At 36.6% G+C, this 72,089-nt stretch overlaps 1 protein-coding gene and 1 pseudogene across 1 annotated transcript; both read right to left on the bottom strand.

Moving 5' to 3' along the window:
- Positions 1-10,881: 10,881 nt before the first annotated feature.
- On the bottom strand, positions 10,882-12,294 carry LOC612669 (annotated as a pseudogene).
- A 17,310-nt stretch (positions 12,295-29,604) lies between these two features.
- Positions 29,605-46,652, bottom strand: FOXR2 (forkhead box R2). The gene is made up of 4 exons (XM_038586512.1): positions 46,519-46,652; positions 40,149-40,207; positions 36,658-36,717; positions 29,605-32,638 (listed from the first exon to the last, which is right to left on the bottom strand). The coding sequence occupies exon 4, from the start codon at positions 32,098-32,100 to the stop codon at positions 31,153-31,155; it is 948 nt and encodes a 315-aa protein (XP_038442440.1). The 5' UTR covers positions 32,101-32,638; positions 36,658-36,717; positions 40,149-40,207; positions 46,519-46,652; the 3' UTR covers positions 29,605-31,152.
- Positions 46,653-72,089: the final 25,437 nt, after the last annotated feature.

The following is a 72,089-nucleotide window of genomic DNA, read 5'->3' as shown; positions in this document are numbered from 1 at the left end:
AAATGTCCTTTTACTGATGAATGCATAAAGAATACATGAGATATATTCCAACCATCAAAAAGAATGATGTCAGTCAGAGAAATAAAATAGTATATGGTTTCATTCACATATGAAATTTAAAAACAAAACAGATCAACATAGGGGTAGGGAAAAAATAAAGTAAGATAAAAACAAAGAGGGAGACCATAAGAGAATCTTAACTATAAGGAACAAATTAAGGGTTGCTGGAGGGGAGGTGGATGGGAGAATGGGGTAATTGGGTGGTGGGCATTAAGGAGGGCACTTATAATGAGCACTGGATGTTGTACACAACTTATGAATCACAAAATTCAACACCTGGAAATAATACTACACCATATGTTAATTAACTTGAATTTAAAATAAATCTTGAAAAAAAACTTCTCTCTTCTTAAGAAACTTGAGACATAAAATCCTAAAAACATGGAAGGATTCATTAGTAGAAATTTACCATCCATAAGCACCAGGTGACTTCATCCCCATAAATGTGTTCTGAAGAAGGCAGAGGGTTAGCACAACTGGGAGTAAGCATTCCGAGGTAGATAATCATAAAGTTATTAAAGTGAAAAAAATCCTATATTCATACTTTTCATGTAAAGGTATCATGTCAAAAAGACTACTCAGTGACTTCTAAAGAAGTCTTATAACATTTCAAGAATATCTATATTGGGAATGCACTCAAGTGAAGAAGTGATATTTTAATGGGCTTGTTGCTGTTCAGATATCTTTACTGTGATGTTCAGATTAAATAATTTCTTAGTTTCTTCAACTGTTATTATTTTGTTTTTACACTTTTAAGTTCTAGTCAGTTAACTATTATTAATTTTAATTAATGTTAATTAAATTTTAATTTTAGTATTATTAGTAAATAAATTTAGTAATATTAGTTTAAGGTGTGAGATATAGTGATTCAACACTTCCAGACATCTGGTCAGTGCACATGACAAGCACATTCCTTAATCTTTATCATTCATTCATTCATTCATTCATTCATTCACTTATTTATAGTTTCTTCTTTTTTAATTTTTATCTAAATTGAAATTTGTTAATATCTACTTATATTAATCTCATGTCTACAATTTAGTGATTCAACACTTACATACAACACACGGTACTCATCACAAGTGTCTTCCTTAATATCCATCACATATTTAAAGCATCCCCCTAGCCCTCTCCCCTTTGGTAACCAAAAATTTGTGTGAAGTGATATCTTTTTTTTTTTTTATTGGTGTTCAATTTACTAACATACAGAATAACACCCAGTGCCCGTCACCCATTCACTCCCACCCCCCGCCCTCCTCCCCTTCTACCACCCCTAGTTCGTTTCCCAGAGTTAGCAGTCTTTACGTTCTGTCTCCCTTTCTGATATTTCCCACACATTTCTTCTCCCTTCCCTTATTTTCCCTTTCACTATTATTTATATTCCCCAAATGAATGAGAACATATAATGTTTGTCCTTCTCCGACTGACTTACTTCACTCAGCATAATACCCTCCAGTTCCATCCATGTTGAAGCAAATGGTGGGTATTTGTCATTTCTAATAGCTGAGTAATATTCCATTGTATACATAAACCACATCTTCTTTATCCATTCATCTTTCGTTGGACACCGAAGTGATATCTTATTATACTTTTGAATTTATTTCCTTTTTCATCATCTTTCTTACGATTTTTTGTATATTTTTATAGGAGTTCGATTTGCCAGCATATGGTATAACACCCAGTGCTCATCCCATCAAGTGCCCTCCTCAGTGCCTGTCACCCTGTCACCTCATCCCCCTGCCATCGCTCCTTCCACTACCCCCTGTTCTTTTCGTAGAGTTAGGAGATTCTCATGTTCTGTCACCCTCTCAATATTTCCCACTCATTTTCTCTCCTTTCCCCTATAATCCCTTTCACTATTTTTTATATTCCCTGTATGAGAGAAACCATATAATGTTTGTCTTTCTCCGATTGACATTTCACTCAACATAATACCATCCAGTTCCATCCACATTGAAGCAAATGGTGGGTATTCATTGTTTCTAATGGCTGAGTAATATTCCATTGTATATATAGACTACATCTTCTTTATCCATTCATCTTTTGAGGCACATCAAGGCTTACTCTGCAGTTTGGCTATTGTGGACATAGCTGCTATAAACATTGGGGTGCAGGTGTCTCGGTTTTTCACTGCATCTATATCTTTGGGGTAAATCCCAAGTAGTGAAATTTCTGGGTCATAGGGTAGCTCTATTTTTACTCTTTGAGGAACCTCCACAGTTTTCCAGAGTGGCTCCATCAGTTCACATTCCCACCAACAGTGCAAGAGGGTTCCCCCTTCTCCACATCCTCTCCAACATTTGTTGTTTCCTGTCTTGTTAATTTTCACCATTCTCACTGGTGTGAGGTAGTATTTTGATTTGTATTTCCCTCATGGCAAGTGATGTGGGCATTATCTCATGTGCTTGTGGGTCATGTCTTCTTTGGTGAAATTTATTTTCATGTCTTTTGCCCATTTCACGATTGGATTGTTTGTTTCTTTACTGTTGAGTTTAAAAACTTTATAGATCTTGGACACTAGCCCTTTATCTGGTACGTCATTTGCAAATATCTTCTCCCATTCTGTAGGTTGTCTTTTAGTTTTGACTGTTTCTTTGGCTGTGCAGAAGCTTGTTATCTTGAAGTCCCAATAGTTCATTTTTGCTTTTGTTTCCCTTGTCTTCATAGATGTATCTTGCAAGAAGTTGCTGTGGCCAAGTTCAAAAAGGGTGTTGCCTGTGTTCTCCTCTAGGATTTTGATGGAATCTTGTCTCACATTTAGATCTTTCATCCATTTTGAGTTTCTTTTTGTGTCTGGTGTAAGAGAGTGGTCTAGTTTCATTCTTCTGCACGTGGCTGTCCAATTTTCCCAGCATCATTTATCGAAGAGACTGTCCTTTTTCCAGTGGATAGTTTTTCCTGCTTTGTCGAATATTAGTTAACCATAGAGTTGAGGACCCATTTCTGGGTTCTCTATTCTGTTCCATTGATCGATGTGTCTGTTTTTGTGCCAGTACCATACTGTCTTGAGGATCACAGCTTTGTAGTATAAATTGGAATCCTGCATTGTGATGCTCCAGCTCTGGTTTTATTTTTCAATATTCCCCTGGCTATTCAGGATCTTTTCTGATTCCACACAAATATTAAGATGATTTGTTCCAACTCTCTGAAGAAAGTCCATGGTATTTTGATAGGAATTGCATTAAATGTGTAAATTGCCCTGGGTAACATTGACATTTTCACAATATTAATTCTTCCAATCCATGAGCATGGAATATTTTTTCCATCTCTTTGTGTCTTCCTCAATTTCTTTCAGAAGTGTTCTGTAGTTTTTAGGGTATAGATCCTTTACCTCTCTGGTTAGGTTTATTCCTAGGTATCTTATGCTTTTGGGTGCAATTGTCAATGGGATTGACTCCTTAAATTCTCTTTCTTCAGTCTCATTGTTAGTGTATAGAAATGCCACTGATTTCTGGGCATTGATTTTGTATCCTGCCACATTGCTGAATTGCTGTATGAGTTCTAGCAATCTTAGGGTGGAGTCTTTTGGGTTTTCTACATAGAGTATCATGTCATCTGCAAAGAGGGAGAGTTTGACTTCTTTTCCAATTTGAGTGCCTTTTATTTCTTTTTGTTGTTTGATTGCTGAGGCTAGGACTTCTAGTATTATGTTGAATAGCAGTGGTGAGAGTGGCCATCTCTGTCGTGTTCCTGATCTTAGGAGAAAGGCTCTCAGTTTTTCCCCATTGAGAATGATATTTGCTGTGGGATTTTCATAGATGGCTTTTAAGATGCTGAGGAATGTTTCCTCTATCCCTACACTCTGAAGACTTTTTATATGGAATGAATGCTGTATTTTGTCAAATGCTTTCTCTGCATCTATTGAGAGGATCATATGGTTCTTGTTTTTTCTCTTGTTGATGTGATCTATCACATTGATTGTTTTACAAATTTGAACCAACCTTGCATCTCAGGAATAAATCCCATGTGGTCATGGTGAATAATTTTCTTAATGTAATGTTGGATCCTAATGGCTAGTAACTTGTTGAGAATTTTTGCATCTCTGTTCATCAGGGGTATTGGTATATAATATTCCTTTTTGGTGGGTTATTTGTCTGGTTTTGCAATTGAGGTGATGCTGGCCTCATAGAGAGTTTGGAAGTATTCCATCCCTTTCTGTCCTTTGGAACAGCTTTAGTGGAATAGGTATTGTTTATTCTTTAAACGTTTGATAGAATTACCCTGGGAAGCCATCTGGCTCTGGACTTTGCCTCTTGGGAGGATTTGAATGACTGCTTCAATTTCCTCCCTGGTTATTGGCCTGTTGCAGTTTTGTGTTGATTCCTGTTCCAGTTTTGGTAATTTGTGGTTTTTCAGAAGTGCATCCACTTCTCGATTGCGTAATGTGTTGGCATATAACTGCTCATAATATGTTTTAAAAATTGTATTTCCTTGGTATTGGTTGTAACTTCTCTTCTTTCATTTGTGATTTTATTAATTTTAGTCTTTTTATTTTTAATAAGACTGGCTAACACTTTATGTGTGTTATTAATTCTTTCCAAGAACCTACTCCTGGTTTTGTTGATCTGTTCTACAGTTCTTCTTGTCTCTATTTCATTGAGTTCTGGTTGAATCTTTATTAACTCTCTTCTTCTGGTGTGTGTAGGTTTTATTTGCTGTTCTTTCTCCAATTCCTTTAGGTGCAAGGTTAGCTTTTATATTTGAATTTTTCCAATTTTTTGAGGGATGTTTGCATTGCAATATATTTCCCTCTTAGAACTGCTTCTGCTGTATCCTAAATATTTTTTAAGACTTTCTTTTTTTTAATTTTTATTTATTTATGATAGTCACACAGAGAGAGAGAGAGGCAGAGACACAGGCAGAGGGAGGAGCAGGCTCCATGCACCGGGAGCCCGATGTAGGACTCGATCCCTGGTCTCCAGGATCGCGCCCCGGGCCAAAGACAGGCGCTAAACTGCTGCGCCACCCAGGGATCCCCATCCTAAATATTTTGAATGGTTGTATCTTCATTCTCATTAGTTTCCATGAATCTTTCTATTTCTTCCCTAATTTCCTGGTTTACCCATTCATCTTTTAGCCAGATGCTCTTTAACCTCCACGTGTTTGAGTTTCTTCCAAATTTCTTCTGGTTATTGAATTCTAGTTTCAAAGCATTATGGTCTGAAAATATGCAGGGGAAAATCCCAATATTTTGGTATCGGTTGAGACCTGATTTTGACCCAGTATGTGGTCTATTCTGGAGAAAGTTCCATGTGCACTTGAGAATACTGTTTATTTAGTTGTGCTTGGTTGGAAAGTTCTGTATGTATCTGTGAAATCCACTCGTCCAGTGAATCATTTAAAGCTATTGTTTCTTTGGTGATGTGCTTAGAATGTCTGTCATTTCCAAACGTGCCGCGTTGAAGTTTTCTACTATTAGTGTATTATTATCTAAATATCTCTTTACTTTGCTTATTATTTGATTGATATACTTGGCAGCTCCCACATTAGGGGCATAAATATTCATGATTGTTAGGTCTTCTTTTGGGATAGACCCTTTAATTATGATATGGTGTCCCTCTTAATCTCTTACTACAGTCTTTGTGATAATCTTTAATTTATCTGGTATGAGGTTTGCTACCCCTGCTTTCTTTTGAGGACCATTTGAATGGTAAATGTTTCTCCAACCTTTCATTTTCAGGCTGGAGGTGTCCTTAGGTAAAATGAGTCTCTTGTAGACAGGAAATAGATGGGTATTGCTTTTTTATCCAGTCGAAACCCTGTGTCTTTTGATTCATCATTAAGCCCATTCATGTTCAGAGTAATACTGAAAGATTTAATTTTAGTGTCATAGTAATACCTATGACAGTCTATCCCTGTTTTTGTGGATTGTTTCTTTGGGCTTCCTCTTTCTTTTTCAGAGTCCCCCTTAATATTTCTGGCAGAGCCGGTTTGGTGGTCACATATTCTTTCAGTTTCTGCCTCTCTTGGAAGCTCTTTATCTCTCCTTATATTCTGAATGAGAGCCTTGCTGGATAGAGTATTCTTGGCTGCATGCTCTTCTCATTTAGGACCCTGAATATATCCTGCCAGCTCTTTCTGGCCTGCCAGGTCTCTGTGGAGAGGTCTGCTATTAATCAAATATTTCTCCCCATATAAGTTACGAATCTATTGTCTCTTGCTGCTTTAAGGATTTTCTCTTTATCCTTGGAATTTGTAAGTCATTATTAAATTTTGAGGTGTTGAATGGTTTTTATTCATTTGGGGGGAGAACCTCTCTATCTCCTGGGTCTGAGTGCCTATTTCCCTCCCCAAATTAGGGAAGTTCTCAACTATGATTTGTGCAAATATGCTTTCTGGCCCTCTGTGCCTCTTGGCATTCTCTGGAACCCCAATTATATGTAGATTTTTCCTTCTGAGGCTATCATTTATTTCCCTTAACCTTTCTTCATGATCTTTTAATTGTTTTTCTCTTTTTTTCCTCAGCTTCCTTCCTTGCCATCAACTCGTCTTCTATGTGACTCACTCTTTCTTCCACCTCATTAGCTCTCATTGTTAGGACCTCCAGTTTGGATGGCATTTGATTTAATTAATTTTTTATTTCAGCCTGATTAGATCTAAATTCTGCAGTTATGAAGTCTTTTGAAAACCTATGATCTTTTCTAGAGCCACCAGTAGCTTTATAATTGTACTTCTGAATTGGCTTTCTTACGTCAAATTGTAATCCAAATTATGTAACTCTGTGGCAAGGAGTGCTGTTTCAGATTCTTGTGTGGTGAGTTCTTCCTTCTAGTCATTTTGTCCCATGCAGAGTGGTTGTATGAGCAGACTGAGTCAAAAATATCAACCATGACCTAAGTAAATTTCACCCTTGATGATTCTGTCAAGGTCAGACACCAGGAAAAGAAAACAAAGATCAGAATGAAATAAAAGTAAGGACCCTAAGGTGAAAAACAAATTTTAAAACAAAGTAGTAAAAAATAGAAGGGCAAGAATCCCAAAGAAAAAGAAAAAAAAAGAGAACAAAGCAAAAGTAAAGAGAAAAAAAGAAAAAAAGAAAAAGAAGAAAAATTTGTAATGGGAGATGGTGGTGGTGATGTAGTTGTAGCGGAGGGAGACTGTAGTCTATCTGAGGTGTCCTTGAGGGTGATCCTCTTGAGTGTACTAACTTTTGTATGTTAGAAGATGCTCAGTCCCAAATTTATATAAACCATAAATATTTGTAGAGAGTCCCAACATTTATCACCAAAACATAAATGAGTTAAAAGAAGGGGGTAGAATGGAGATGAAGAGAGAATATAATCTCATAGAATGAACCAGCATGGTATACCACTTGTTTCTGAGTACATGCTGGTTATGTTTTAGAAGGTATTAACTTTTGCCATTGTAGAACAAAATGAGGCAGAGAAAACAAAAAACAGAAAACAAAACAAAACAAAAAAACCAGATCTCGTATGTCTCTCAAAATAGTTGAGTATGTTGAAGGGAATCTAGAAGTGAAAATATATCTAAGACATGTAATTGTAGAAATATGAAAATCAAAAAGGAAGAAACTTAAAAATAAATAGGTGGTAAAATATTGTAGTTAAGGTTGGAAAAGAGAAAAAATATTGGAGATTTTTACTCTGATATAAAAACTAGTTGTACTGGAAAAAGGGGAAGACAAAGGAGGGGTACCCTCTAGTTCTATATACTACAAATCCCTTGACTTCCCCTGGAGCTTTCCAGTGTTGGTTGGTCAAGAACTTGCTCTTCTCCTGTTCTTCCAGGTGGTCTTCTGGGGGGAGGGGCCTGCTGTGCTGATTCTCAGATGTCTTTGCCTGGAGGGAGATGCCCTGCCCGGCCCCCTGCCAGGTGCTGAGCTCAGTGGAAGCTGTTTCTCCTGTGAGGCCTTTGTTCCCTGGTGGCCCTGCCTCTCCCAGGCACAAGGTGAAACACAGGAAAAAAACTATGGCGGTGGCCAGATCTCCATGTCTGGAGTCAGCTCCCCAATAGTAACTAATGCAGTCTCCCAGTCCACACTGGCCTAGATGCTCCCAGGGCGGGTGCGGGTGCACTGATCTGCACAGCTTGGGGGTGCCTGGTGCCAGGAGATTCATCCCTGTCCTTTGCCCTCCCCGCTTCTGCCTGTCCTGGGGGTAGTGAAGGATCATGGATTTTGTCTGCTTGGGTGCCCTGGGATCCGGAGCCCTGTGCTGCTGGAATCATGCTCCTAGGGCGGTGGCTCCCAAAGGCAGCAAGGCACAGACACACCTCCGTGTGGGGCCGCCCACCTAACTGATTGGCTTCTCCCAGATGCCTTGCCAGGTGCGTGCTCCAGCTCTTTATGGAGATTCAGATTTTGGTGTGCTTTCCCCTGGTGCACTTCCTCTATTAGTGACTCCGGGAAACTGGAGGCTTCACTGCTCCTCTTGCAATTCTGCCCGATTTCCCTGCTAAGCACTTTTCTGTCTGGGAAGAATCCAGTGTGGATTTTTAAATTTCCCACTTCTCAGGGGCTGGGCTTTCCTGTCCTGGAGGCTTTTGCCTGACTGGCTTTAGCCTGGCTCCTGGCAGTGCCCCTCCCCTATTTGATTCTTTTTTTTTATTTTTTTCTGCCTTTCTACCTGGCTAGAAGTGAAAACCATTCTCTCTGTAGCATTCCGGCTGTTCTCTCTTTAAATCTCAGGTCGAATTCGTAGGTGTTCAGGATGATTTGAAAGTTATCTAGGTAAGTTGGTAGGACCAGGTAAGTTGAGGCCCCTACTCCTCTGACATCTTGCCCTGCCTCATTCTCCTTTTCTATTCTGAATGATAGCCTTGCTGGATACGATATTCTTGGCTGCAGATTTTTCCTATTCAGCACTTTGAGTATATCATAGCTCTCCTTTTGTTTTTCCAAATTTCTGTCAAAAAATTCTGTAGCTAGCCTCATGAGTGTTCCCTTGTAACTAGGGACCTCTTTTTTCTTTCTGCTTTTATGATTCTTTTTATTGGTATATTTTTCAAATTTAATTACATGTTTCAGTGTTAGCCTGCCCGTGTTGATTTTGATGTACCTCCTGGATCTGGATGTCTGTTTTCTTCCCCAGAGTAGAGAAGTTTCATCAAATATATTTTTGCCCCTGTTTCTCTCTTTTCTCCTTCCTGGATTCCTACAATATGAATATTCCTTTTGATAGAGTCACTCAGTTCCCTAAATCTATTCTCATGTTGCATTATTCTTTCTCTCTGTTTTCAGCTTGTTTCACATAATTTTGTCTTCTGTGTCAGTAACTAGTTACTCTTCTTCTTCCAGCCTGCAGTTCATTGCACGCAACATGTTTCCAATGTCATTTATTACACTCTTCTTCTGATGGATACTCTTTTAACTGTTTTATATCTGTTGCAATGGTCTCAGTGATGTCTTCTACTCTTTTCTAAAGCTCAGTGAGTATCCCTATGATTGTTGCTTTGAATTCTCCATCAAGCATGTTACTTATATCTTTTTTGGCTTTGCCCTTATCTTATTCTTCCTTTTGGTATAAATTTCTCCATCTTGGCATCTTGTCTAAGTTTCTTCCTTCTTCTCTGTATTAGAAAAAACAGCTATATCTCCTGCTCCTAAACATAATGGCCTTATGAAAAAAAAGTCATATAGTGCCCAGAGCCTGGTGCTTCAGGGAGTACCTCTGTTGTGTGCTGTGTGTGCTCCACTGCTGTGTTTTGACTCTCTATCTTTCAGGCCAGTCATCTGCAGAGGCTCCCCTCATCGGCTGTATGCAGTGTTTGGTTCCCAGCCTGAATGTGGAGTATTTTAACTAGATGTGGTTGGATTTCCTTGTGAAATTAGGCCTGACACTACTAACATCAGAACTGAGGTCCTGCTGAACTGTCTGGTCAGGAAATGTTGTGTGGGAAGGAGTTTGTTCTGGTCTTTTAGGGGAGATGACTGCCATGCTGGGACTGTGGGAGGCTTCCCTGAGAAGGGCAGTCCCACCAGGGTGCAGGTACGTGGGGCTTGGTGTATACAAGTTAGACTTTAAGTGTCATAGCTGTGCTGCTTCCTGCAAGTGGTTCTGTGTTTATGTTGAGGTGGGGGTGGGGAATGGCACCAGCCAACTCCTTTGTTTCTGGAGAGATGTCTCTGTGACTGTTGTCTTTCTGGAGTCATTCTGATAAGAGCCAATAATCTCCCCAGTGTATGCCCCAGGTGTTCTTCACATTACTGTTTCCAAGCTTTCTCCATGCTGTTTGTCTCTCTTCTATCCAGGAGCAGTGCAGTCGCCTTGAGGCCTTATTCTTGCCAAGGTCTGCTGACCTTTAAAACTCCAGTTTTTAAGCCTCACTGTTTGGAAAAACTCATGAAATTCAGCCCCTCTTGTTTTCTTTCTTTTTTTGTGTTTGTTTTTTTAATAATAAATTTATTTTTTATTGGTGTTCAATTTGCCAATATACAGAACAACACCCAGTGCTCATCCCGTCAACCCCTCTTGTTTTCCAAGACAATTGCTTGGGGAAACATTCTCCTTATACATTTCCCTGAAAGCTCCTCTCTCTCTTGCCCTTTATTACAACTCTGTTCCCTCCATAGTATCCATGATCTATTTCTCCCCTAAAGCATATCTCTGCACTTCCTACCTTCTTGAATGTGGCCTCTTTTCTCCCTTTATTTTTTTCCGCATATAATAAATACTTTATTAGCCAATTGCAAAGATGCAAGAAAAACATTTAAACAGAATGTTTTATTGACTTTAAGTCAGCTGGGAACAAAAACCTGTATTTATGTTCTAAGACATTTTATCTCATTGGGAAAAAAAAGATAAATGTTATATTAGAGATTTTTGACTTTCATGTGTTTGCTGCTCTGGGTTGAGAAAACGTTCAGCTCTTCCCTGAAAGATGTGTTTCAGTATTACAACTCATCAACAAAGGTGTATGTCCCAAATTTCCACTTGCTGCCATTGACTTCTGACCAGAAACAAACTTCTTTGCAGCATTCACGATATCAGTATCAGCTACGGAATCAATCTGCTGAAGGACTGTGGCTGGCGGCATGTACGACCCAGCAACCAGCACCTGGGACCCGACTTCATCTAGGAACCCCTCAGAAGACTCCACTGACATTAGGTAGGCAGCTTTCAGCTTGTTCTTGGCAACTTGGACATCTACACTGGAAAGGTTTCCTTGAGCAACTGTTTTTACTTGATTATAGGCAGCCTTGATAACATCTCCAGCTGCAGCAGCCTGTGAGATGGTGTAAATCCCAAAGAGTCCAGAATCAGAGTAACTGGCATTAAAAGCAGAAACATCAAATGGCTGGTGAACTCCCTTGGCAACAGCCTGGTATAGGGAACTGGTGGGATTGCTGCCCCTCTTGACATGTGGTCCAGCACCAAGGACATACTGGAGAACACTAAATGCATTTGCTTCTGTACTTCCTGTAGCAGCACCTTCTGCTACAAGAGCTGCATGAACAAGACTGTCTCCATTCTGCTCTCGGATTTCACCTCCACGGTATCTGGCCTTTGCACCAGGTAAACCAAGCCTGCCCCTCATGTTGAGAAACTGTTCCACAACTTGCTTTAGAACAGGGTGACTCACACCAAGTCCAATAAAAGCCATTCTTGCACTTGTGAAATGGTTCTGAACATAGTAATGCAACTCATCTGGTGTCACTTTTCCAATCCTGTAGTCAGGACATATAGGGAATTAGCCAAGGAATTTCGGTAAGCTGCAGCATGCAAATTTTCAAGGACATGAGCCTGTGGGTTCTAAAAAGCCACAGCTTTGTCAATCCCTGAAGGGCAGCCGTCCCAATGATGAAATTCTGGTGATGTGGTGACATTGAGCAGAACTCCATTAGAATATCAACATCATCCCACAGGCATTCCACAGTGTAGGCCGTATTTTCCCTGGTTGAAGTCACACTTAATTTACCACCAACTGCTTCAATTCCACGGGTTATCTTGAAAGATGAAGCTCCTTTTTTAGTCAAACTGGATGCAAGACGAAGCAAATGAGAGGTTCCTAAGTGGTTGGAGTCCTCATATCTACTGCCTGCTTTAATAAACCAATTCTTGATGCAGGAGCATAGTTTTCCAGAGAAGCAATGACTAAGCCATTTGGTAATTTGGTAAACTCAAGGTTCTGAGGATGTAAAGGCACTCCTGCAGGGGCAGCTGTGGCTTTCACTTTGGGAGCAACTTTCAGGGAATAAAATCTTGAGACGGACCCGGCTCTCCTTAGCAGCTTCATGGCTCAAGATTGCTCTGCTCCACAGGACCCGCCGGCTTGAAGGACTCTTTTCTCCCTTTAGTTGTAGGCTTTGTTTTGTCAGACTTCAGGTCATTTTCAGGGGTATTTAGGATGATTTGAGAGTTGTATAATTGTGGTGATGGGACAAGAGAGCATAGGATTCTCCTATTCTGCTGCCATCTTAGTCTCACCTATTCTATTGTAATTCTGCTAATTGTTTTGCTTTGTATTATACTATGGACTTGAGTGGTATTTCAGTAGTTATGAATAGACTAGAACAATATAAATAGGGAAATGGCAATAATTAGAAAACTGCGACATTAATTCCAAATAGAAAGTGAACAACTATGCAGGTGAATTGGCCAAGTTTTCCATTTGTAAGGGTAAAATGGTTTCATGTTCTTTGTTCAATAAAGAGGAAGGAGGTCATTTTATCTTCACCCTATCTTCTTTAGAGTATTGCCTTGAAACATAATAGGCTTACTAAGATGCCTGGCCTTTGAATTTTACAGTGCAAAGTCATGGGTCTTGTGACCTGTGGAACTATAAATATATACCTCTGAATGTTTTCACAAGGTATACAGAATACATTTATGAGGTGCAAGTATATGTCTCTCAAGATGGTAAGAAAAGTTTCAACTTTCTAAATCGTTCTTTTTTCTAAGTTCCTATATACAGTGTGTGAAATTCTATGCTGATGTTATTCAAGTTTTTGTGCTACTTCTACATGAATGCAAATCTGTAATGCTTACTAATAAATTGTGTTGAGGATCTTTTGTTGGCAAGATTATTTTATTTCTCCAACAAGCTCTGCTAATCTGCTACAAGAGGTTGGTGTGAGACAATTCAAAATTATCTACTTCCCAGGTTTCTTGGTGATACAGAAGTTAGTAACTGGTTAAATTTATAATTAATATGTATATTCGCTAATACTTAAGTGAAATATTTTTATAAAAATACAACTGCATGCAATATTTCCATTTTTCAGGAAAAAGAGTAGTTTTATCCCAAAGGAGTGATATTTTTTTCTTTTGGTCTCCAAACCTCTTTGTGCTTCTTAAGTAGATTTTCTGTGGGCTATAACTATTGATGTTTACTCTATTGGAAATTGAAACTGAGAAGTATTTTATTGTTTACTTTTTGGCTTATTTGAAGACAGTAATAGTAAATGATGTATACACTGAATGTTAATATCTTAGTGATATGAAATTAATTCTGATCTTCTTTATCTACTGACACTAATCCTAAAATAAAGTGTCAGCCTGTTTTAAAATATGAATGACTATAATGAAGGATAAAATTTGGGAGTGAATTTTATTTATCTTAGTTTACAATACTTGAGCTTGAAAAACTATGAAATATTTTAAAATCTTAACAAAATTTGCTCCAGTTTGATCGCCTTATTTTCTTGATTTACTGTTTACTGACTTCACCTACAATGTCAAAGGTTACTCTGGGGTGGTGTGTGTGTGTGTGTGTGTGTGTGTGTGTGTGTAATCTGACTAGATAGCAAAGATTTTGTGTCTTACCAGAAAAAACTTCTATGGTTTATGATGATATTCATTTTTTAAGATTTTATTTATTTATTCATGAGAGACACAGAGAGAGGAGAGACATAGGCAGAGGAGAAGCAGGCTTCCTGCGGGTAGCCTGATGTGGGACTTGATCCCAGGACCTCGGGATCACAACTTGAGCCAAAGGAAGATGCTCAACCACTGAGCCACCCAGGTTATCCTATGGTGATTTTCTTTTGTTTGTTTTTTTAAAAAGATTTTATTTATTTATTAATGAGAGACAGAAAGAGAGAGAGAGAGAGAAGCAGAGACATAGGCAGAGGGAGAAGCAGGCTCCATGCAGGCAGTCCGATGTGGGACTCGATCCCAGGACTCCAGGATCATGCACTGAACCAAAGGCAGATGTTCAACCAACCTATGGCGATTTTCTTATGTCTCTGTCTAAGAAAAGAGAAATTCTCTTTACAATCATCATATCTTCTATGTTTATTTTTAAATATTTTATTATCACTTTAAAATGACTAGCAAAGTACTGTTTCTCAGGCAATCATTATCCAATTCCTATCTTAAGCATTCAAATCTTCTGACATCTTTTGATTTTCTCCTGCCCAAAATTGACTCAATATTGAATAAAATAAAATAAAACTGTTGGGATATCTTTTGCAACTAAAACTGCTCCTTCATGTCATAAAAAGAGAAATGCTTAAAATAATTAGGTTTATTTAATATGTTACTATCAATGAGATGCATGGGATGTGATGTCAGATAAGAAGTGTTGCTTAGTCTTCCCTAGTATAAATGTATATGGGTCAACTATCAATAGAAATATTTCAGAAGTGTATGCTGCATGGGAAGTTTCTAGAAATTTATCAGTGTCTTCACTGTCCATGATATGTTTCTATTTATCAGAGTCCTGGTACTGTTTTGCCTGATATTAGGCAACAAAAATACAGATTTAATTTTAATCTGATTTACAGATCAGTTTTAATATATAGATCTATTCCAGACTATCTTAATCTGTTTACATGGTATTGTTGATAAATTCTTGGCATATTCTACAATATGCTTATTATATTCATGGTATAATTGTCTCAGAATTATTAATTAATTATTATTAATTTGGATCTCAAGATATTTTCCTGTGTAAATATTGCTCATCCATTAAAAAATTGTGGTAAAATATCCGTAACATAAAATTTACCATCTTAACCATTTTTAAGTGTAATTCAGTAGTATTATTTACATTCATGTGCTACCATCCTCACCATCCATCCAAAGAACACTTTTTAACCTGTGAAACTGAAATTCCATATATATTAAGCAGTTTATTCCCAGTCCTTGGCTACTACCATTCTACTTTCTGTCTCTATGAATTTGATTATTCTAGATACCTCATATAAGTGGAATCATATGATATCTATCTTTTACTGAATGGGTTACTTTACTCACCGTAATGTAAACAAGTTTCAACTATATTGTAGCATGTGTCACAATTTCCTTTCTAAGCCTGAATATTATTGCATTATATGTTTATACCACATTTTGTTTAATCATTCATCCATCAGTGGGCACTTGGTTTGCTTCCCCTTTTTGGCTATTGTGAATAATGATACTATGATCATGGGTATACAAAAATCTCTTAGAGTACCTGTTTTCAATTCTTCTGTGTATATACCCAAAAGTAGAATTGTGGAATTATATAGTAATTCCATTTAATTATTTATTTTTTAATTTAAATTCAATTAACCAACATATAGATGTACTATATGTATTACATGTAGTAATTAAGTAATTGTAAATGTAGAGTTTAGTAATTCATCAGTTGCATATAAGACCCAATGCTTGGGAATGAACAAGAGTAGAGTTTAGTAATTCATCAGTTGCATATAAGACCCAATGCTTGGGAATGAACAAGGGTTAGTGGAAAGGGAGGTGGGCGGGGGGATGGGGTGACTGGGTGACAGGCACTAAGGGGGGCACTTGACGGGATGAGCACTGGGTGTTATACTATATGTTGGCAAATTGAACTGCAATTAAAAATATACAAAAAACCCAGTTCTCAGCACATCAGATGCCCTCCTTAAATTTTTTTTAGCAACTGTCATGCTGTTTTCCATCATGACTACACCATTTTATATTCTCATTGGCAGTGCACAAGGATTCCAATTTCTCCACATCCTCAACAACCCTTGTTATTTTCTGTTGTGTTTTTTTGTAATATCCATCCTAATTGGTGTAAAATTATATTTCATTGTGATTTTCATTTCAGTTACACAATGGTTAGTGATGTTGAGCACCTATTCATGTGCTTATTGGTCAGTTGTGTATTATTGTTGGAGAAATGTCTATTGCTTTTCTGTTTTTAATTGAGTTTTAAGCCCTTTGCTCACCTTTTTTTAAAAGATTTTGTTCATTTATTCATGAGAGACCCAGAAAGAGAGAGGCAGAGACACAGGCAGAGGAAGAAGCAGGCTCCATGCAGAAAGCCTAATGAGGAACTTGATCCTGGGACCCGAGGACCACAACCAGGCCAAGGGCAGATGCTCAACCGCTGCACCAGCCAGGCATCCCATTTTTTAATTGAGTTTTTTGTTGCTGAGTTCTAGGAATTATTTATATATTCTTGATACTAATCTCTCACCAGATATATGATTTGCAGACCTTTCTCCCATTCTATAGATTGCCTTTCCAGTCTGTTGATTGTGTCATTTGATGCACCAAAGTTTTGAATTTTAATGTGATATGATTTATTTTTTTGTTGCCTTTACTTTTGGAATCATAGCCAAGAAATTCTTAAATTTAATAAATTTATTTTATGTAAAATAAATTTGTTTTTAAAAAGATTGTATGTATTTATTCATGACAGACACAGAGAGAGAGGCACAGATGTAGGCAGAGAGAGAAGCAGAGAGAGAAGCAGGCTCCACAGGGAGTCTGATGTGGGACTCAATCCCAGGACTCCAAGATCATGCCCTGGACCAAAGGCAGGTGCTTAACCGCTGAGCCATCCAGGCGTCCCTGTAAAATAAATTTGCAAATTAAACTATAAATCCAATATCATGGAATATATACCTGTTTTCTTCTAAGAATTTTATAATTTTAGGTCTTATGTGCAGGTTTTTTGAATAAATTTTTGCATATGGTTAAGGTAAGGGTCCAACTTCATTCTTTTGCATATGGATATCCAGTTCTTCCATCATTTGTTCATAAGACTGTTCTTTTCATATTGAGTGGTCTTGGCACCCTTTCAAAAATCATTATACCATATATGTCAGGGTTTATTTCTGGACTCTATTCTATTACATTGATCTATATGTCTCTATGCTGTTTTGATTACTGTAACTTTGTAGGACATTGAAATCAGGAAGTGGGGCATCTCAACTTTGTCCTTTTTTTCAAGATTGTTTTGATGATTTAGGTTCCCTTGAGATTTCATATAAATTTTAGCATGGGATTTTCAATTTCCAGAAATAACACTACTGGGATTTTGGAAGAGATTGTAGTAAATTAATAGATTGGTTTAGATAATGTTGACATGTTTACAATATTGTCTTTCAATCCATAGAAAGAAAATGGCCTTCCATATATTGGTGTATTCTTTAATTTCTTTCCACAATATATTGAGGTTCTCAGGTGTATATCTTTTGTAGTTCTCAGGTGTATATCTTTTGTATCCTTGGTTAAGTTTATCCTTAAGTATTTTATTCTTTTTTAAATGCTTTTGTAAATAGAATTGTTTTCTCAAATATCTTTTCAGATTATTCATTGTTAATATATATAGACGCAATGATTTTTGTGTGTTGATTTTGTACCTTGTAGTTTTCCTGAATCCATTTGTTAGTTTTAACAGTCCGTGTGTGTGTGTGTGTGTGTGTGTGTGTGTGTGTGTGTGTGTTTGGTGGGGGCTGTTAGGGTTTTCCACATATAAGAAATAAATGTTTTCTATGAAGAGAGATCATTTTACTTATCTTTCAAATTTGGATTTTTTTTTCTTTTTGCCTAATTTCTCTGGCTAAGACTTCCAGTACTATGCTGCGTAGAGGTGGTGAAAGCAGACATTCTTGTGTTGTCCCTGATTATAGAAGAAAAATTTCAGTCCTTTACCATTAAGTAAGATGTATGGTCTTTTTGTATATGGTCTTTATTATGTTGAGACAGTCTCCTTCTATTTACAATTTAAATATTTTGATCATGAAAGGGTGTTCAGTTTTGTCAAATATTTTTTCCTGCATCATTTGGGATGATCATGTGGGTTTTTTTTCATTTCTTTTTTTCATTTTGTTTTTTTTTATTTCATTGTTCATGTGGTATATTTTAGTGATTGAGATTTTTATGTTTAATCATCTTTGAATTTCACAAATAAATCTCACTTGGTCATGGTGTATAATCTTTTTAATGTGCTGTCGATATTTTTGACATTTCCCTTTTTTATAAAGGATTTTATTTATTTATTCATGGGAGACACAGAGAAAGAGGCAGAGACACAGGAGGAAAGAGAAACAGGCTCCCCATAGGGACCCCGAGGTGGGACTCAGTCCCAGAACCCTGGGATCATGCCCTGAGCTGAAGGCAGGTGCTCATCCATTGAGCCACCCAGTGTCCCCTTTTTTGACATTTCTAAGCAAGTTTTAATAAACACTCAAAGAACAAGTAATTTCAATCTTATATAAACTCTGAGAAAAGAAAAATAGGAAACACTAACTCATTTATGAAAGTAGACTAATCAAGACATCAAAACCAAAGGGACGATGATAAATTATACACTAAACTGACTCATAAACATAGATTTAAAAATATTAAATAAAATATTATCAAATTTAATCCTGCAGTGAATAAGAAAATAGCATACAATGACCGACCTATAGGAAGACAAGGCTGATTTAACATTAAGCAATCTATTAGTATAATTTGCCACATTAACCAACTAAGGGAGAAAAACTATAAGCTCTTCTTTTTTTGTGCTGTTGAATTTTGTTTGCTATTGTGTTGTTGAGAATTTTTGTATCAATGTTCATCGAAAATATTGATCTGTAATTTTTTATAGTGTCTTTGGCTATTGCTGGGTCATAGGGCAGATCTATTTTTAACGCTTTGAGGAACCTCCACACAGTTTTCCAGAGTGGCTGCACCAGTTCCCATTCCCACCAACAGTTGCAAGATGGTTCCCTTTTCCTCATATCCTCTCCCAACATTTGTTGTTTCCTGCCTTGTTAATGTTCCCCAATCTCACTGGTGTGAGGTGGTATCTCATTGTGGTTTTGATTTGTATTTCCCTGATAGCAAGTGATGCGGAGCATTCTCTCATGTGCTTGTTGGCCATGTCTATGTCTTCCTTATTGAAATTTAGTTTATCTAATTTTTAGCATATAATTGTTAATAATAGTCTCATATATTTATGTAATCTGTTGTAATGTCCACTCTTAATTTCAGATTTAAGTTATCTGGATTTTTGCTGTTTTTTTCTTAATATAGCTAAAGGTTGTCAATTTTCTTATCTTTTTAAAAAACCAACTCTTGGCTTCATTGATTTTCTCTGATTTTTTTCTTTATCTCTTCTTTCATTTATTCTTTCTCTCCTTCTTATATCTTTGGGTTTATTTTCTCCCCCCCCCCCGCTTTAATTCCTTAAGGTATAAAGTTATATTGTTTATTTGAGATCACCAGTCTTTTCTTATTTATTTTTATTTTTTTAAAGATTTTATTTATTTATTCATGAGCGACACACAGAGAGAGGCAGAGACACAGGCAGAGGGAGAAGCAGGCCCCATGCAGGGAGCCCAATGTAGGACTCGATCTCGGGTCTCCAGGATCATGCCCTGGGCTGAAGGCAGGCACTAAACCACTGAGCCATCCAGGGATTTCCACCCCCCAGTCTTTTTTTTATGTGAGTGCTTGGAGCCATAAATTACCCTCTGAGCACTGTGTTTGCTGCATCCCAGGCATTAGTTTTGTTATGTTGTGTTTTATTTAATTTGTTTCAAGATATATTCCAATTCACTTGTGATTTCTTCTTTGGCCCACTGATTAAGGATGTGTTAATTTCCATGTATTGTGAATTTTCTAGTTTTCTTTCTGCTATTGATTTCTAGTTCCACTCCTTTTGATTAAAAAATACCTTGTAAAATTTCAATCTTTTAAGATTCATTTTGTGGCCTAAGTCTATTTTGGAGAATGTTTCGTGTGCACTTGAAAAAAAAAAAAAAACATGTACTATCCTATTGTTTGATGGAGTATTCTGTGTTATCCATCTATCTTTATAATTTAAATGTAATGTTAATTGCCACCTTTTCAAAAAGTAAATTCATTTTTTTAGATAATTTAATAATTGTTTGAATTGACTTTATTATCGTGTTTTGAATTCCACAAAACACAACGAATTGCCATTTTAGCTTCATTATTCTTGTTACGACCTTTCACCAGATCTTTTACTTTTGAAAATTATTAGTAACAAATTAACCACAGCCATTTTATCTTGTCATCTACAAAAGTTTTTTTTCTTTGTTGTTTCATTTATAGAGTGAAGGCAGAGTAGATTTAGCATAATTCCTAAGAGCCTTAGTATTTTCAGAACAGTTAAGTGAGCACTGGCTTTAATTTAATGCCATCAGCTTCATTAACCTCTAACAAGAGGGTCAGCCTGTCCTTTGAAGTTTTGAAGCCAGAAATCTAGCTATGAAAGTTCTAGATGGCATCATCTTCCACTAGAAGACTGTTGTGTCTGCATTGATAATCTTTTTTTTAGTGTCGTCACCTTTATTATCTTAGCTAAATTTTCTACATAACTTGTTGCAGCCTCTACACCAGAATTTGCTGCTTGACTTTGCATTTTTATGTTATAGAGATGGCATCTTTCTTTAAGCCTCATGAATCAACCTTTGCTAGCTTCAAACTTTTCTTCTGAAAAAAAAAACAAAAACAAACTTTTCTTCTGTAGTTTCCTCACATCTCTCAGCCAGATGTGAAGAAAAGTTGAAGAAAGGGCCTTTCTCTGGATTAGGCTGTGGCTTAAAAGAATGTTGTGGCTGGTTTGATCCTCTATCCAGACCACTAAAACTTTCTCCATATCAGCAATAAGGCTGTTTCATTTTCTTAATCATTCATGTGATCACTGGAGTAACACTTTTCATTTCCTTCAAGAATATTTTCTTTTCATTAATAAGTTGGCTATGTGACACAAAAGGCCTAACTTTCTGCCTATCTTGATTTTTGACATGCATTCCTCACAAAGCTTAATCACTTCTAGCTATTTATTTATTTATTTATTTATTTATTTATTTAGTATTTATTTATTTAAAGATTTATTCATTTATTCATGGGGTGGGGGGCAGACATATAGGCAGAGGGAGAAGCAGGCTCCTCACAGGGAGCCCAATGTGGGACTTGATCCCGGATCCTGGGATCATGCCCTGAGCTGAAGGCAGATGCCCAACCACTGAGTCACCCAGACATCCCTAGCTTTTGATTTATAGGGAAAGACATGCTACTTTTCCTTTTAAAGTAGGTTAATTGGTCTAATTTCAGTATTTTCGTGTCTCAGGGAGTAGGGAGGCCCAAGAGAGGTGGGAGACAAGCTTTGGTGGAGCAGTCAGAACAAACACAACATTTACAGATTAAGTTCACCATCCTATATAGGTAGGTCCATCATAGCCTAAAACAATTACAACAGTAACATCAAAGATCATCATACCAAATATAATAATAATGAAAATGTTTGAAATATTGAAAGAATTGCCAAAATGTGAAACAGATGGGAAATGAGCAAATGCTGTTAGAAAAAAAATGGCCCCGATAGACCATTGCTCAATGTAGGGCTGTCACAAACCTTCTATTGGTAAAACAAACTAGTAAACAAACAAAAAAAAAACAGCACAATGTCTGCAAAGTGTGAAAAAAGGAGGTATGCATATATTTATTTGATCTTCTTGGGGCTCTTCATCTTAAAGTGAGATGGCCATCTGCTTGCTATCTTTATAATCATGGAGGAAACTGAAGCTGGGCTTAGGGGGCAACATGATGGAAAGAAGGCTGAATAACTGAGTTCCAAGTTTTAAACACACATTTGTTACTTCTTCTTTTCAAAAGCTCCTTCATGAGTGTGCAGTGACCAGTGTTGCTGGTAATGGTGACAGTGGCACACTTGCAACTCTTATTGCCAGTATTAGTTTTGACAGCTAGCACATATACAAAGTCACCTCAGCTCATTCTGAGTATTGCAAAGAGTGAGGCTATAGGTTTGGAATGATTGGGAGGAAGCCAAGTCATCTCCTAGAAAGCTTGAGTTAGCGAATGTCACTGCCCCCAGGTGCCACCTGGTGGCCCAACAACACCTTCCTCTTTTCTCAGTCTTTGCTCTGAAAACTCATTGGAGACCAGTAAAGCTGTTCCCAACACTGCCAAGAGTGAAGAAACTGGAGCCTCAGATCCTGAACCTGCCCTTCCCTTACTCCTCACCCTTCCCTGTCCTTGCCATCCTTCTTAAACCTTGCATTCCTGCTACTCCCCTCAACCCTGTCCTGTCATGGATAACCCAGAATTCTATCTGGTTGTCATTTTTGAACCCGGACTTTTAGCCACACTGCCATCAGCCTATTGTTCCCATCAGCTGTTGTTGCTGCCTCTGTTGCCTTCTTGGTAAAGTTAGTATTCAAAGACCTGAAAAGCAAATCCTTCAAATCCTTAGAAAGAATCCATCTTTGGCAAAATGTCCTATTGGGTAATTTTAATGTTGCTCAAAAAAAAAAAAAATAAAGACTCAGCATTTAGATTATCTTTACAATGCTATGGTACCATTTCATCCTTTTGTCTTCCTGGCAGGATGATGCATCTGTATTTGTGAAGTAGCCTGTGTTCTACAAAGCAGGTTTCCTCATTTACTACCAGGAAAAAAAAGTGCTAGGCAAAAGCTAGATTTCAAAAATACGTAAACTTAAAAAAAAAAATTAAGACATAAAAATAATGAAAAAAAAGAGTGCCTGGAATGAATAACCATCAGATGAAACTTTTTCCAAAAAAGGATACTAAAAGTGACACACTAGTTGGAGAAAATGATTACTAGTCTTCTTCACAGTGCCCCACCTTCCCTATCAAGTACATGTCTTTGAAGCATATTTAGCAGCAAAGATAGCAAATCAAAGGCAGTTTGCCTACAGGTACAGAACTGTGGCTTCTTGAAGAATTAGAGAAAGGAATAACTGATAGATGAGTTTGACAAAAATACTGTTAGTGTACTTACAGATGAAGAAAAGATGAAATCTCTTTGAAGAAAGGCAAATAAAAGAACTATGTAAATGTTACCTACAATAACTGACTTTCTCATTCAAGACAACGCTCAAATTGAGGTTACAAATGCAAGTCAGGATCAGTGGATGATGACGTTAGCTTAGATTAACATAATCCTGTACCATCCATATATTTTCTCATTTTGCTCAACATAAAAGTGTGTATCCAAATAATTACAGGAAAAAAACATCATTTACAAATTTAGTGAGAAGAAAGCAAGCAGCAAACATAAAGGAAAGTATATCTATCAACTGTACACTAGGTCTGACAATAAGTGCTTTCAAGAAGTGCTTTACAAAGTTTCAGTTAATGTAGTGAATGGTGAATATCACTTGCTCCCCCAAAAACTGACTTTGAAGCCCCCCAAGGGGCAGATTAATAATATCCATGAAAGAACTGATGATGCCATCAGTGAATAAGAAAGAGTTTAGGAGAGCAGCAGCCATGAAGGAGTCGCTTGCAGTACCAGGATACTGGTGAAAAGGAAAAGCAGAAGCAAGAAATTATCCTGAAGATCTGCCTTTATCTGAATGAGCTGAGGTAACTAAAGAAGGTCCATGCCTTATCACTGCTTTTACCAACCAGAGCAGAAAGTTCAGAAAAAAATCAAGTAGTTTCAAAGCTCAAGTTGCAGCAGAAAATTCAGGTTCAGGTAGAGGAAGATGACAGTGGAGTAGGAGGACCTTCGGCTTGCCTTGCCCCACAAACAACTAGATAACTATCCAGTCATCCTAAGTACCCCAGAAATACACCTAAAGTCTGACAGAACAACCTCCATAACTAAAGGGAGAGAAGAGGAAGGGCACAGATGTGGTTTAGGGGAAAAATGGATCACAGCTGCTGTGGAAGGGAGGGAGTTCTGGATTTAGAGAAGGGAAAAAGACAGAGGAGCACACATACAAGAAGAATGTTTCCCCCAAGCAACTGGTTCGGAAAATAATGGTCTGAATTTCATGAGTTCTTGCAACAAGGAGGGCTTATAGCCTGGAGTATTAAAGGTCAGCAGGCTTAGTTGGGATAGAGACCAAAAGGCATTGCAATGCTTCTGGAGAGAAAGCAGGCAAACCACCCGGGAGTACACAGCTTGGAAACAGTGACCTACAGAATGCCTGAAGCACACACTTGAAGATCATTAACTATTCTCAGAGTGCCTCCCTGAGGGGCAGCATTCACAGAGACACTTCTCTAGAAACAAAGGAGTGAGCTGGTGCCATTTCCCTCCCCTGCCCCACAGCATAAACACAGAGAAGGAAGCAGCATGTCTCTGGCATGGCTGCCTAACTTGCATACACCAAGTCCCAGCCCCTGCACGCTGAGGAGACTGCCCTTTTCAGGCAAACTTCCTTCAATCCCAGTGTTGTGGGCCCCTCCTACAGAAGAGCAACACAAACCCTTACCCACATCATGTCTCCAGACCATAGAGTTTTGTAGGGCCTCTGGTAGGGATGGTGACAGGTCTCATCTCATAAGCAGATCAGAGCACACCCAGTTGAAACTCATCACATTCAGGCTAGGGACCAAACACTGCACACAGCAGACAAGGAGAGCTTTTGCAGATGACTGGTCTGAAGGATAGAGCAGTCAAAGCAAAACAGTGGAGCACACATAGCACACAATAGAGGCACTCCCTGAAGTACCAGGCCCTGGACACTACATGACTTCTTCATAAGGCCATTACTTTCAAAAGCAGGAGACAAATGTATTTTCTAACACAGAGAAGATGGCAGAGACTTAGGCAAACTTCTAAGACAGAGAAATGTATCCCAAATGAAAGAATCAGATAAGGGCACTGTCACAGATCTAAGCAAAATAAATATAAGTAACATGCCTGATGGAGAATTTAAGGCAATAACCATTAAGGGTGTTTACTGGGCTTGAGAAAAGAAGACATCAGTGATATCATTACCACAGAGATAGAAGAGTTAAAGGAGAATCTATCAGAGATGAAGAGTGAAATAAATGAGATTGGAAACAGACTTGAGGCAATGAACAGCAGGCTGGAAGAAGTAGAGGAACAAATTAGTGACCTAGAAGAGAATTTAATGGAAAGTAATGGAGCTCAACAAAAGAAAGAAACAAGTATTATGCAACATGTGAATAGACTTGAGGTATTCAGTGACTCCATCAACATAATAACATTCATATTATAGGAGTCCAAGAAGAAGAGGAAAGAGAAAAAGTGGCAAAAAATTTATTTGAGGAAAATATAGCTGAAAACTTCCTTAATCTGAGGAAGGAAATGGACATCCAGATCCAGGAGGCATATAGAACTCCCACAAAGTCAACAAAAAGAGTTCAACACCAAGATATATTGTAATTAAATTTGCAAAAATATACTGACAAAAAATATCTTAAGAGCAGCAAGACAAAAGAAGTCTTTAAATTACAAAAGAAAACCCATAAAGATAGCTGGAGATTTTTTCAACAGAAACTTGGCAAGCCAGAAGAAAGTGGGTTGATATATTCAACATAAGGAAAGGAAAAATAAGTAGCTAAGACTACCCTATCAAGCAAGGCAATCATTTAGAATAGAAGGAGAGATAAAAAGTTTTCCAAACAAAAAATTAAAGTGTTTATAACCATTAAACCAGCCCTGCAACAAATATTAAAAGGGACTCTTTGAGTGCAAAAGAGATATCAAAAGTGACAAAGACAGGAAGGGATCAGATAAAATTTCCAGAATCAATGACAAAACAAGTAATAAAATGGGATTAAATTCATATCTACCAATAATTGCTTTGAATATAAATGGACCAAACACTCCAGTCAAAAGTCATAGGGTGTCAGAATGTTTTAAAAAGACCCATCTATATGCTTACAAGAGACTCATCTTAAAGACACAAGCAGATCCAAAGTGGGGGAAGGAAAATTGTTTATCATGTGAATAGATGTGAAAAGAAAGTGGGATACTCTCCAGTGCAATATAAGAAATAGTAAAAGGGAAAGGAGGGAAACTGAGTGGGGAAAAATTAGAGAGGAAGACAAACCATGAGAGACTCCTAACTCTGGGAAACAAATGAAGGGTTGCAGAAGGGGAGGTGGGTGGGGGGATGGGGTAACTGGGTGATGGGCATTAAGGAGGGCACATGATGAGACAAGCATTGGTTGATATATTTTATATTGGCAAATTGAATTTAAATAAAATATAAAACAAAAAAGAAAGCTGTAGTAGCAGTACCAGACAGACTAGACTTTAAAGAAAAGACTATAACAAGAGATAAACAAGAGTACTATATAAAAATAAAGGTACAACGCAACAAGAATATAACAATTTAAGTGCTTATTCATCCAACATGGGAACACCCAACTATATACAACAATAACCAATATAAAGGAATTAATCAATAATGATGCTATAATATTAGGGGACTTTACCACTCACTCACATGAATGGACATATCGTCTAAACAGAAATTCAATGAGGAAACAAAGGCTTTGAATGACACACTGGACCAGATGGACTTAACAGATATATTCAGAACATTCCATCCTAAAACAGCAGAATGCGAATTCTCTTCAAGTGCACATAGAACATTCTCCAAGGTAGATCACAAAACAGGGTTCAACAAATATAAAAAGATTGAGGTCATACCATGCAACTTTTCAGAACACAATGCTATGAAACTAGAAAGTCAGGCAGAAGAAAAAAATCTGGAAAACCACAAATACATGTAGGTTAAATAACATGTGATTAAACATTGAATCAGGCAATCACAAAATCAGAGAGGAAATCAAAAATTACATGGAAACAAATGAAAATGAAAACACAATGGTCCAAAACCCCTGGAATGCAGGAAAAGTGATCCTAAGAGAGAAGTATGTGACAATATAGGCCTACTTGAAGAAGTAAGAAAAATCTCAAATAAACCACCAATCTTAAACCTAAGGAGCTAGGAAAAGAATGACGAATGAAGCTGAAAGCCAGTAGAAGGAAGGAAATGGTAATGATTAGAGAAGAAATAAATGATACAGAAACATAAAAAAAAAAACAATAGAAGAGATCAATGAACCAGGAGCTGGTTCTTTGGAAAAAAAAATTGTAAACCTCTAGGCAGGTTTTTCTAAAAGACAAAAGGACCCAAATAATAAAATCACAAATGAAAGAGGAGAAATAACACCACCACAGAAACACAAACAATTATGAGAGAATATTATGAATAACTATATGCCAACAAATTGGGACAGCCTGGAAGAAATGGGTAAATTCATATAAATATGTAAACAACAAAACACCATGAAAAACTCATAGCTAATATCATCCTTAATGGAGAAAACCTGAGAGTTTTTCTCTATGGTCAGGACCATATGAGAGTGGATATAAAGGTCATGTCCACTCTCACCACTATTCTTTAACATAGTACTGGAAGTCCTAGCCACAGCAATCAGACAACAACAACAACAACAACAACAACAGACATCTAAGTCAGCACTGAAGATGTAAAACTTTTACTATTTGCAGATCATGAAAGACTATATTGAAAACCTGAATGACTCTACCAAAAAATTTCTAGAACTGATACATGAATTCAGTAAGGTCTCAGGATACAAATCTATATACAGAAATCTGTTGCACTTCTATATACCAATAAAAAAGCAAGAGAAATTAAGGAATCTATCCTATTTACAATTACACCCCAAACAAGAAGATACCTAGGAATAAAGCTAACAAAAGAAGTGGAAGACCTGTACTTTGAAAAGCACTGATGGAAGAATTTGAAGATGACACAAAGAAATGGAAAGACATTCCATGTTCATGGATTGGAAGAACAAATACTGTTAAAGTATCTATACTGTCCAAAGCAATCTACACGTTTAAAGGAATCCCTGTCAAAATCCCAACAGCATTTTTCCGAGAGCTAGAACAAATAGTCCTAAAATTTGCGTATGGAATCACAAAAGACCTCAAATAGCCAAAGAAACCTTGAAAAAGAACAGAAAACTGGAGGTGTCAGAATTCCAGACTTCAACTATATTACAAAACTGTTGTAATCAAAACAGTATGGTACCTGGACAAAAATAAAAAAAAGACATCTATGGTCAACTAATCTTTGATAAAGTACAAAAGACTATCCAGTGGGAAAATTTTTCAACAAATAGTGTTAGGAAAACTGGACAGCAACATGCAAAAGAATGAAACTAGACCACTTTCTTACACCATACACAAAAATAAATTCAAAATGTATTAAAGACCTGAATGTGTGACATGAAACCCTGAAAATCTTAGAGGAAAACATAGGCAGTAACCTCTGATATCAACCATAGGAACTGCTTTCTAGATAGGGCTCTGCAAGGGAAACAAAAGCAAAAATGAAGTATAGGGACTACATCAAAATAAAAAGTTCCTATATAGTGAAGGAAACAATCTACAAAACTAAAAGGCAACCTATGGAATGAGAGATGATATTTGCAAATGACATATCTGATAAAGGGTTAGTATTCAAAATATATAAAGAACTTATCAAACTCAATCTCCAAAAAATGAATAATCCAATTAAAAATGGGCAGAAGACATGAATAGACACTTTTCCAAAGAAGACATCCAGATGGATGGGAAGATGCTCAACATTAACTGACCATTAGGGAAATACAAATAAAAACTACAATAAGATACTGCCTCACACCTGTCAGAGATAGCTAAAATTATTAAACACAGAAAACAACAGATACTGGTGAGGATGTGGAGAAAGGGCAACTCTCTTCCAGTGTTGGAGGGAACGCAAACTGGTGCACCCACTCTGCAAAACATTATGGAGGGCCCTCAAAATGTTAAAAATAGAACTACCCTACAATCAAGCAATTTCATTACTATTTACCCAGATGATACAAAAATACTAATTCAAAAGATTACATGTACCCTGGTATTTATAGATGCCTTATTTACAATAGCCAATTTACAGAAATAACTCATGTCCATTGACTGTTGAATGGATAGTGAAGAGATGGTATATATATATATATATACAATGGAATATTATTCAGTCATAGAAAAGAATGAAATCTTGCCATTTGACAGGACATGAATGGAGCTAGAGAGTATTGTGATAAAATGTCAGTCAGAGAAAGCCAAATACCATATGCTCTCACTAGTTTGTGGAATTTTAGAAACAAAACAAATGAGCAAAGGGGAAAAAAGAGAAAAACCAAGAAACATACTCTTAGCTATACAGAACATACTAGTGGTTACCAGAGGGGAGGTGGATGGGGGGGATGGGTTAAACAGGTAATGGGGATTAAGGTGTGCACTTGTTATGAGCACTGGATGATGCATGAAAATGTTGAATCAGTATATCGTACAGCTGAAACTAATATTAAACTGTATGTTCACTAACTGGAATTTAAATAAAAACAAAAATAGAAAGTCTGAACTGTGAAAAATTTGCAGAATAAGTTTACTGTATACACTAGAACATGTAGTTTGTGATAAAAAGTCTTCTGGATTTCACAACATGCTCTTTTGCTTAAAGTGTTATTTGTGAAAAAAGTGAAAACCAAACACTGAGGGCTTATAGCCAGAATATTTTATTAACTCCAAGGTATGATGTCAACTTTGTTTCCCTTTGGTACAGAAGTAGTATCTACAATTACTTTTTTGAATAATATTCTTTGAATGCTCCTTTCAGAATTCAACTTAAATATACAGTTTTGTACATGGTGTAATATACAATAACCAAAAATGTAAACTTTTCAATTGATTTACAATATATTGAGTTCATAGCTTTTGCGTTTTGTAAGGTATTTTTACCCCCATTATTGAAGCCTTTGCAATTAAATATATCCCTAATAATCTATTTTATTCTGGATATATCTTAATATGTTAACATGAAAGGCACAAAAGTATGATTAAATCTAATAAAATAAAGTTTATTTGTATAGAAAGTGTTAAGAGAATTTTGAAATTAGAAAACCAAATGCTTAAATGTTCATTGTTGCTTGTTTTTATTTTTTAGTAAAACACCACTGATACCTTTTGGTTCACAATAGACCACAGGATAAGATCCAAACACCTAAGTAGTATTAGAAAAGCCTTTTGCCTACATTTCTTGCCACTCTTGGCCCTAATATAGCTAAACTGCACTGAAATTCCTACCACTCCTCCAACCACTGCAATTACTTTGTTTATACAGTTACCTCTGTAATCTCCTTTCTTCAGTTACGTGCCTAGCAAATCCCTATTTATTCTTCAAAACTAACTCAAAAGGTATTTTCTTTTCAATGCCTTTCCCAGGAAAAATGTCTCCCCTTTTCCATGGCAACATTACATATATGTTTCATTACATTTGTTATTACAAATATGCAGTTATATGTCTGTCTCCAACTAAACTATTGACTTTTTATCTTTAGCACCTAAGATTGACCTTATGCACATTGGCATTTCCTCAATAAAGTTTTGATAAATGAGAGCATGGAAAGCAAAGATTTGTCATCAGAAAGCTTGGGGTTGATACAAACTTAATTCAAGGGCTTTCAATATACAAACTACAAGTAACTGCTTGGAATTATTTGTCAGTACTGGAATTGGTTGGCAACTGAACAAGGCTGAGAAGTCCAGGATCAGAAAAAGAAAAGTGAAGACCTAAGGGGTAACATTGGTCATTAAAAAAAGAGATATATCTGATGAATGGTGGAAGGGAGATACTTGAACCTCCAGGCTTCAAACATCATGCCTAGTTCTTTATGCATATATACCTTCACATGGCATTTGAGGCTCTTCAAGGCCTGGTTCAGTCTTGCATTTTATGTTTTGTACTCCACCATTTGCTTTCATATGTGAGTATACACTCCAGTACACAGAATTCCTTTACTTGTAAAATATGTCCTCTCTCCTTAACTTCCATGCTATTATTACTAAGATTTCTTGCCTCTGCTTAAAATGCATAACAAATACCACTGTTCTCATGCAACTTTCCACGATTCTCTACCTGGATTTAAGCTCTACCTCCTCTGTATCAACCTCTCAGTTTATTTAATACTATTCTTGTAGCTGTAGCTAAATGTAGTCTTGTCACCTACCAGGCAGGGTAGGCTGAGGGATTAATGAAGGCCAATCCGGGCAAAGGTGGGCCCAGTAAGGAGGGCAATGTTCCAAAAAGGGAGAAATGGCACTTCAAAGGCCAAAGAGGGAAGTCATCACATCTGGTTGGCTCATACACTGTTGGATGCTCTCCCTCCGAGCAGAGGCTAAGGCACGAGTCTCCTCCTGAAAGCGCCGGTGTCCCTCTTCAGTAAGCCTCCAGAGGCCAGACCGTGGCTTTACATGGGTCCCATTCTGAAGATTGACTGGTGCCTTCTCAAAGCTGCCCAGGAAACAGAGATTGTGGCGGATGGTGTTTTTCCAGCCATTTGGAGCTGTCCAAAAAAAGGGGAAATGCTGTCGGGTGAAATTGTAGATCTCTTGCACATTGAGGCCACAGGGTGGGCTGTTTCTTAATGCCAGGGCAATTAGGTGACTGTAATTGAGTGGAGGCCGGGGCCAGGACTTCCTCTCCTGGCTGTTGCCTTGCCATAGCTTCTGGTTCTGGAAGCACTCCCTTTTGTTAGGGGATTGGAGGGACACAGAGCAGTTGTTCTCTTGTTCCTCGGTTTCTTCTTTTGTGAGCTCCCAGTCACTGGGAGGATAGATGAACCGCTTCTGTGGGGAAGATTTCTTGCTGGAGGAAGCTGTCAGGGATTCCATCACTGTGGCCTTTGAGCAGTTAGACTCATTCTTTGGGAGTGGCTGAGGGTAAGGAAGCATGCTTGTCAGATCCTTTTCTTTACTGGGATTTAGGGTCTCCTGGCTGCCAAGGGGGCACATGATGTTGGGATTTACCCACATCCACAGGTTAGGTTTAGAGTCAGGACCATCTTTGTCTGGACTGGTTCTCCTCTCTTGAGGCACCTTTGGGGGCTCCATTACTCGGAGTCTATATTGGGCAAGGTTCTGCTCAGTTAAGTGGCATTGGTCTGTGGTGGAGGGCAAGAACAATTCATTCCCCATGTCCCAGTCCAGCAGCCCTGGGACCTGGCCATGGAGACTGTACCAGAAATCGGGATTTTTTAGTTTTATGTCCATCTTTAGTAGAGAGGTAGGTAGAGAGAGATTTCTAAAGGGACAGAAATCTCTGAGGTACTTTTCAAAGCCGTTGTTGGGGCACTGTTTTTGATGCCTTATATCTCATCTGGGGACCTTATCAGGAGGCCTGTTAGAAGTACTAGAAAAAGGTGTATGGATACGTCATTGATTGGTGGTCGAACTTGGAGAAGTCTCAGTGTTCTACAACAGAACTCAAAGCAGAAAAGTAACTAAAACAAGCTTTTTAGTAGGAAAAAAAGTTCAAAGTAGAATTCCCGAACTTCTGTTGGAAGCAGGGAGTCCCTGCACAAGGATCTACATGTTTTGAATTATGTGCTAACTAAGGTGATTTGCATAACAAGTTGATGGGCATATCTTTCAACTCTTTCTAGGTTCATTTAATTAGGGAACAAACAGGTGTACAGATCATATTATATTTCTGAGTTGTTCTTAAATGATTTAAAAAATCATTCCACTTTTAAGTGCCTTTTGCCAAGAGCTTTCACATAGATGATCTCAATTGATTCTCATGACAGCCCTGCAAGATAATATAGAGGGTATCATTAACCCCATGTTACAGACAAGGAAACTGAGATCTACAGGATATTTAAGACTACATATCTAAGTAATATAGCTAGATCCACAGTCCAAGTTTTCTAATCCTTTCATTATACCTACTGCTTCTTGATCACATTCAACATACTTTACAAATGAGGCAGCAATATATGTAACCCATATTTTAGAGTAAAGTGGTTAACCATTAGAAGATAATCACCATTAGTCTCAGTTCCATGCTAGAACTCAATCGTGCTGTTATTTTCAACCCTACTCTGAAAACAGCTGGCCTCACTCTCTCCAGGTCACCTTCTCAGGAACTGAGGTTTGAATTATACTGTGAAGACAGTAGGACCAAAAAAGCTATGATGTGCAAGTTCTAAAAACTCCAGAGTTTGGCTCTCCAGTAAGTTAATCCCAAAGCCGTTCTTAGGAAAATGGAAAATAGAAAGATATCACTTGAGTCTGCACAAAATCCACCTATAAAGTATGTGATTTTGTTAAAACCATAACACAAGAATATACCTCAAAAATATCCAACAAATGTCAACAAAACCTACTGGAGGGACATACTAATTCCCCTATTGTTTTCCCACTCTCTTGTCCTATTCTATTCAAAAGAATCCTCCATTCTGCCAGAGTGATGTTTTACTATATATATATTATATATATATATATATATATATATGGTAAATATATATAATATATATATGTCTAATATATATGTGCATATATACACACACATGTATGTATATATGTAAAGTTTAATAATAACACAATCAACTGGGACACCTGGATGGCTCAGTGGTTGAGTATCTGCCTTTGGCTCAGGGCATGGTCCCAGAGTCCTAGGATCAAGTCCCACATTGGGCTCCCTGCGAGGAGTCTGCTTCTCCCTCTGCTTATGTCTCTGCCTCTCTCTCTCTCTCTTTCTGTGTCTCTCATGAATAAATAAGTAAAATATTTTAGAAAACAACACCATCAACTTAATACTTACTAAATGTTCTAAGCACTATATATAATATAACTCACTAATACTCAAAACAACACTATGAAATAGGTACTCTTATTATTCTCCCTTTACAAAGGAAATATAAGGAACAAAAACCCTAGGTCACACAGTGAGTAGAAAGCAGAACTGAGTTCAAATCTAGGCAGCTTGTCTGCAGAGCACGTTTTTGTTCACTATTCTGATCTCTTCTGTTTCTTTTTTTTTATTCATGAGAGACACACACACACAGAGAAAGGCAGAGACACAGGCAGAGGGAGAAGCAGGCTCCACGCAGGGAGCCCGATGTGGGACTTGATCCCAGGTCTCCTTGATCATGCCCTTAGCTGAAGGCAGAGGCTCAACCACTGAGCTACCCAGGCGTCCCTCTTCTGTTTCTCTACTACAAAATAGAATATGACTTAATGCAGCATAAAAGGCCCTCCAGAATACTACTTCCTTTTACCTTTCCAAACTAATTTATCACTTCAGCATCCTTGCTCCATACTTCACATCCTAGAAACACTGAATTTCTGGGATTTTCACACTCTGCTCCCATCATTTGTCTGTTTTCTTGCTCAGGTTGGCACTTCTACCTGGATGACCTACTCTCATTTGCCTTGGTTTGGCTAAATTCTACTCATCTTTTAAGACTCAAGAAACCTTTTCTAATAAAAATGTTGCTTCTACCTTTCCATAGGGAGAGGATTAATGGATGCCCTTTCCCAGTGGAGCACTGACCTGAGTAAAGCATAGGACTAGCCTGAAATAATCAGCTTATTATGACGATTCCAGAGAGTCTGGTATCATTTTGGTTCTCAGTAGTCCTTTATCCCATAAATGGGAACTCTGGTGTTACAAAATTTCTCTTTTATTTTCACCAAGGAACACAATCCAATCTTTAGAGACTGGCTAGTAAAACCAGGCTATCATTGTGTATTTTATTTCTTTGCACCTCATTAAAGCATTTACTATATAGGTATTGGTCATCTACTGTGTTTCAAGCATATGTAATAGGTCTGGCAGATCAGTAAGACACAACTCGAGAGAATACCATAGCTTAACAGAGGAAGACAGACAAGTAAAGAAAAAATTATAGTACAGTATAATGAGTGCTAGACACTATACTAGGACAGAATAGAGAAGGAAAACCTAACCCAAATAATAGAAATTAGAAGTGTTCCCCCATAGGAGTTGCTTGACCTAAGATTTAAAAATATGTAACCTAAGAGTAGAGACATGGGGAACAGGCTATCACGTGGCAACCAAATGCTTGGTAACTTGTTTCTTAAGTGTGCTTTAAAAAAGGAGGCTGGAGACTTTTGCATTTGCTTAGGAAAAATATTTAAACTCATATTTGTGGGTGAGTATCCTGACTTTCAGGCTCCCATCCATTCCAAGTGTTAATATAGGTAAAAGTGTTAGTGATTGATGAAATCAATTAATAAGCAAGACAGGTACAACAACATAATCAGTTGGAAAAAGTGGAGAGACATAATAACCCTAGAAATGTATTTTCCAGGGGCACCTGGGTGGCTTGGTGGTTGAGCATCTGCCTCGCTGCAGGGAGCCTGCTTCTCCCTTTGCCAATGTCTCTGCCTTTCTCTGTGTATCTCATGAATAAATAAATAAAATCTTAAAAAAAGAAATATATTTTCCCGTGTATGTTTATGTTTGTTCTCTCTTTTACACACAGACATACACAATAATGGCCCAACAGCAGCAGCAACAGAAGTAACACTTTTGCATGCCATCAATTTCCAAAAGCATTTCTGTGCCCAGACTTTGGTCTCTACTAAAAGAACTTACAAGGAGAGTAGTTGATACATGTTTTGGGAAAGAAAAAAAATCAGATACATCTAATAAATAAATCCTTTTTTTACAAACAAAAAAGGTTTCAAGAATGTCAGTGCCAGTATTAACAGGATGCAAAGTCAACTTTCAGGGGCTCTTGCTACCAAACTGTGACTTTTTGACACATATATTATGATTAATTGAAACTGATTTAATCTGTAAAGGGCCATGAGTACACAATAGTATCTCAAATTCTTTTAAAATGTAATTACAACCAAAAAAGAGCAAATGCCATAGGATATTGAAATTTTCCTGTTTTTATATAGGAAACTCTCAAATGTTCATGGGCATTTTTTTCTTTTTTTAAATTTTATTTTTTTAATTTTAATTTTAATTCTTTATTTTTATAAATTTATTTTTATGGGTTTTTTCATTTTAAGTCAATGTTTATAAAGTATAGATAATGTATTTATTTCTATTGGAGGGTAAGCAGGAAAGAATGCATGAGAAACAATGAGTAAACTATATGTGTTTCCAGAAAAGAGGTACCACACCAATGGGTACTGCATATAGTTGTAAGCTGTCTGAGCTGTTTCCAAACCATACAAACTGATGCTGGGGATATATTAATCCATAGGAAGTGCTTCTTTCTAATTCATAAACAGGAGCCATCCAGTTGCCTTGTGGCCACAACTCACATTTTCTTAAAGAGGCCAACTTTTTTCCTAATTCACACATAGACCATCATCCATATATATCTAGTAAAACAGAGTAGCACGAATGGTCAAACATAATAATAATCAGGCAGAAATAGGTCCAACAAGCTTTTGCAGGATGGCTAAAATTATAGTGAAAAGAAGAGAACTACCTAGGAAGACTCAATGTCTAATCTTCTAGGAAATGAATTATTTAGAAAGTCCTACTAATTATAATAAAATACAAATAAACAATAAACTTTAATAGTACTAACAAACTAGTAAGTATAGCAAAAATACGGGATAATAGGTACTACCAACACGCAAAAATTAAGAAATGTTTATTCTTGTTAAAGACAAGTTAAACAAAAAATTAACACTCCATGACAGATAACCAGAAATGACATGAAATAACAAACAAAACATTATTATTAAAAGGATTTTAGCCAATGTCTCATAGTTAAGATTGAACTATGTCCTACAAGACCCCAAAGAACCAATTATTGATGACCCATACTCTGTTACCTCAGCTTTTCCAAGATGATATTTCTCGTTTCCTCTCAATTGAGTGAGATTATTTAGATCCTAAGAAAATGTAAAAATAATAAAATTACTGAAATTGTAGTAATATATCAAGAGAAGTGTAACACCTTAAAAAGGAAAAATGTAAGGGTAGAAATAAAGAATAAATAAACCCTGGTATTCATATTTTAGAATAGGCTTAAATGTAAGACCATGAATATATCTGTAATCATTGCATTTGTGTAGGTTTCAAATGCTATTCACGCTGACTGAAGTGTTTACAAAAAATTCATGTTAAATTTTCAATTACAGTTTAAAACTTTTAGGAAATTTAATTCTTCAATTGATAAGGAATATTCAGATTATCAATAAAATCAATTTTAAAAGTAAAGGATCTAAACCCTAAAAACTATAGAAAACTTTTGAAAGAAATAGAGGAAGACACAAAGAGATGGAAAAATATTCCATGCTCATGGATTGGCAGAATTAATATTGTGAAAATGTCAATGTTACCCAGGGCAATTTACACGTTTAATGAAATCCCTAGCAAAATACCATGGACTTTCTTCAGAGAGTTGGATCAAATTATTTTAGATTTGTGTGGAATCAGAAAAGACCCCACATAGCCAGGGGAATTTTTAAAAAGAAAACCATATCTGGGGGCATCACAATGCCAGATTTCAGGTTGTACTACAAAGCTGTGGTCAACAAGACAGTGTGGTACGGGCACAAAAACAGACACTTAGATCAATGGAACAGAACAGAGAACCCAGAAGTGGACCCTCAACTTTATGGTCAACTAATATTCGATAAAGGAGGAAAGACTATCCATTGGAAGAAAGACAGTCTCTTCAATAAATGGTGCTGGGAAATTGGACATCCACATTCAGAAGAATGAATCTAGACCACTCTCTTTCACCATACACAAAGATAAATTCAAAATGGATGAAAGATCTAAATGTGAGACAAGATTCCATCAAAATCCTAGAGGAAAACACAGGCAACACCCTTTTTGAACTCGGCCACAGTAACTTCTTGCAAGATACATCCACGAAGGCAAAAGAAACAAAAGCAAAAATGAACTATTGGGATTTCATCAAGATAAGAAGCTTTTGCACAGCAAAGGACACAGTCAACAAAACTAAAAGACAACCTACAGAATGGGAGAAGATATTTGCAAGTGACCTATCAGATAAAGGGCTAGTTTCAAAGATCTATAAAGAACTTATTAAACTCCACAGCAAAGACACAAACAATCCAATCATGAAATGGGCAAAAGACATGAAGAGAAATCTCACAGAGGAAGACATAGACATGGCCAACATGCACATGAGAAAATGCTCTGCATCACTTGCCATCAGGGAAATACAAATCAAAACCACAATGAGATACCACCTCACACCAGTGAGAATGGGGAAAATTAACAAGGCAGGAAACCACAAATGTTGGAGAGGGTGCAGAGAAAAGGGAACACTCTTTCACTGTTGGTGGGAATGTGAACTGGTGCAGCCACTCTGGAAAACTGTGTGGAGGTTCCTCAAAGAGTTAAAAATAGACCTTCCCTACGACCCAGCAATTGCACTGTTGGGGATTTACCCCAAAGATTCAGATGCAGTGAAATGCCGAGACACCTGCACCCCGATGTTTATAGCAGCAATGTCCACAATAGCCAAACTGTGGAAGGAGCCTCGGTGTCCATCGAAAGATGAATGGATAAAGGAGATGTGGTTTATGTATACAATGGAATATTACTCAGCCATTAGAAACGACAAATACCCACCATTTGCTTCAACGTGGATGGAACTGGAGGGTATTATGCTGAGTGAAGTAAGTCAATCGGAGAAGGACAAACATTATATGTTCTCATTCATTTGGGGAATATAAATAATAGTGAAAGGGAATATAAGGGAAGGGGGAAGAAATGTGTGGGAAATATCAGAAAGGGAGACAGAACATAAAGACTCCTAACTCTGGGAAACGAACTAGGGGTGGTGGAATGGGAGGAGGGTGGGCGGTGGGGGTGAATGTGTGACGGGTACTGAGGGGGCACTTGACGGGATGAGCACTGGGTGTTATTCTGTATGTTGGTAAATTGAACACCAATAAAAAATAAATTTATTATAAAAAAATAATAATCCTGGAATCCTGGAATGGAGTCCTGCGTCAGGCTCCCTGCAAGGGAGCTCCCTGCAGGGGCTCCCTGCAGCTTCCCCCTCTGCCTATGTCTCTGCCCCTCTCTGTGTGTTACTCATGAATAAATAAAATATTTTAAAAAGTTATGATTAGCTATTTGAATTTAATAAAATCGAGCAGTAAACAAAACACAAGTAGTAGCAAGTATTTCTCTTCATACACAAAACGCACTGAATGCTAAAGAAACATGAAAGATTTTACTATTTTAACACTATTTTCATTAGTTTCTCTTTCCAGCAATCAGATTGACTTTTCAAGCTCCTTCTCACTGTTGAAGACTTTCTCACTTTTCTCACATGAACCAATATCAACAGGTCAATTTTGGGCATTTTTAAGTTTAAAGTAGCTGGGCTTGTTCAAATGGCAAATTGTAGGAGTCTATTGAAATAAATCATTGCCATTTGACCTACCAATTTATCTTTGCTACACTTTACTTCAGTCTCTTCATGTATAAAATGAGATAATAAAAAAACTCTACCTGGAGATCCCTGGGTGGCTCAGTGGTTTAGTGCCTGCCTTTGGCCCAGGGCACTATCCTGGATCGAGTCCCACGTTGGGCTCCCGGCATGGAGTCTGCTTCTCCCTCTGCCTGTGTCTCTGCCTCTCTCTCTCTATGTCTATCATAAATAAATAAAATCTTAAAAAATAAATAAAAAGAAACTCTACCTGAACAAGTTATTGAGAATATAAAATAAAGCAATGTATGTCATTAATGAATGTATAATGTAATATGAAGATCTAGTTTTAATATTTGATACATAAGAAGTTCCATAAATACATGCTTTTATTTATGTTATTATTTTTAAGGGGAACATGTCTTCTAAACATGAATATATAAAACAGAAATCATATTGGAAAACAAATAGAATTTAGTTGAATGACTATTCATGGAATGCTTACTTAATTCGGCAATCATGAGATTGGGTTCTAACTCCTAGTTGGGGAGCTGCAATCTGAGCTCAAAATACCTCAATCTAACAAAACTTTAAGTCTTTATTTCAAAGTTTTGAGAGTTCTGAACTTGTGGGAGCAAAGCACATCTTTATTTGGAATACTTTAAAAATTATTTATTTATTCATTCATGAGAGACATGGAGAGAGAGGCAGAGACACAGGCAGAGGGAGAAGCAGGCTTCATGCGGGGAGCCCGACACTGGACTCAATCCCAGGACTCCAGGATCACGCCCTGGGCTGAAGGCAGACGCTAAACCGCTGAGCCACTGAGGCTGCCTGGAATGCTATTTTTCCAAAGTATTATGAGACACTTTGAAAGTCAATAACCTCTTGTTTATTTTCACTTACTGCTTGTTTTTCTTTCCAAGGGTTCAACCTCAGGTGCCTGGGAAGGGGAAGAGAACTTTCTACAAGACAAAATAAAACATAAAAAAAAATGAAAGCCTTGTCAAGACAGTTACATCCTCTGATGAGTTTCACACAGATTAATGCAAAGAAGCTGTTCTTCTACAATAAGGATTAAGTGACTTGTCAAAAACATACAGACTACAGAGAGATTAGGGTCAGGATGTTTTACACAATCTCAGCTGTTTTCTGTTATTCTGAAAAGGACAAGTCACACCAGCATATGTATATTTTTTAAACATATATTATAGCCAGGTCAATACAGCACAATGGTTTCATAAACTTTGGTAACCCTCTTCTCTTTGCTCCAAACATATAAGAAATAATGAATAAAATTACATAGAGAGACAGACCATAAAAGATAGTCAAGATCAAACATAAGAAAAATATCTCATTAGACCAGAAATACAAAATAATGAGTTGAACTGAAGCCACTGGTTTGTTGGACTTTGGATTATCAATTGGGAAATGGAAGTCAAGCATTTGGTTTTTCTGGAGGAAACAAGACCTAAAGTCAAGGACCAGGGGGACACCTGGGTGGCTCAGTGGTCGAGTGTCCACCTTTAGCTCGGGTCATGATGCTGGGGTCGTGGGATCAAGTCCCACATCAGGCTCCCCACAGGGAGCCTGCTTCTCCCTCTAGCTCTGTCTCTGCCTCTCGCTGTGTGTATCTCATGAATAAATAAATAAAATATTTTTAAAAATCTTAAAGAAAAAAGTCAAGGACTAGGGCAGGGCTACCTCTGCTTGTAAAAGGAAGCTGAAAAACATAGCTGCCAAACCCTGGCAAGCTGCAGGTCAGAGAAAGAAGAATATCACATAAAATCTTGCAACCAGATGCCAGGTCACACTATTCACTATCTATGGTAAATGGTTCTATTGAATCTCCTTGGATTTGTGGTATCCTCGGTAATGTCACACAGTAGTAACTCAAAATTGCCATTCTGAGATCTAATAATAAATCGAGGCCTAGAGTACTGGGAGGAAACAACTCAAAAACTTCTTGATAGGGATGGGTAAGCTTAGGCTCATGAAGAGAGGTAGTTGAGATGCAGGGAACAGAAATCTTTCATTTAAATTAAGCTGAAAACTAAAATCTTAAAATACATGAAGAAATTTAATAACAAGAACAATTAACAACCAAACGATTAATCCACTCCAGACAGTAATAATATTATGGAATTACCTGGAAAATAAAATGTTTAGGACACTCAAACAGATAAAGAGTTAACATATTAAAAAATGTAGATAATGAGGGGCACCTGGTTGGCTCAGTTGGTTGAGTATCGACTCTTGATTTCAGCTCAGATCATGATCTCAGGGTCATGAAATGGAGCCCTGAGTGGGGCTCTGAGCTAGGTGTGGAATATGCTTAAGATTCTCTCCTTCTGTCTCCTTTGCCCCTCCCTGCCATGTCCCCCATCAAATATGCGCGTGCTCTCTCTCTCACTCTCTCTCTAAAAAATTATACACACACACACACACACACACACACACACACACACACAATGAAAAAAACTGGTAGAGTTAAGGGACACCTGGGTGGCTCAGTGGTTGAGCATCTGCCTTCGACTCAGGGTGTGATCCCAGGGTCCGGTGATCAAGTTCCCCATAGGGCTCCTCACAGGGAGCCTGTTTCTCCCTCTGCCTGTGTCTCTGCCTCTCTCTGTGTGTCTCTCATGAATAAATAAAATCTTAAAAAAAAGAACTGGTAGAGATGAAAAAGAAACTATATGCCACTGAGATGATCAAGCTTTGTTACATAGCTAGACTTCAGAAGTGTGTGTGCCTAGCTATAAAAAAGAGAATTAATTCCCACTACCCTGCAGCAGTGAGAAAGTCATAGATATTGATGCTCAAACATGCTGTGTTGGAAGCAGGTTAACTACTGAAGCTAAGACTTTAATTGGTAAAGCCAGAGGGAAGACATAGAACCCCTGGTTCACTTACAAAGTAACAATGACAATGGAGAGTATAGCCCAAATAGAGTCAAATCTAGATGGAAAATTTGGAGATGTAGATTAATATGATGTTTCATTCTTTTGAAGTAATCCTAACTATTCATTGTGACATACAGTGAGATGGTTGAGCGGTCAGCTCTGCCTCAAAGGGTGCTGAGAGCTCCTTCCAGGAAGTTTACCAGAAGGTTCTAAAGCATTATCAAAGGTTTTTTTAAATTAAGAAATAATTTACATACATTGAAATGCATAGAAAATACATATTCAATTTGATGAATTTTGACAATTGTATACAGCCATGTAACCACCATCCAAAATAAGATGTGGAACATTTCTATCACCAAGAGGGTCTTCTCATTCCCTTTCCAGTCCATCTTTACTTACCCTTGCAACTACTTTCTGTCTTCTACATCATAAATTACTTGTGCCTGTACTTGTACTTTATGTAAAAAGAACTATATAATAATGGTGGTAGTAGTAGTAGTAGTAGTAGTAGTAGTAGTAGTAGTAGTAGTGATTGGCGCATCTGGGTGACTCAGTCAATTAAGTGTCCTCCTTCGGCTCAGGTCATGATTCCAGGGTCCTGGGATGGAGCCCCACATAGGGCTTCCTGCTCAGCAGGGAGTCTGTTTGTCCCTCTCCTTCTTGAGTTTTCTCTCTCTCTCAAATAAATAAAAATAGTAATAAAAATAATAAAGCAATAATCTTAAGAGCTACTATTAAAAAGCTTCCTTCTAAAGGAAGGTCAACTAGATTGGAAGCAGGCAATAATGGATGCTAGAAATATTTACACACACTGAAGTAAAACTGTCAATCTGGATCTTTGTACCCAACTAATCAAGTATGAGGGCAAAATAAAGACATTTTCAGTCTTTAGTCAGTTATTCACCTACATCATGTCATTACAAACACATATAAGCCATGTATTTTAGCAATAAGGGAAGTGAAGCCAGAGGAAAAATATAGGGAATAAAAGGGAACCAATGATGATCAAAGCAACTGATAAACGGCTTAATATGACTGTAATATTATAACTGATTTTTGTATTTCAAAAGGAAAACTAAAATTCTATATAAAAAAAAGAAGAGGTACAGTGGGTAGTTCAAGCATACTAAAGCTTTGCTCCAGTTAAGAGGACAGAAATACTGAATGACTGCAGACTTTCTTAGAACATTTTATAGATATATGTATATATCTAAAATATTTAAGGACAAACAGTAAGAATATAAATATAATATATAGCATTCAAATCAGCATAACAATGTGACAAAGCCAGAAAGCTGATGTTAACCAAAGACAAACAAAAAAGAGTAGAAATGAGTTAAAATATAACAATAAGCTTAATAATTTTAAACAAATTGACCCCACCTAACAAAGATTGTCATAATAGTTTTCTTTTGTAATCCAGTTATATACTATTTATAAGAACTATACCTAAAACAAAACCACATGAAAATATTAAAGCATAACCAAATATATAATGCAAAAATAACAAAGTTGGTCTGGCAAAATTAATATTAGGGAAAACAGAATTAAAGGAATAGAAAGCATCAATAATAGAAATACTCCATAATCATAAAAGAAACAATGCACATTGACTTGGATGCATGTCACAATGTGTTAGCACAACAAATGGAGCAAAAACTGACAGAATCACAAGGAAACACATAAATACACAAGCAAGACAGAGAATTATACTACCCTCCATCATAAATAGATGAGGAAGAAAAATAATGACAAAAGCTTTGAAAAATAAAAGCATAGAAGATAAGTCTATATAGAGAGATATGACTCTTCACCCAAAAAATAGAAAATATACATTCATGTCAAGAATTTAAGAAATTCACCACACAGTCGGTCACAAAGAAGTTTCAAAAATTTCAAATAATCTATCTCATATAGACCCTTTCTCTGACCACAGTGCCATTAACCATGAAATATAGGAAAATAATAAAGTAGAACATTGCTTAGAAACTTCAAAATAGCTCCTTACAATCTCATTGGTTAAATAAGAGTTCAAAATGAAAATTACAACATATTCAAACCCAAACAGCAACAGAAACACTATATTCTGAAACTTGTGAAATATACTAAAGCAGTATTTAGGACGGAATTTATAGCCATAAATGAACAATTTTGTTGACAGGTAAAACATAGATTTTTTTTCCACAAATGAAAATAGAAAAACCAACAAAATGAATAAATCTTATTAAAAGACATAAGATAAAATCAAGAGATAGATATACCATATTTACATATTGGATGGTTCAGTATTATACAAATTTTAATATTCTGCAATTTACTCTTAAACTCATTGCCATTCTACTCAAATCCCCAAAGGATTGTTTAAAAAAAACTTTTCAAGTTGATTTTCATATTAAAGGGAGGAGCAAAAGGCCTAGAATACCTAAGGCACAATAAGGAAAATAAAGTGAGGAGTTTGCCTTACCAGTCACCAAGACTTACTGTAAAGCTACAGTAAATTAAGACTGTTATTAAAAGAGGTAAGACAAAAAGGCCCAAGAACTTAAGAATCCAGAAACAAACCTCATCATCATTCTCTAGTCTTTTTCTCCTTAGTACTTATCATTCCTTAGAATGCTATATAATTCTATTATTTATCTTATTTATTGTCTGCCTTCCCAGGTCAATAAAGACAGATTTTGTTGTCTGTGTTTGTTTATGTTTTCAATGAAGAGTGCCTAGAAGAGTGCAGGGCTTAAAGCAGATGAGCAATAAACATCAGCTGAATGAAACAAGAAAAACCTAAATGTGAAAATCAAAACTCAAAATCTTAAAAAAAGACAATCCAGGTGAATAAGTATGTTTATGTACTTGGAGTGAGGAAGAATTTCTTAGAAATACAAACAACAGGGGTGCTTGTGTGGCTCAGTCAGTAAAGTGCCTTTGCCTCCGACATGATCTCAAGGTTCTGGGATAGAGTTCTGCATCAGGCTCCCTGCTCAGCAGGGAGTCAGTCTGCTTGCTCCTCTCCCTCTGCCCCTCACCCCTGTTAATGCTCTCTCTCTTACACTCTGCTCTCTCTCAAATAAATAAATAAAATCTTGTAAAAAAGGAAATACAAAACACATTACAAAAAATTTTAAACTCATGAATACACATACGTCATTATAAACAAAGGTTAAGCTTCACTAGTAATCAGAGAAATGCAAATTAAAACAAAAATAAGGGATCCCTGGGTGGCGCAGCGGTTTAGCGCCTGTCTTTGGCCCAGGGCGCGATCCTGGAGACCCGGGATCGAATCCCACATCGGGCTCCCGGTGCATGGAGCCTACTCCTCCCTCTGCCTGTGTCTCTGCCTCTCTCTCTCTCTCTCTGTGTGACTATCGTAAATAAAAAAAAAAATTAAAAAAAAATAAATAAAACAAAAATAAGATGTTACAAACCATTAGATTAACAATACCTAGTAATTTTGAAGATAGTTGAAACTTACTACCTGAGAATTCTACTTTTTTGTTTGAAAGGTAAAACAAATGAAAACTGGGTAACAATCTAAATGTCCATAGTAGACTGAAAAAATATATATATTAGGGTATGATCATTATAATAGATTATTCTAATATTAGAATAATGTACCAAAGCTACAGAAGTCAATATGGCTTAATTTCAAAAGTATAATTTTAAATGAAAAAGGTGCAAATGAATATATACTTTATGCCATCATTTAAATGAAGTTTTAAAAGCTGCAACACAATGTCATTTTAAATATGTAGATTCAAAAATGTGTAGAGAAAGTTCAAAACTATGCAAAGGGAAAAAACAGAATTATTTTCTAAAAGAGATGAGTATATAAGGGAGTTTCAACTGTGTTTATAATGTGAGAAAAATGAATCAATAATGAGATGCCAATTTACACCCATCATTTTGGCAAAAATTAAGAAACAACATCAAGCTTTGATAAGAAGGGAGGAAACACTCTTATTCACTACTGGGAGTGTAAATTGATGCAGCTGTTTTAAAGGGCAATTTATCAGTGTTTATTAAAAGTCACAATCTGACTAGTCTAAGATTCAGCAATTTTTACTTCTACGTATGTATCCTAGAAAATACTTGTGTGCTTAAGGAAACATGTAAGAGGGTTCTCCTCATAATATTGCTTGGAACACCGAAATATAGCAAAATACTTATGAATATGGAAATAAGTAAACATAGTTACAAAAGGAATACCATGCAGCTTTCACAAAGGATACATTATTTGTAAAAAAGACTGGATGCAATACAGAATTGTTGGTGAAAAAAATTAAGTTGTATAAAGTTACGGTAAACTATGGTTAAACAGAAGGCTGACCGTAGTGAGAAGACTCAAGTGTGGGTAGTGGTGACTAAATGCTTACCTGTAGTGAGGAGGAGGACCCTGATGTAGCAAAGCCGATCATAACTGTGAAAAGAAGTACTTACTATGACGGCACTAACACGAAAATCCATCAATGCAAAAAACACATGCTCGTAAGGCGGAATTCTCCATGCGTCTTCCTGTATGATGAAGAATATGACGTGAGCAAACTGACCCATGGAAAAGAGAAACATCATGATGTGGGCAGGGCTAAATGAAGGCCTGCCAATAGAAATGAGACAGACCCTACGGTAGGCACTCTACCCAGCAGCCTACTTGAATGATAAAGAGGACCCTTATGTGGGGAAGGCTGTCCATAGACTGCCTATATATTAAAAGGAGAAACACCATTATTGTGGGGAGGCCCGATGAGAGGTCTCCTAATGGAAAAATAAGACCCTGGTGTCAGCAAGAATAAGCATAGGACTCTCCACGTAATAAGGAAGGCCCTGGTATGTACTGAGATGAATAGAGAGCTCCTGGTAGAGACAAATCCTGGTATAGGTATGCCAATAGAGGAGAACTTTTGTGTGAGGGAAACTGTCCAGATGCCTGCTTATACAGAAGAAAGAGACCCTAGTTTGGAAGGGTATAATTAGGAGCCTTCCAATAAAGAATAGAAGAAACCTTGGTGTGGGTGGGACTAACTAGAGGATGCCTGTGGTAACAGGAAGGATTCAATGTAGATGGGGCTGTCCAAAGACTTGCCTGTAATGATAAGGAGGAGGACTCTGCTGTGGTTGGAACTGGCAGAGGTGTTTGACTATATTGATGATCAGTATCCTGAAGTGGTTGAAGCATTAGGGGCCTGTTTGAAAAAATGAGGAAAATCTCTATGTGGTGGAATAAAAATTGAAGCCTGATTGTAGTAATAAAGATAGACATGACCATGTAGAAGATTGCAGATGGAGAATTTAAAGCTTCTCTGGGGACTGGGTTTTAATAATGGAGTGGCAGCTTGCATCAGTTTCTATGTATAAAGCACCTCTGAAATGGATAAACCCAAGATCTGGCTGGGGAATTGTCTTCAAGTATATTAGGAAGACTTTGGTATTAGATTAATGCTGGTCTCATAGAATGAGATAGGGAGTGTGCATTTCTGTTCAATTTTTTGGAAGAGTTTGAGAATAATTGGTCTTAATTTTTCTTTAAATGTTTAGCAGAATTCTCCAGTGAACTGATCTGGTCCAAGGTTATTCTTGTGAGGGTGGTTTTTAAATTAATGATTCAAACTCCTTGCTATTATAGCTATGTTGAGATTTTCTATTTCTTCTCGGTCCAGTCTTGCTAGGTTATGTTTCTACATATTTGTCTATTTAATCTAGGTTATCCAATTTTTTGGCATGGAACTGTTTATAGTATCCTTTTATAGTCCTTTTTTTTAAAAAAAGATTTTACTTATTTATTCATGAGAGACACAGAGAGAGGCAGAGACATAGGCAGAAGGAGAAGCCGACTCCCCACAGGAAGCCCAATATGGGACTCGATCCCAGGACCCCGGGATCATGCCCTGAGCTGAAGGCAGACACTTAACCACTGAGCCATCCAGGCGTCCCTCAATTTGTTCTCTTAATTAAGAGTCTTTGTCATGGATTGCCTCTCTCTCTCTTTCCCTCCCCTTTGTTTTGTTTCTTAAATTCTGCATATGAATAAAATCATATAATATTTGTCTTTTTCTTACCGATTTTGCTGATCATTACACTGTCTAGCTCCATCCATGCAAAAAGATAGATGAGGAATATTCCAGTGTGTGTGTGTGTATATATATATATATATATATATATATATATATATATATATATATCACATTTTCCTTATCCATTCATCAGTCATTGGACACTTGGGCTGTTTCCATAAATTAGCTAATGTAGATAAGGCAGTTATAAACATTGGGGTGCGTCATCACTCTGTATTAGCATTTTTTTATTCTTTGGATAAACACATAGTAGTGCAATTGCTGGACCATAGAGTAGTTCTATTTTTAACTTTTTAAGGACTTCCATAGTGTTTTCCAGAGAGGCTTCAATGGTGCATTTTCACCAACAGTGCAAGATGATTCCCTTCACATCCTCGCCAACATCTGTTGTTTCTTGTGTTGTTGATTTTACCCATTCTGACAGGTGTGAGGTAATATCTCATTATAGTTTTGATTTCTATTTCCTTGATGATCAGTGATGTTGAGCATCTTTTCATGTGTCTGTTGGCCATCTAGATGTTTTCTTTGGAAGTGTCTATTCATGTCTTCTGCCCATGTTTTTTTTTTAATTTTTTAATTTTATTTTATTTATTTATGATAGGCACACAGTGAGAGAGAGAGAGAGGCAGAGACACAGGCAGAGGGAGAAGCAGGCTCCATGCACCGGGAGCCCGACGTGGGATTCGATCCCGGGTCTCCAGGATCGCGCCCTGGGCCAAAGGCAGGCGCCAAACCGCTGCGCCACCCAGGGATCCCTTCTGCCCATGTTTTAATTGGATTAGATGTTTTCTCTTGTTTGAGTTTTATAAGTTCTTTATAGATTTTGATTACTAACCCTTTATCAAATATGTCATTTGCAAATATCTTCTCCTATTCCATAGATTGCCTTTTAGTTGTGTTGATTGTTTCCTTTGCTGTGCAGAAGCTTGTCATTTTGATGAATCCTCAGTGGTTTATTTTTGCTTTTATTTTTCTTGCCTCAGGTGACATATCTAGAAAGAAGTTGGCATGGCGATGTCAAAGGGGTTACTGCCTGTGTTCTTCTGTAGGATTTTTATGGTTTCATGTCACACATTTGGGTCTTTTATCCATTTTTAATTTATTTTTGTATATCATATAAGAAAGTGATCCAGTTTCATTCTTTTGCATGTGGGATGTCCAGTTTTCCCAATCCCCTTTGTTGAAAAGACTGTCTTTTTTTCCATTGGATATTCTCTCATGCTTTGTTGAAGACTAATTGACGTGTAGTTGTGGATTTGTTTCTGGGCTTTCTATTCTGTTCTATTATCTATTTGTTTATTTTTGTGCCAGTACGTTACTGTTTTGATCACTACACCTTTGTAGTATACTTTGAAGTCTGGAATTGTGATGCCTCCAGCTTTTCTTTTCTTTTTAAGGTTACTTTGGCTATTCAGGGTTTGTGTGGTTCCATACCAAATTTAGGATTTTTTTTCTAGCTCTGTGAAAAAGGCTGTTGATATTTTGATAGGGATTACATTAAATGTGTAGATTGTTTGGGGTGGTGTAGACATTTTAAAAATATTTGTTCTTCAGATCCATAAGCATGGAATTTCTTTCTATTTCTTTGTGTCATCTTCAAATTCTTTCATTAGGGTTTTAAAATATTCACCGTACAGTGTTTCAACTCTTTGGTTATGTTTATGCCTAGGTAGCTTATGGTTTTTGGTGCAATTATAAATGGGATTCCTTACTTTCTCTTTCTGCTGTTTCATTATTGGTATATAGAGATAAAACAGATGTCTATACACTGATTTTGTATCCTGCAACTTTAATGAATTCTTGTATCAGTTCCAGCACTCTTTTGGTGATATCCTTCAGGTTTTTGCATACACTATCATGTCATCTGCAAATAGTGAAAGTTTTTCTTCTTCCTTGCTGATTTTGATGCTTTTTATTGTCTGATTACTGTGGCTGGTACTTCCAGTACTGTTTTAAAGAACAGTGGTTACAGAGGACATCCTTGTCTTGTTCCTGACCATAGAGGAAAGCTTTATGGTTTTCTCCATTGATGATGATATTAGCTGTGGGTTCTTCATACGTGATCTTTATGATGTTGAGCTATGTTCCCTCGAAACCTACCCTGTTGAGGGTTTTCATCATGAATATATATTGTACTTTGTCAAATGCTTTTTCTGCATCTATTGAAAAGATCATATGGTTTTTATCCTTTCTTTTATTAATGTGGTGTATCATGTTGATTAATTTGGGAATATTGAACCAAAATTACAATCCAGGAATAAATCCCACTTGATTATGATGAATTATTTTTAATGTATTGTTAGATTTGTTATGCTAGTAATTTTTTGACTATTTTTGAATCCATGTTCATCAGGGATATTAGCTTGTATTTCTCTCTTTCTCTCTCTCTCTGTCTCTGTCTCTGTCTCTCTCTGTCTCTCTCTCTCTCTGCAGTGCTCTTATCTGTTTTTGGTATTGGGGTAATGCTGGCATCATAGAATGAATGTGAAAGTTTTCCTTCCTTTTCTATTTGTTGGAATGGTTTGAGAAGAATAGGTATTAACTCTTCTTTAAATGTTTAGTAGAATATGCCAGTGAAACCATCTATCCCTGGACTTTTATTTATTAGGGGTTTTTTGATTGGTGATTCAGTTTCTTTGCTGGTTATCAGTCTGTTCAAGTTTTCTATTACTTCCTATTTCATTTTTGATAGTTCATATGTTTCCAGGAATTTATTAATTTCTTCCAGGTTGTCCAATTTGTTGGCATATAATTTTTCAGAATAGTCTCATAATTGTACTGCTGTGCTGTTGGTTGTTATTTCTCCTCTCTCATTTGTGATCTTATTTATTAGGGTTCCTTGTCTTCTTGAAAAGTCTGGCTAGAGTTTTTATCAATATTATTAATATTTTTCAAAGAACCAACTCTTGGTTTCATTGATATCTTCTATTATTTTTTTAGTTTCTATGTCATTTACAAATTCTGCTCTAATATTTATTATTTCCCTCCTTCTGCTGGCTGTATGCTTCATTTGTTGTTTTTTTCTAGTTCTTTTTAGGTGTAAGGTTAGATCATTAATTTGAGATTTCTTTTCCTGTTTAAAGTATGTCTGTACTGCTATTTACTTCCCGTGCAGGACCACTTTTTATGCATTCCCAAAAGTTTTGCTGTGGGCATCGGTTTCCGCTGCTCTTCTGGGGGAAGGGCCTTTACCACACTTGGACTGAAGAAGCTGGATGCCATTTTCTCATTTTTCAAAAATTAGATTCTTTCTTGCTGAGTTTTGGGATCCTTTATATATTCTGTATATTAGATCATTTTCTAATATATGACATACAAAGATTTTCTCCCATTATGTGGCTTATATTTTAAATTTATTGACAAGATATTCTCTTGTACAGAGTTGCAAATTTTGAAGAGACCAAATTTTCCCATTTTTTCCTTTGTAGCTTATGCTTTTAGTGTCATATCTAAGAATACATTGCTAAATACAAAGTTATAAATATTTACCCATATATTTTTTTAAGAGTTACATAATTTACTGGGAGAAGATAGTGGAGTAGTAGGAAAAGCCTAGGCTTGCCTAATCCCATGAACACAACTAGATAACTATCAAATCATTTTACACACCCCAGAAATCAACCTGAAGACTGACAGAACAAACTCCACAACTAAAGGGAGAGAAGATACATCAAAGAAGGTAGGAAATGCAGAGACATGGTTTGGAGGAGAAATGGATCACATCTTCTGTGGAAGGGATGAATCCAAGGAGGTAGATAAAAGGGAGACAGAAAGGAGCACACAGGGAAATCCACAAGGAAAATGCTTCCTTAAGCCATTGGCTGGGAAAATGAGATGGGATGATTTTCATGGATTCTTGCAATCAGTGGGGCTTAAAGCCAGTTCTAAAGGTTGGAAAGATGTAAGTGTGATATATATATATAATATATATCTATAATATATAATATATATATATATAGTAATATTCCATTGTCTGTGTGTGTGTGTGTGTGTGTGTGTGTGTGTGTGTATCACATCTTCTTTTTCCATTCATCTTACGTTGGACATGGAGGCTCCTTCCACAGTTTGGCTATTTTTTTAATAATAAATTTATTTTTTATTGGTGTTCAATTTGCCAACATACAGAATAACACCCAGTGATAATCCCGTCAAGTGCCCCCTCAGTGCCCGTCACCCATTCACCCCCACCCCCCGCCCTCCTCCCCTTCCACCACCCCTAGTTGGTTTCTCAGAGTTAGGAGTCTTCATGTTCTGTCTCCCTTTCTGATATATCCTACCCATTTCTTCTCCCTTCCCTTCTATTCCCTTTCACTATTATTTATATTCCCCAAATGAATGAGACCATATAATGTTTCTCCTTCTCCGATTGACTTATTTCACTCAGCATAATACCCTCCAGTTCCATCCACGTTGAAGCAAATGGTGGGTATTTGTTATTTCTAATGGCTGAGTAATATTCCATTGTATACATAAACCACATCTTCTTTATCCATTTATCTTTCAATGGACACCGAGGCTCCTTCCACAGTTTGGCTATTGTGGACATTGCTGCTAGAAACATCGGGGTGCAGGTGTCCCGGCGTTTCATTGCATCTGTATCTTTGAGGTAAATCCCCAGCAGTGCAATTGCTGGGTTGTAAGGCAGGTCTATTTTTAACTCTTTGAGGAACCTCCACACAGTTTTCCAGAGTGGCTGCACCAGTTCACATTCCCACCAACAGTGCAAGAGAGTTCCCCTTTCTCCACATCCTCTCCAACATTTGTGGTTTCCTGTCTTGTTGATTTTCCCCATTCTCACTGGTGTGAGGTGGTATCTCATTGTGGTTTTGATTTGTATTTCCCTGATGGCCAGTGATGTGGAGCATTTTCTCATGTGCTTGTTGGCCATGTCTATGTCTTCCTCTGTGAGATTTCTGTTCATGTCTTTTGCCCATTTCATGATTGGATTGTTTGTTTCTTTGCTGTTGAGTTGAATAAGTTCTTTATAGATCTTGGATGCTAGCCCTTTATCTGATAGGTCATTTGCAAATATGTTCTTCCATTCTGTAGGTTGTCTTGTAGTTTTTTTGACTGTTTCTTTTGCAGTGCAGAAGCATTTTATCTTGATGAAGTCCCAATAATTCATTTTTGTTTTTGTTTCCCTTGCCTTCATAGATGTATCTTGCCAGAAGTTGCTGTGGCCAAGGTCAAAAAGGGTGTTGCCTGTGTTCTCCTCTAGGATTTTGATGGATTCTTGTCTCACATTTAGATCTTTCATCCATTTTGAGTTTATCTTTGTGTATGGAATAAGAGACTGGTCTAGTTTCATTCCTCTACACATGGCTGTCCAATTTTCCCAGCCCCATTTATTGAAGAGATTGTCTTTTTTCTCATGGATAGTCTTTCTTGCTTTGTCTAATATTAGTTGACCGTAGAGTTGAGGGCCAATTTCTGGGTTCTCTATTCTGTACCATTGATCTATGTGTCTGTTTTTGTGCCGGGACCACACTGACTTGATGATCACAGCTTTGGAGTACAACTTGAAATCTGGCAAAAAGCATAATATACCTAGGAATAAACCTAACCAAAGAGTTTAAGGATCTATACCCTAAAAACTACAGAACACTTCTGAAAGAAATCGTGGAAGACACAAAGAGATGGAAAAATATTCCATGCTCATGGATTGGAAGAGTTAATATTGTGAAAATGTCAATGCTGCCCAGGGAAATTTACATATTCAATGCATTCCCTATCAAAATACCATGGACTTTCTTGAGAGAGTTGGAACAAATAATCTTACGATTTGTGTAGAATCAGAAAAGACCCTGAATAGCCAGGGGAATTTTGAAAACAAAAACCAGAGCCAGTGGCATCAGAATGCTGGAACTTCCTTTTCAATCAAGCTTCCCTCAGGCTCAGCACAGTGGGCCCCTACCCCAGAAGACCAGCAGAAGTCCCCTTTCATATCAATTCTCTCAACCCAAATTTTTCTGCAGGGTTTCGCTTCTAGTGGAAGTAGCATCAGGTCTAAGTTAACAAACAGACGAGGGCACAACTAGTTAAAACTCACCACATTCTGCCCAAGGACAATACAAGAGTCTCATTTTAGAACTAAAGACACCTGTGAGTTGAATTTGAGGTTATGGAGAAATATTTACCATGCAAATACATAGCAAAAGAAAGCCAGAGTAGCAATACTTATGTTGAAAAAAAACCTAGGCTTTAAAACAAAGACTGTAACAAGAGACAAAAAAGAGCACTATATAATAATAAAGGGGACAATCCAATAAGATGATCCTGCAACTGTAAATATCCATGCACCTAAATATATAAAACAATAACAAACATAAAGAAACTCATTGATAACAATACAATAATAGTAAGAGACTTTAATACCCTACTTACATCAATAAACAGATAATCTAAACAAAATCAATAAGGAAACAATGGCTTTGTATGACACACTGGGCCAGATGGACTTAACAGATATATTCAGAACCTTCCATTCTGAAATAGCAGAATACACATTCTTTTCATGATACATTCTTTTGAATAGATCACATATTAGGTCACAAATCGGGCCTCAAAAGACATGAACAGAAATTTCACAGAGGAAGACATAGACATGGCCAACAAGCACATGAGAAAATGCTCCACATCACTGGCCATCAGGGAAGTACAAATCAAAACCACAATGAGATACCACCTCACACCAGTGAGAATGGGGAAAATTAACAAGACAGGAAACAACAAATGTTGGAGAGGATGTGGAGAAAGGGGAACCCTCTTACACTATTGGTGGAAATGTGAACTGGTATAGCCACTCTAGAAAACTGTGTGGAGGTTCCTCAAAGAGTTAAAAATGGATCTGCCCTATGACCCAGCAATTGCACTCCTGGGGATTTACCCCAAAGATACAGATGCAGTGAAAAGGCAGGACACCTGCACCCCAATGTTTATAGCAGCAATGTCCACAATAGCCAAATTGTGGAAGGAGCCTTGGTGTGCATCGAAAGATTAATGGATAAAGAAGATGTGGTAATTGTACACAATGGAATATTACTGATCCATTAGAAACGACAAATACCCACTATTTGCTTCGATGTGGATGGAACTGGAAGGTATTATGCTGAGTGAAGTAAGTCAATCGGAGAAGGGCAAACATTATATGGTCTCAATCATTTAGGGAATATAAAAAATACTAATGGGGAATACAGGGGAAAGGAGAGAAAATGAGTGGGAAATATCAGTGATGGTGACAGAACGTGAGAGACTCCTAACTCTGGGAAACAAACAAGGGGAAATGGAAAGGGAGGTGGGCGGGGGGGATGGGGTGACTGGGTGATGGGCTTTAAGGAGGACACTTGATGAGATGAGCACTGAGTGTTATGCTATATGTTGGCAAATCGAACTCCAATAAAAAAAAATATACAAAAAAAAAAAAAACAACCCAACAACAAACCGGGCCTCAACAAATACAAAAAGATTGAAATCATACCATGCATATTGTCTGACCAAAATTCTATGAAACTAGTATTCAAGCATAAGAAAAAATTTGGAAAGACCACAAATACATGGAGGTTAAACAACATGATACTAAACAATGAATGGGTCAACTAGAAAATGAAAGAAAAAACTTAAAAAAAAATACATGGAAGCAAGTGAAAATGCAAACACAATGGTCTAAAATCTTTGTCATGTAGCACAATTGGCCTAAGAGGGAAGTATATAGCAATACATGTCTACTTTAAGCATCAAGAAAATCTCAAAACGAAACAAAACAAACAAACAAAAAACCCCAACCTAACCTTTACCACTAAAGGAGCTAAAAAAGAACAATGAAGCCTAAAGCAGACATAGGAAGGAAATAATAAAAATTAGATCAGAAATAAATGATATAGAAACTAAAAAAATATTAATGGAACAGATCACTGAAACTAGGAGCTGGTTCTTTGAAAAAATGAATAAAATTGGCAAACTGCCAGCCAGACTTATCAAAAAGGAAAGAGAAAGGACCCAAATTAAAAACAAATCACAAGTGAGAGACGAGAAATAACCAACACCAGAGGAATAGAAACACTTATAAGAGAATATTATGAAAAAGTATATGCCTAAAATTGGACAAACTGGAAGAAATGGACAAATTCCTAGAAACATATAAACTACCAGAACTGAAATAGGAAGAAATAGAAAAGTTGAACAGACCAATAATCAGCCAAAAAATTGAATCAGTACTAAAAAATCTCCCAACAATCAAAAGTCCAGGGCCAGATTGCTTCACAGTCAGATTCTACAAAATATTTAAGGAAGTCTTAATACCTATTATTCTCAAGCTATTGTAAAAAATAAAAAGAAAGGAAAACTTCTGAATTTATTCTATGAGGCCAACATTATCTTGATTCCAAAACCAGGTTAAGACTCCACTAAAAAAGAGAACTACAGGCCAATATCCCTGATGAACACGGACACAAAAATTCTCAACAAAATTCTAGCAAACTGAATCCAACAGTACATTTAAAGAATTATTCACCATGATCAAGTGAGATTGATTCCTGGGTTGCAAGTGTGGTTCAATATTCTCAAATCAATCAATGTGATATACCACATTTATAAAAGAAAGTATAAGAATCATATTATTCTTTCAGTAGTTGCAGGAAAAACACTTGACAAAGTATAACATCCATTCATGATAAAAACTTTTAGCAAAGTAGAGTTAGAGGAAACATACTTCAACACAATAAAGGCCGTATACCCAAAACCCTAATATCATCCTCAATGGAGAACAACTGAGAGCTTGTCCTTTGTGATCAGGGACAAGACAGGGATATTCACTCTCACCATTGTTATTTAACATGTACTAGAAGTCCTAGCCACAGTTTTCAGACAACACAAAGAAATAAAAGGCATCCAAATTGGCAAGGGACTTTCACTGTTTGCAGATGACAAGAGAATATATATATAGAAAACTTGAAAGACTCCACCAAAAAATTGCTAGAACTGATACATGAATCCAGTAAAGTTGCAGAATACAAAATGAATGTACAGAAATCTGTTGCATTTCTGTACACCAATAATGAAACACCAGAAAGAGAAAATAAGGAATCAATCCCATGTACACTTGCACAAAAAAGAAGATACCTAGGCATAATCCTAATCAAAGAGGTGAAAGGTCAGTCTTCTTAAAACTATAAAACACTGATGAAAACATTGAAGATGACACAAAGAAATGGAAAGACATTACATACTCTTGGATCAGAACAAAAATTATTAAAATGTGTATACAACCCAAAGCAATTTACATATTTATTGTAATTACTATCAAAATATCAACACAATTTTTCACAGAGAAAAAATTCCTACATTACCTCTCACTTGTCAGAATGGCTAAAATCAACAATAGGTGATGAGATTTGTGGAGAAAAAAGGAATACTCATGCACTGTCGGGAATGTAAACTGATGCAGCCACTGTGGAAAACAGTATGGAGGTTTCTCAGACAGTAAAAATAGAACTATCCTATGATCATGGAATCAAACTACTGAGTATTTACCCATAGGGTGTGAAAACACTAATTCAAAGAGATACATGCATCCTGAAATTTACAAAAGCATTATTTACAATAGCCAAATTATGGAAGCAGCCGAAGTAACCATCAATTGATGAATGGATAAAGAAGAATTAGTATATATACACAATGGAATATTACTCAGCCATAGAAAAGAATGGAATCTTTCCATTTGCAAGGACATGGATGGAGCTAGAGATATAATGCTAAGTGAAATATGTTAGAGAAAGACTGATACCATATGATTTCACTCATATGTAGAATTTAAGAATCAAATGAGTAAAGGGAAAAAAGAGAAAAAGAGACAAATCAAGAAACAGACTGAAGAAAAAAAGATGGTTATCAAAGGGGAGGTTAGTGGGGGGCTGATTTAAATAGTAATGATGATTAAGGACTGCAGTTGTCCTGATGAGTACTGGATGATGTATGGAATTGTTGAATAGCTATATTGTACATCGGAAGTCAATTTAACACTGTATTTTTGCTAACTGGAATGAAAGTAAAAACTTAAAAATAATGAAAACATGCACTGTAGTATGTATACATAATTGAATAATTTATAATATGTAAGAAAGAACACATTCAATACATAGCTTAAAGGCATTTTATAATATAGGAGAAAGAAATGTCATGTGAGCATATTTATGAAATTATTTAAGGTATATTTTTAAAGGTAGTTTTATTGATTTGGGTGGGTACAATAACTAGAACAGGAACTCTCATTCAAGGCAGTAAAAGTTCTGAGGGCTAGGGAGGTTAGGTGCATTGTAGTTCTATATTAGATATGCAAGCCAAGAGAGTCTATTAAACATAGTAAAATTCAAAGACCTAGAACAATCTCAACGTTTGTAATGCAGACAGGTCCAAGAGTTGGTAATCAGTGAGAGATGGTAGTGTGAGTAAGAGAAGGTCAGTTAAAAGTGAGAATGGCCTGAGGCAGTTGCTGAGAAGAAATTTGGGTGTTTATAGCTCACCTTTACTAGTTTCTGAATTAGTGAATGTGTTTTTGTCTTGCAAGGCTATTTTATAGGGACTGAGGAAGGGTGAAGTGTAAACTGCCACATCTCCCATTTCTCTGTGGCCTTTATTTAGTGATTGCATGTTATGTTCCAATTTTATTCAGTCAAAGGCCCTGATGTATTCTGGGATGCATTTCAGCTGGAGACAGGATTTCCAGACTGTTCTTGTCTTTGCTTTTCCCAGGCATCAGGTATACAGTCTCCTTGGTGCCAGGACCAGTTTTTCCCATGCATAATTTAGCCTAAGGTTTCCCACCACAAAATTTTAAATTAGTTACATAAGATATATATGGATTATTGTCATTATAAAGATTAAGGGACCCTGTCTTAGCCTCCCTTGCCTATTACACATAGTTGGCCTATTATGTAGAAATAGCCTCACTCCTCGATGCTACTTTGGGAGCCACAACTGTGATTAATGTCTCAGCTGAGCACAGACAAGTGTCTGAATTAAATTGTTTCTGTTCACACCTCAGTTACTTCCAACTAAGGCTGAATATGCAATTTCTAGGCTAGAGAACGTCTGAAGGCAGAGTAGTCCCTGCACAAGATCCCTATAGACAAGTAAAGCATTTTAAAATGGAATAACCGGATTAACAATGTGCACATCATCTACATCATCTAGTGTGAGCTGAAATTTTATTTACCTAAATTCCCCCAGAATACATTGATCAAAGTCTCAGTCAACACGTGCTGCGCTATTTCAAACTTGGAAATGTGATAGTCTTGCCCTGCCAGAAGTAGACACTTTGGATGAAAGACAGAGAAGTAGATGTTGTTACCAACCCTAGGATTACCCCTATGATAAGGAAGGTCAATACTTCTATTTTGAAGATGTTTTTTGATTTATATTTGTGCTGAGTTCAGGCAGTTTGGGGCAGGGTAGGCCAGGTGAGTAGGATTGTAAGCATGCAGAATTACGTTGTCACTGTCAAATTTCAGCTAAATAGCTTTAAAAATTAAGTTTGTAAAGCAGGCATTTCAAATGCAATTATGAGGGCTGAAGCATTCATGTAGTACCTGACAAAATCAAGGGAGGTTATGCAAGCATCAAATAGACAAAACCCCAATCTTCAAATTGGCTCACCTATGTTTGGAAAAGCTGCTTTCTCTTCCTTATCTTACTGAAAGATATAGAAGAAACAATTATTCTTTAGTAGATAAATAGGTAAAGAATATGTGGTTAGTGTATACGTATATAAAATTACACAGACATAAAATGGAAGGGTGGTATCTTGCCATTTGTGACAACATGAATGGACCTGAAGAGTGTTATGCTAGTTGAAAGAAGTCAGAGAAAGACACATGCTATATGATTACACTTACATGTGGAATCTAAAAAACATAACAAATGAACAAACAAAATTTGCAGATACAGAGAACAGATTGATAGCTGTCAGAGTGTCAATGTGTTGTAGGTGGACAAAATACATGCAGGGGGTCAATTGTATGGTGATGTATGGTTAACTATACTTATTGTAGTGGTCACTTTGTAGTTTATAAAAATACATCTAAAACTGATGTAATGCAATTTACCAAATGTAATAAATGATTTTTAAAAAAGGCTCCAAAGAAAGCCCTGTATTGTTGTTGGGGTTTGAAATGTCAAGATACATTTGGGCTTTCTTAAATCATATGCAAAATACTGTATATAAATACACACACATTTTATATGGACTGAACTATGTTCCCCAAAATTCATATGTTGAAGCCTTCACTTCCAATGTGACTATATTTGAATATAGGATAGGTAATCAAGGCTATATGAGATCATAAAGGTGGGGCCAGAATAATACTATAATTTTTGTATAGTATAATACTATTCTATAATAATACTGATGTCTTTTCATTATAAAAAGACAACAGGCACATAGCTTCACAAAGTAAAAAGCTATTATGTGAGAGCATAGTAAAAAGGTGGTCATTTGCACTTCTTTTCTGTGCCATTTTCTTATAGCAACCATGGGAGACTATTATTTTCTCTGGAGAGAAGAACTATTGCTTTGGGGAAAGTCTCAATGAGATCTGTGAAATGGTAAAGTGATAAAATGTTCACTAGCTTTAAAGATCAGTGTAGGAGTTCTAAATTTGTCAATTACCCTGAACCCTTGAATAAGTTATTTAAGGTATCTAGAACTCACTTTCACCGCATGGGAAAGGAGGAATGTACCTTCTTCACAGAATTATTGTGACTTAGCTAGAGTAATGGGTTTAGAAAATGAAATCATGTCAGTCATCTCTGTGCAAAACCATATGGTGGCTCTCCATTTCACCCAAATTATATCCTAACATTTATACAAGGTCAAAGAGATCCTATGTGATGTGTTCCTCATACCATTTGACCCACATCTACCATTATTTCCTTGGCTCCTTCTGCTCCTTCCAATATCAGCTTCCTTCTTTTCTCCCTGGAAGGTCCCAGGCATAGTTCTGCCTTAAGGCCTATTTTTATTTACTCTAGTTTCCCCTCTTGCTCAGAATGCCACTCAATGAGTATTTGCTTTAACTTCACTTTCTCAATGAAGTCATATTCTGAATATCCTGTTTAACACTTAATCTTTTCATCCACCCAAAGTACACCGTATTCTCATTAGTCATTCTGTATTTCCTTTCCCCCCCATACCATGAGTCATTATTAACACACTATATAACTTACTATTTATAATGTTCATTGTATGTTCATCTTTGCATTTTGTCAAGTTTTTAGTATATTAAAATAGTTATAATTTCAGTGTATTAAAATAATAGCTTGCTTTACATAATAGATATTATTTCCATCTGTATGTTTTTTAAAGATTTTATTTATTTATTTATTCATGAGAGACACACAGAGAGAGAGGCAGAGACACAGGCAGAGACACAGGCAGAGGGAGAAGCAGGCTCCATGCAGGTAGCCTGGTGTGGGACTCGATCCCAGGACTCCAGGATCACAGCTTGAGCTGAAGGCAGATGCTCAACCACTGAGCCACCCAGGTGTCCCTCCATGTGTATGTTTAACTGAATGAAAACGAATTAGGATGAAGATGACTATAAAGGGTAATGGAACTCTATTTTAAGCAAGTCTTGGAAACACTCCTGTCTCTTCCATTGTCCAACATTATAAAAGATACAAAGTTCTAATTTAACTTTTTATTTTGCAATAATTGTAAATTAGCATGAAAGTCTAAGAAATAATTCAAAGGTATCACATATATTCTATACATAATTCTCTAGATGATAAGCTTTTGCAAAACTATAGTATAAATTCATCCTTCTAGAACTTCTGGCAAACTAAATTTAACAATACCTTAAAAGGATCATATCCCATGATCAAGGGGCATTTTATTCCAGGGATGCAAGCATGTTTCAACATCCACAAATCAATTAATATGATATACCACATTAACAAAATGAAGGACTAAAATTAAATAATCATATAAACATCTGAAAAAAAGCATTTGACAAAACATAATATCCCTTCATGATAAAAAAAAACTTTTGCCATTGTGGCTATAGAGAGAACATAACAAAATAAAGGCCATATATGATAAGCCCATAGTCAATGGTGAAAAACTGAAAAGGTTTTTCTCTAAGATCAGGAACTAGACGTAAAGCCTACTATCACCACTTTTATTCAACACGGTACTAGTGAAAGTCCTAGCTGAAGCAATCATGCAGGAAAAATATATAAAAGACATCCAAATTAGAAAGGAAGAAATAAAACATTGTATTTGCAGATGACATATAGAAAAAAATCCTAAAGACTCCACTAAAAATCAAACTGTTAGAATTAATCAGTGAATTCAGTAATGTTGCAAGATACAAAATTAATACCCAAACTTTTCTTCTTCTGGTGAGGAGTTTTAATATCTACTCTTTTAGCAACTTTCAAAACACACAAGACAGTATTGTTAACTATAGTCATCATGCTATGCATTACAACTATAGAAATTATTTATCTTATAACTGGAAGTTCACACTTTTTTAAAAAACTTTTTTAAGATTGATTTATTTATTCATGAGAGACACAGAGAGGCAGAGACACAGGCAGAAGGAGAAGCAGGCTCCTCAAAGAAAGCCTGATGCCGGACTCGATCCTGGATCCCAGTATCACGCCCTGAGCCGAAGGCAGATGCACAACCACTGAGCCACCCAGCCATCCCGGAAGTTTATACCTTTTAACCACATTTACTCATTTTGCTTACTCCCTCAACCTTGCCAACTCTGGCAACCACCTACCCAATCTTAGTATCTATATGGTTATTTCATTTCTTCTTCCTGTTCTTCTTTTTCCTCTCCTGTTCCTCCTCCTCAACCTCCTCCCTCTTTTCCTCCTTCTTCCTCTTCTTCTTCTACTCATTCCATATATAAGTGAGATCATACAGTATATGTCTTCATCTGACTTCTTTCACTTAGAATAACACCCTCAAGGTCCATCCATGTTGTTGCCAATAGCAGGATTCCTTATTTTTTATGGGTGAATAATCATATCTATATACCTTTTAATTATACCAATATACCATTTAATTAATCATATCTATATACCATTTAATTATACCAATATACCGTTTTATTAATCCATTCATTTGTCACTGGACACTGAGGTTGTTTCTTTGTCTTGGATATTGTGTAAAATGCTGCAATGTCCATGGGGGTGAAAATATCTTTTTGATATAGTGATCTTGTTGCCTTCAGATAAATATTTGTAGGTAAAATTGCTGGATTATATGGTAGAACTATAAAATAGTTCTATTTTATTTTGTTTGAGAAACTTCTATACTAATTTCCATAGTGACTGTACCAATTTACATTCCCCAACAACAGTACACAGTGGTTCCCTTTTCTCCATATCATCACTAATACTTGTTAGTTCTTGTCTTTTTAATAATAATTATTCTAGGATAGAGAAGGTGTGATATACATATACAATGGAATATTACTCAAGCATCAAAAAGAAAGAAATCTTGCCATTTGCAGTGACATGGTTGGAACTTGAGCGTATTATGCTAAGCAGAATAAATCAGTCAGAGAAAGACAAATGTATTATTTCACTCATGTATAATTTAAGATACAAAACATGAACATAGGGGAAAGGAAGGAAAAATAAGATAAGACAAAATCAGAGAGGGAGATAAACCATAAGAGACTCTTAACTATAGGAAACAAACTGAGGGTTGCTGGAGGGAAAGGGAGTGGAGGATGGAGTAACTGGGTGATGGGCATTAAGGAAGGCACTTGATAGGGATGCCTGAGTGGCTCAGTAGTTGAGCATCAGCCTTCAGCTCAGGGTGTGGTCCTGGGATCTGAGATCAAGTCCTGCATTGGGCTCCCTGCGAGGTGCCTGCTTCTCCCTCTGCCTATGTCTCAGCTTCTCTCTGTGTCTCCCATGAATAAATAAAAATAAAAATAATCTTTAAAAAAAGTGTTGCACTTTAAAAAAAAAAAGAAAGTCACTTGATGGAAATGAGCACTGGGTGTTATATACAACTGATGAATCACTGAACTCTTCCTCTGAAACTAATAATACACTAAATATTAATTACATTGATTTTAAACGTAAAAAACAAGTTATTCTAACAGATGTGAGGTGATACCTTATCATGGTCTTGATTCCTCCTGATGATAAATGATATTGAGCACCTTTTCATGTATCCATTGGCCATTTGTATGTCTTATTTGGAAAAATGTCTATTCAGATCCTCTACCCACTTTTTAACTTGACAGCTTTATTCTATTGATTTGCAGGAGTTATTTATATATTTTGGATATTAGCCACTTATCAAATATGTGATCTTAAAATATTTTTTCTGAGGTTGCCTTTTCATTTTGTTGATGGTTTCCTTTGCTGTACAGAAGCTTTTTAGCTTGATATATTTCTACTCAATCAGTTTCACTATTAGTGTCAAATCCAAAAACTATCACCAAGACTGCTGTCAAGGAGCTAACTCCCTATATTTTCTTCTAGGAATTGTATAGTTTCAGGTCTTATATTAAAGTTATTCCATTACAAGTTGATTTTTGTGTATAGTGTAAGATAGTGGTCCAGTTTTATGCTTTTGCATGTGACTGTCCAGTTTTCCCAGTATTGTTTATTGAAGAGAATGTCCTTCATCCATTGTATATTCTTGGCTCCTTTGTTGTAAATTAATTCACCATATATATGTAAGTTTATTTCTGGGCTCTCTATTCTGTTTTATTGGTCTATGTGTCTTTGTTTTTGTCAGTGCCACATTGTTTTATTATAGCTTTCTCATTTGTAATATAGTTTGAAACCAAGAAGTGTGATGCCTCCGGCTTTGTTTTTTCTCAGTATTTCTTGGACTATGAAGGTTATTTTGTGGTTTGATACAAATTTTAGGATCGCTCATTCTATTTCTTTTTTAACCAAGAAAAGAATGTTGTTTATATATATATTTTTAGGTTATACATGCTTACAAGTCTTTTTAAAGTTTTTATTTATATTCCAGGTAGTTAACATGCAGTGTAATATTAGTTACAGGTGTACAATATACTCATTCATCACTTCCATACAATACCCAGTGCTCATCACAAGTGCACTCCTTAATCCCCATCACCTGTTTAAACCATCTCCCCACTCACTTTCCTTCTGCTAACCATCGGTTTGCTTTCTATAGTTTTGTTCTCTATAACTAACAATCGGTTTGTCTCTATAGTTTGTTCTCTATGTCTGTTTCTTGGTTTTTCACTCTCTCTTTTTCCTCATTGCTCATTTGGCTTCTTTCTTAAATTCTGCATATGAGTGAAATTGTATGGTATTTGTCTTTTTTTAAATTTTTTATTTATTTATGATAGTCACAGAGAGACAGAGAGAGAGAGAGGCAGAGACACAGGCAGAGGGAGAAGCAGGCTCCATGCACCGGGAGCCCGATGTGGGATTCGATCCCGGGTCTCCAGGATCGTGCCCTGGGCCAAAGGCAGGCACCAAACCGCTGCACCACCCAGGGATCCCCTGTATGGTATTTGTCTTGCTCTGACTTACTTCTTTCACTTAGCATTATACTCTCTAACTCCATACATGTCATGGCAAATGGCAAGATTCCATTTTTTATGGTTGAATATTCCAGTGTGTGTGTGTGTTGTGTGTGTGTGTAACATTTTCTTTATCCATTCACCAATAAATGGACACTTAAGCTGTTTTCATAATTTGCTTATTGTAGATAATGCTGCTATAAACATCACGGTGCATGTATCCCTTTAGGATAGCATCTTTGTATTCTCCTGGTAGTGTGAATGCTAGGTCATAGGATAGTTCTATTTTAAACTTTTTGAGGAATCTCCATACTGTTTTTCACAGTGGCTGCAGCAGTTTGCATTCTCACCAACAGTGCATGGGGTTCTTTTTCTTATACATCCTCACCAACAATTGTTTCTTGTGTTTTTTGATTTTAGCTCTTGTGAGAGATGTGAGGAGATATCTTACTGTAGTTTTGATTTGTATTTCCCTGACGAGGAGTGATGTTGAGGATCTTTCATTTGTCTGTTTGCCACTTGTATGTATTCTTTTTTTAAAATAAATTTATTTTTTATTGGTGTTCAATTTACCAACATACAGAATAATACCCAGTGCTCATCCCATCAAGTGCCCCCCTCAGTGCCCGTCACCCATTCACCCCACCCCCCGTCCTCCCCCACTTCCACCACCCCTAGTTCGTTTCCCAGAGTTAGGAGTCTTTATGTTTTGTCTCCCTTTCTGATATTTCCCACACATTTCTTCCCCCTTCCCTTAAATTCCCTTTCACTATTATTTATATTCCCCAAATGAATGAGAACATATAATGTTTGTCCTTCTCCGATTGACTTACTTCACTCAGCATAATACCCTCCAGTTCCATCCACGTTGAAGCAAATGGTGGGTATTTGTCGTTTCTAATGGCTGAGTAATATTCCATTGTATACATAAACCACATCTTCTTTATCCATTCATCTTTCGATGGACACTGAGGCTCCTTCCACAGTTTGGCTATTGTGGACATTGCTGCTATAAACATTGGGGTGCAGGTGTCCAGCGTTTCATTGCATCTGTATCTTTGGGGTAAATCCCCAACAGTGCAATTGCTGGGTCGTAGGGCAGGTCTATTTTTAACTCTTTGAGGAACCTCCACACAGTTTTCCAGAGTGGCTGTACCAGTTCACATTCCCACCAACAGTGTAAGAGGGTTCCCTTTTCTCTGCATCCTTTCCAACATTTGTCGTTTCCTGCCTTGTTAATTTGCCCCATTCTCACTGGTGTGAGGTGGTATCTCTTTTTTTTTTTTTTTTTTGAGGAGGTATCTCATTGTGGTTTTGATATGTATTTCCCTGATGGCAAGTGATGCAGAGCATTTTCTCATGTGCATGTTGGCCATGTCTATGTCTTCCTCTGTGAGATTTCTCTTCATGTCTTTTGCCCATTTCATGATTGGATTGTTTGTTTCTTTGCTGTTGAGTTTAATAAGTTCTTTATAGATCTTGGAAACTAGCCCTTTATCTGATAGGTCATTTGCAAATATCTTCTCCCATTCTGTAGGTTGTCTTTTAGTTTTGTTGACTGTATCCTTTGCTGTGCAAAAGCTTCTTATCTTGATGAAATCCCAATAGTTCATTTTTGCTTTTGTTTCTTTTGCCTTCGTGGATGTATCTTGCAAGAAGTTACTGTGGCCAAGTTCAAAAAGGGTGTTGCCTGTTTTCTCCTCTAGGATTTTGATGGACTCTTGTCTCACGTTTAGATCTTTCTTCCATTTTGAGTTTATCTTTGTGTATGGTGAAAGAGAGTGGTCTGGTTTCATTCTTCTGCATGTGGATGTCCAATTTTCCCAGCACCATTTATTGTCTTTCTTCCAATGGATAGTCTTTCCTCCTTTATCGAATATTAGTTGGCCATAAAGTTCAGGGTCCACTTCTGGGTTCTCTATTCTGTTCCATTGATCTATGTGTCTGTTTTTGTGCCAGTACCACACTGTCTTGATGACCACAGCTTTGTAGTACAACCTGAAATCTGGCATTGTGATGTCCCCAGCTATGGTTTTCTTTTTTAAAATTCCCCTGGCTATTCGGGGTCTTTTCTGATTCCACACAAATCTTAAAAGCCTCCACCCCAAGATTGCTAGAACTCATACAGCAATTTGGTAGCGTGGCAGGATACAAAATCAATGCCCAGAAATCAGTGGCATTTCTATACACTAACAATGAGACTGAAGAAACAGAAATTAAGGAGTCAATCCCATTTACAATTGCACCCAAAAGCATAAGATACCTAAAAATAAACCTAACCAAAGATGTAAAGGATCTATACCCTAAAAACTATAGAACACTTCTGAAAGGAATTGAGGAAGACACAAAGAGATGGAAAAATATTCCATGCTCATGGATTGGCAGAATTAATATTGTGAAAATGTCAATGTTCCCCAGGGCAATTTACACGTTTAATGCAATCCCTATCAAAATACCACTTGTATGTATTCTTTGGAAAAGTTTCTGTTTATGTCTTCTGCTCATTTTTATTGGATTATTTGGTTTTTGGTGTTGAGTTTTATAAACGATTTATATATTTTGGATACTAAGCTTTTATTGTATATGACATTTGACAATATCTTCTTCCATTCAGTAGATTGCCTTTTAGTTTTGTTGATTGTTTCCTTCACTTTGCAGAAGCTTTTTATTTTGATGTAGTCCCAGTAGTTTATTTTTGCTTTTATTTCCCTTGCCTCAGGAGACATATCTAGGAAAATGTTGCTGTGGCCAATGTCAGAGAGATTACTGCCTATGCACTCTTTAAAGATTTTTAGAGATTTAGGTCTCATATTTAGGTCTTTGATTCATTTGAGTTTATTTTTGTGTATGGTGAAAGAATGTGGCCCAGTTTCATTCTTTTGCATATAGCTGTCCAGTTTTCCCAATACTGTTTGTTAAAGAGACTTTTTCCCACTAGATATTGTTTCCTCCTTTGTCAAAGATTAATTGACAGTATAATTGTGGGTTTATTTCTAGATTTTCTCTTCTGTTCCATTGATCTATTTTCTTTTTTTTTTAGTATGATCTGTCTATTTTCATATCAGAACTATAATGTTTTAATTACTATTGCTTTGTGGTATCACTTGAAACTTGGAATTGTAAAACCCCCAGCTTTGTTTTTTTTTTTCAAGATTGCTTTGGCTATCAGAAGTCTTTTGTGGTTCCTTACCAATTTTAGAATTGTTTTTTTTAGTTCTGTGAATATTCTTTAATTTCTTTCTTTCTTCCTTCCTCTCTTTCTTTCTTTTCTTTCTTTCTCTTTCTTTTGTGTTCAATAATTTAATGTGTACAACACTTGTGTATAAAAAGGTGGGTATAGCACTTTGTGGATGTTCATTCTATTTTTATGAAAAACAATGCCATTGGAATAAATTCTATTTGGTTATTGTGTGAATTTGCTATTTTGTTTTGTTTTGTTTTAATATTAGAGCTCTTTCCATTTTATTTATTTATTTTCTTTTTTCTTAAATTTAAATTCAATTTGCCAACATATAGTAGTACATCATTATTTTCCAATGTAGTTTTTAATATTTCGTAAGTTGGGTATAACACTCGGTGCTTATCACTTCACATGTCCTTTTTAATGCCCGTCACCCAGTTACTCCATCCCCCCACCCACCTCCCCCTCAGTAACCCTCAGTTTGGTATTTTTAAAAATAGATTTCCATTCAAATTTGTGAAGAGTAGAGGACTGTACTTTTATTTTTTCTTTGCTTTTGTTTTTATTTGTCTTTGTCTGATTTTGGTCTTGGAATTAATACTAGCCTTATAAAATGAATTGGTAAGATTTCCCTCCTCTTCTGTGTTTGGGAAGATATTATATCAAACTTACATTTTTTTTCTTTAAATATATGATAGATTTCTCCAATAAAAACATCTGAACAGGAAGGTTTCATTTTCATTAAATTTTCAATTAGTTTATTTTATGGTTATGGAACTCTTCAGTTGGTCTGTTTCATTTCAGTTGAGTTTTGTTATTTTGTGGCTTTGGTAGAATCATTCCATTTATTCTATATTGTTGAATTTGTAAGCATAATGTTTGTAGTATTCTCTTACCATTTTTTTATTTTTTTATTTTTTATTTTTTTTTTATTTATTTATTTTTATTGGTGTTCAATTTACTAACATACAGAATAACACCCAGTGCCCGTCACCCATTCACTCCCACCCCCCGCCCTCCTCCCCTTCTACCACCCCTAGTTCATTTCCCAGAGTTAGCAGTCTTTACGTTCTGTCTCCCTTTCTGATATTTCCCACACATTTCTTCTCCCTTCCCTTATTTTCCCTTTCACTATTATTTATATTCCCCAAATGAATGAGAACATACACTGTTTGTCCTTCTCCGACTGACTTACTTCACTCAGCATAATACCCTCCAGTTCCATCCACGTTGAAGCAAATGGTGGGTATTTGTCATTTCTAATAGCTGAGTAATATTCCATTGTATACATAAACCACATCTTCTTTATCCATTCATCTTTCGTTGGACACCGAGGCTCCTTCCACAGTTTGGCTATAGTGGCCATTGCTGCTAGAAACATCGGGGTGCAGGTGTCCCGGCGTTTCTTACCATTTTTTTAAATGCCTGTGAGTTCTGTAATGATATTCTTTATTCTCTCCCCCTCTCTTCGTCTGTGATATTGAGATAGATATATATTATAAATATGTGATAATATAAATATATAATACACACCTATCTACAAATATATATTTATATATAAAGATATATATAGATATAGATGTATATATAGATATATATTAAATATAGATATAGATATAGATACAGATATATTCCCAGTCTGGATAAAAGTTTATCAACTTTACTTGTCTTTTCAAAAATAAGCTATAAGGATTTGGGGTGCACCTGGGTGGCTCAGTTGGTTGAGTGTCTGCTTTCACCTCAGGTCATGATTCTCAGGTTACTGGGATCAAGCCCAGTGTTGGGCTCTCTGCTCAACTCTCTGCTCAGTGGGGAGTCAGCCTCTGCCTCTCCTCCCACTCATACTGTCTCTTTTAAATGACTAAATAAAATATTTTTTAAAAGTAAGGTTTTGGTTTCATTGTTTTTCTCTATACTTTTTCTGTTTCCAATTTCATTGATTTACAATCCAGTCATATTATCATATTATTATGTTCCTACTGCTTTGAGTTTATTTTGCTTTTCTTTTTTCAGAGTTTTAGGATGGAAGCCTAAGTTATTGATTTGGGGACTTTTTCTAATAGAAGCATTTATTGCTAAAGAAATTCCTTCTCAGCACTGCTTTAGCACTATACCACAAAATTTGTTATGATTTTCCTATTCACTCAATTTTTCAGATTTTTGGATTTCCCTTGACATTCTTTCTTGATCACTCAATTTTTCAGATTTTCGGATTTCCCTTGACCCTCTTTCTTGATCAGTGGATTATTTAGATGTGTGCTGTTTAATGTCCAAATGACGAGATTTTCCTGTTATTGATTTCTAGTTTGATCCCACTGTGGTCAGAGAATATACTTGGGGTAGTCTAAATGGTTTTATTTTTTTTTCCTTAAGATTTGCTTATGGCCCAAGATATGGTCTATCTTTGTAAATGTCCCATGGATACTTGAAGAAAGGATAATGTGCTTCTTTTGGGCAGTGTGTTCTAAATATCAATTAGATCCTGTTGGCTAATTGTGTTATTTAATTTTTCTATACCCTTGCTGATTTTCTGTCTAGTAGTTCTACCAATTTCTGAGAGTAAAGTGAGGAAATACCTAACTATTGTTATGTATTTTTCTGTTTCTCATTTCAGCTTTTCCAAGTTTTGCTTCACATATTTGGCAGCTCTGTGGATTTTTGCATACACATTTAGATTGCTATATCCTCTTGGTGAATTAACCCTTTTATAAGTACATAATGTCTCTTTTTTCTATGGTCATTTTCCTAGTTCTGAAATCTATTTTATGTGATATTAACATAGCCACTCCTGCTTTTTTTAATGTTTGTAATGTTTTTTGCTACTATTCTATGTCCCTGTATTTTAAGTGATTATTTTGTAGATAGCAAATTACTGGATCATGTTTGCAATCCATTCTGCCACATCAGTCTTTTGATTGATGTATTTTATCTATTTATCTTAAATATAATTATTGATATATTTTGGCCTTATTTTGGCTTTCCATTTGATCCCTCTATTTTTTGTTTCCCTGTCCTCTTTTCTTGGCTTTTGTGGGTTTCTTAAATATAGATAGATAGATAGATAGATAGATAGATAGATAGATGATAGATAGATAGATAGATATAAATAGAGAAATCCATTGATTTGTCTGCTGTTTTTATATGTATCTCTTTTTATAATTTTG

The sequence above is a fragment of the Canis lupus genome, chromosome X, assembly GCF_011100685.1.
Source record: "Canis lupus familiaris isolate Mischka breed German Shepherd chromosome X, alternate assembly UU_Cfam_GSD_1.0, whole genome shotgun sequence".
Lineage (NCBI taxonomy): Eukaryota > Metazoa > Chordata > Mammalia > Carnivora > Canidae > Canis > Canis lupus.
Note: the sequence above shows the minus strand (reverse complement) of the source record. Positions and strands in the feature narration are given on the sequence as shown.

Coding starts and splice junctions, on each gene's coding strand:
- FOXR2 (XM_038586512.1), bottom strand. CDS start 32,100: ATGGACATAAAACTAAAAAATCCCGATTTCTGGTACAGTCTCCATGGC.